The 72,089-nt window shown below is 40.8% G+C and overlaps 3 protein-coding genes across 4 annotated transcripts; 1 reads left to right on the top strand and 2 right to left on the bottom strand.

The window, feature by feature from the left end:
* Positions 1–6,591: 6,591 nt before the first annotated feature.
* LOC119242309 (olfactory receptor 6N2-like) lies at positions 6,592–7,536 on the bottom strand. Its single transcript, XM_037508038.1, has one exon. It carries the CDS (start codon positions 7,534–7,536, stop codon positions 6,592–6,594), a length of 945 nt encoding a protein of 314 aa, XP_037363935.1.
* A 9,048-nt stretch (positions 7,537–16,584) lies between these two features.
* Positions 16,585–17,529, bottom strand: LOC119242308 (olfactory receptor 6N2-like). The gene has a single exon (XM_037508036.1). It carries the CDS (start codon positions 17,527–17,529, stop codon positions 16,585–16,587), a length of 945 nt encoding a protein of 314 aa, XP_037363933.1.
* Positions 17,530–26,375: 8,846 nt separating this feature from the next.
* MNDA (myeloid cell nuclear differentiation antigen) lies at positions 26,376–48,532 on the top strand. 2 transcript variants are annotated; one of them, XM_037506697.2, is made up of 8 exons: positions 26,376–26,633; positions 35,072–35,138; positions 40,136–40,420; positions 41,299–41,435; positions 41,911–42,078; positions 42,605–43,021; positions 44,354–44,542; positions 46,938–48,532. In XM_037506697.2, the coding sequence occupies exons 3-8, from the start codon at positions 40,156–40,158 to the stop codon at positions 47,103–47,105; spliced, it is 1,344 nt and encodes a 447-aa protein (XP_037362594.1). In that variant the 5' UTR covers positions 26,376–26,633; positions 35,072–35,138; positions 40,136–40,155; the 3' UTR covers positions 47,106–48,532. The 2 variants fall into 2 exon arrangements, with proteins under 2 accessions (XP_037362594.1, XP_054549522.1); XM_054693547.1 differs by lacking the exon at positions 26,376–26,633 and adding an exon at positions 31,225–31,239.
* Positions 48,533–72,089: the final 23,557 nt, after the last annotated feature.

Genomic DNA, 72,089 nt, shown 5'->3' with positions numbered 1-72,089 from the left:
CTACCTAACACCATGCACAAAACCAACTCAAAATGGATTAAAGAACTAGACATAAGACCTGAAACCATAAAATACATAGAAGGAAATATTGGCGAAACACTACATGATATGCACATCAAAGACATCTTTACAGACACATCACCCAAAGCAGTGATAGTGAAGGCAAAGATAAACAGCTGGGACTACATCAAATTAAAGAGCTTCCACACAGCAAAAGAGACAATAACCAAAACAAAGAGAAAACCCACCGACTGGGAGAACATTTTTGCACCCAACACTAATGATAAAGGACTGATCACAAAAATCTACAAAGAGCTGATGAGACTCAACAACAACAAAGAAAATAATCCAGTCAAAAAATGAGCAGAAGAGCTAAAAAGAAACTTCTCTGAAGAGGAAATGCAAATGGCCAAAAGACATATGAAAAAATGTTCAGCATCACTTGTAATCAGGGAAATGCAAATCAAAACTACAATGAGATACCATCTCACACCAGTGAGAATGGCACATATTAAAAAAAAACTAGCAACAACAAATGTTGGTGAGGTTGTGGAGAAAAAGGAACTCTCCTGCACTGTTGGAGTGCAAACTGGTCCAACCACTATGGAGAGCTGTGTGGAGATTTCTGGACCTACTAAACATAGAGCTTCCATATGATCCAGCAATTCCACCCCTAGGTATTTACCCAAAGGACACAGAAACATCAATTCCAAAGAGCACCTGCACCCCTATGTTTATAGCAGCACTATTTACAATAGCTAAGCTTTGGAAACAACCCAAATGCCCAAAAATAGATGACTGGATCAAGAAGATGTGGTACATATACATAATGGAATATTACTCAGCATTCAAAAAAGATAAACACATATACAATTTGCAGCAACATGGATGGCACTGGAAAGAATCATGCTCAGCGAAATAAGCCAGAAGAAAAAGAAAAATACCAGATGGTCTCACTCATAGCAGGAATCTAGAAAACTTAAATAAGAGAACAGGAAAATGAATAACTATAAGAAAGTGAAAATCAAAATCAACAAACAACTATGAACCAGAGACACTCTATGGGCGTTGGGGGCGGGGAAAGGAGTGATTGGGGTCAACATAAGGGGGTTGCAATTGTATGGGAATATAAAAATAAAATTAAAATTAAAAAAAAAAAAACTCTTGTAAATTTCTTGGCTGTTGTTCATAGGAGAAGCACAAAAATACAGCGTTATAAGTCCCTGGAAACTAGACAGAGAGTTGTGCTGCTAATCAGTGGCAGCAATGTCCTTGGATAAGATTGATGCCGACTGCCCAGCAACTGCCACAGGCATGGTCACAGCTGTTTCACTGCAATGAATTCAGGGAAGGACTTGAGGACTAAATTGCAGTTAACCTTCCTGATGCACATAGAGAATATTCGTTCATGCTTGTCAAGAGTTACAAAACTTATTTAGTAGATTCTAGGATGACACAGAGCATGCCCATATGAAGATCAAGAGCAGCTTGCATTTGGGATTGCTCATTTCAGATATATCTGAATTTGGTATTTCTTCACCCACTCCTCAAAATCAAAAGTTTAGTCTTTGTCTCCAAAGAAAATAATTATAAAATTTCAGAAGAGCTTTTATTTCTAAAATAATAATCACATTAACTTTCTCCCTCCCTTCTTTCAAGTTTGTAGAAAACTAAAAAAAAAAAATATTGAAATTCTTTTCGAATTCTTAAGCTGAACATGATGTGGAACTTTGTATAAGCTGTGTCAGACATCACCTAACCACCTGTTCATGATTCCAGACTCTGAATAGTTTTCAGTTTCTCATACGAAAAAATTCTCCATGTGACTTTCACATGATTCATTTTGGTTTTGGTTCTAAAAGGTGATTAGAGAAAAACTTCCCATTCAAAATAATTCTCTACATATAAATTAAAGTTTGGATTATAATGTCTTCTAATACATTTGACTTCATAGCCTCTGAAAATAAGTTATTTTCGAAATCTGCACTTGATTTTTATTGGGGACTCCCATTACCACACACTGCCTTTTCTCCTGCTCTTTCTTCTTGAATGCCCTGAATATTCTTGGGAAAGATAGTCAAATTCCAGCAGCACCACTTTTGTAATTTTTATGAGATCTTGTTTTATCAATAGTTTAATTTAGGGAGAAGAGTTATTTTTCAAATATTGATTTCCACGTTCACAGATGCATTCTATCTCAGCATTTATATGTCTTATAAAATAACTTTAACTAGAAGTGTGTAATAATCCCCCAAATTCTTGAATACCTTTTAAGCACTTTATATATAATTTACTGCTGTTAAAATGTGTCTCTTTAATTATATTTCATAATTTTTCTTTTATATAATAATAAAATTGGTTTTTTGCCTTCCCTGAATTGTATCCAGCAAGCTGAGCAGCCCTCCATATTAATTTTAAAAATATATCTGGCTATCTATGCTATAACAAATAAAAATGTCATCTACCAATAATTACAGTTTTATTTTTTTACATATTTTTTTCTGGGTAGTGTTTAAAGTGACAATACAGGATGGGGTCCCTGGGGAAGGAAAGAGAGGGAGGAGCAGAGATAGCTCTTGGGTAAGGACATTGCCCAAAATTGTGAGAGGAGGCAAGTGGTATTAATGCTATTCTTTAGCCCAGCCCCCACCACCTCTTTGATCCCCATGTTCCTTTCCTTCCCTACTTCCTCTTATCCTTGGAGACCTCAGGATGTTTATTGATGGCCACAGGTTCTTAAGTGTTTTACATTATTGAACTGTTATATAAATGTCCAATATTTGTTTTTGTCATGCTGACTTACTTTGCTGCACATAAATCTTTCAAACTTTCTCCGTCTTGTTAAAAATGCTGCCTTTCAACACAGAAACATCAATTCCAAAGAACACCTGCACCCCTATGTTTATAGCAGCACTATTTACAATAGCTAAGCTTTGGAAACAGCCCAAATGCCCAAAAATAGATAACTGGATCAAGAAGATGTGGTACATATACACCATGGAATATTACTCAGCATTCAAAAAAGATAAACACATGCAATTTGCAGCAGCATGGATGGCGCTGGAAGGGATCATGCTCAGCGAAATAAGCCAGAAAGAAAAAGAAAAATACCGGATGGTCTCACTCATAGCAGGAATCTAGAGAACTTAAATAAGGGACCAGGAAAATGAATAACTATAAGAAAGTGAAAATCAAAATCAACAAAAAACTATGAACCAGAGACACTTTTTAGGGAGTGGGGGGCGGGAGGGGAGGGATTGGGGTCAGAATGGGGGGGGTTGCAAATGTATGGGGAATATAAAAATAAAATTTATTATTTAAAAAAAATGCTGCCTTTCATCCTTTTTAATGGCCATATAATTTTCCATGGTGTGATTATACCATATCTTCTAGATCCATTCATCCACTGCTGGTCATTTAGGCTGCTTCTATGTCCTGACTACTGTAAATAGTGCCGCTATGAAAATTGTGGAACATATGACTTTTTGTGTTGTTGGTTTCATTTTCTTTGGATATAGGCCCAAGAAAAGAATAGGATTACTGGGTCACACAGTATTTCCATTTTTAGGGTTTTTTTTTTTAAGATTTATTTATGCATACAAGAACTGGGGTACAGGCCAGAGATACGTTGTGGGGGGGAGGTGAGAGGATTCACCAGAGACAGAGTATGGAGCAGAACAGGCAGATCTACTGAAATATACTGCTGAGGGGAGCAGCGGGTGAGACAGGAGAGGTCTGCTGAGCCAGGTGTGTCACCTCCTTGGCTGGGGATCGAACTTGTGTTGCAGTGGTTGTGGAGAGCTTCATAGTGCTGACACTTAACCCCTTGTGCCACCAGGGAGGCCCCTCCAATTTTAGTTTTCAAAGGCAATCCAGATTGCTTTCAACAGTGGTTGCACCTATTTACATTTTCACCAACAGTGGTCCACGCTCACCACTACTATTCAGCAGAGTACTGGAAGGTCTAGCTAGACCAATAAAGCAAGAGAAAGATATAAAAGGAATCCAAAATATAAAATAAGTAACACTATCACTATTCACAGATGACATGATTAGATATCATAGAAAACCCTGAAAGCTTCAATAAAAAGTTACTAGAAATAGTAAGTCAGTACAGTAAAGTGGCAGGCTATAAAATCAATATACAAAAGTCTCTTGCATTACTATATGCAAATAACAAACTAGAACAGAAAAAGATCAAGAAAACTATCCTATTACAGTAACATCAAAGAGAATTAAATACCTAGCAGTAAAAATTGGAAGGAGAGTTAAATAGACACTTCTCCAAAGAAGACATACAGATCATCAACAGGCACATGAAAAAAAATGCTTACCATCACTATCATCACTCCTGTGAGAATGACTCATACAACTCCCCAGAAATAGCAAATGTTGGTAAGGTTGTGAAGAAAAAGTAACTCTTGTAAACCGTTGGTGGGAATGTAGACTGATCCAAATAGAGTTTTCTCAAAATATTAAAAGTCGATATACCATATGATTCAACAATTCCACTCCTTGGTATTTATTAAAAATGCAAAAACACTAATTTGAAGGATATATATAAATAATACTGTGTACATTGCCTCACTATTTACAATAATCAAATTATGAAAGAAACTTAAGTGTCCAACTTAAGAAGATACGGTGCGTATACACAATGGAGTAAGACTCAGCTATAAAAAGGTGAAACCTTTCCATTTTTTGACAACATGGATAGAACTAGAAGGGATTAGATTAAGTGAAATAAGTCAGAAGAGCAAAAACAAATACCCAAATACCAGATGATTTCACTCATATATGGACTATCAAGATACAAAACAAAGAAACAGAAAAAACTAAACCAAAACAAACCCTAGAAATATGACTGCAAAATTAAGAGTACTAGAGGAAAAGGGTGGGGTGGAGAACAATGGGGGAAAGGGTCCAATCGACTGTGGTGGAGGATTGTGGATACACCTTGGTGGTGGATGTGGTGTAGTAACATACATTTTTTTTTAAGATTTATTTATTTAGGGCCTCCCCGGTGGCGCAGCAGTTGAGCTCTGGGTTGCCAAGCTGCCCGCAGCCTCTGCAGCACCGGTTCGATCCCCGGCTGCTCCCCGGCCACCGGAGAAGGGTCCCACATGGCGCGCAGACCTCTCCTGCCGCCCGCTGCTCCCCTCAGCAGTGTACTTCGGTCCTTCTGCCTGCTCTGCTCCCCGCTCTGGCTCTGGTGAATTCTCTCACCCTCCCACGCTTCTGACTCTACCCAGTGCTTGTATGTATCAATCAATAAATAAATAAATCTTCAAAAAAAAAAAAAGATTTATTTATTTATTTATCTATCTATCTATTTATTTATTTATTTATACGTTTATTTATTCTCACATTTAAAGAGGTGAGAACCTATTCCCTAAATCCCTAACCAAAATTGTTATAAATCAATTTCATCTCAATTTAATTTCAAAAAAACCATTCTGATAATAACTAGATAGATTGATATACATGTCTGAGAATAATTATTTTTAAAACGAGTTTTCTTTTTTGTACATTGAATAAAGCTATATGTAAGCTATCCTAAGATAAGGAATTTCCATGAGGTATCCTGTAATTTCAGGCCTGGTCTGAAAAGAACCTTCAGAGAAGTATGAAATGAGTGTGCAGAGTATTGAGTGCCAGAGTCTAAGGCTCAAAATATGTCAGAATAAACTTCTATGAAACTTAATTTTGTTTATATCATTCCTTTATGGCAATCCAGGTGCTCCTTTCCTCTTCTTCCCAGGACCTGTCACCCATGGGACAGGTACATACACATAGTACCATCACAGATATATACAGCCATATGGAAAGCCTATTTCTTGATATTACTCAACATATTGATGTTGGAAAGAGAGAGAGGAAACTGACTTATCAATGCAAAACCTCTTTGAAAGTTGCAATGGTGTCTCACCTTTATCCCCCCTCTTGGTTCCAGAGCTAATTTTGCACACAAGGGACTCAATGAATCAATGATGTTGCCTGATAGACAACTGATAATTTGAAATTCAGATCACAGATGATTTGAAGTTCTGTAGCTCATTTGAACCTAGCATCCTCATCTCTAATCCCCAAACTTCAGAATTATAAATAAATTCTCAGATCCAGCTTCAAACATACTTTTATTGAACCATCTCCCCTGGTTCACAATGCACATCTTAATATTTGCCCAAGAAGCTCTTTGATCTTTATTTATGCTAAACTTATTTAATATGTTCTCGACTCTTCTGCAGGAATCCTACCTTGAGCACCATCCCACAGACAGCTTTAGTTCTTCCAAGTTCTTCTAAACAGAGTTTTATCTCACGTTGTGTTTTAAGTCTACCTCAATATTTTCACTTGAATCCTTCCTTACTTTTTGGTTTTTTGTTAACATATGTGTCCTTTCAGCTGTACTGGATAGATACAGATTTGGGAAGCCATATTTCTCTTCCTCCACAAATTTTCCAAATTTGTCCCAAAGACTTCGTCCATTTTATTGGTATATGCAGTGTGTTTAAAAATTATTTGATTAGTAAATTGATTAAACAAACAAATCCTACAGTTACTAAATGGATGGGATATGACCAGAGATCCTCAGGGCCCCTTCAACATAGCCTTAACCCTCTGGGTGATCCTCTTGACAGCCTCCTTCACCTCTTTATTACGAAGGGTATAAATAATGGGGTTGAGAAAAGGGGTAACTAAAGCATACACCAAGGCAATGCACTTATCTGCACCCTCAGGGCGACTCCCAGATGGCCCCACATAAACAATGAAGGCAGAGCCAAAGAACAGTGCCACCACAGTCATGTGGGAGGAGCAGGTGGAGAACGCCTTGGCACGGCTGGCAGCTGAGGGCAGCTTCAGCACAGTTCTCAAGATTCTCCCGTACAATCCAAAAATGAATATAAGATTACATGCATTGATTGTGCCAATCACTCCAATATGGACTTGAGCATGCCAGCCTGTGTCCACACATGCCAACCGCATCAGTGGTGCCAGGTCACAGAAGTAATGGGTCACCTCTCTCAGACAGAAGGGCAGAGTGGCCGTGAGACTGGCTGGCACCACCGCAGCTGAGAAGCCAGCTGCCCACGATACCCCTGCCAGCCACAGCTGAACCTGCCTGCTCATGAGGGCGTGGTAGTGCAGTGGGCGACAGATGGCAAGGTAGCGGTCCAGCGCCATGACAGCCAGCAGGTAGCACTCGCTAATGCCCAGGGAGTGGAAGACATAGAGCTGGAGGAAGCACGCCACTGGCAGGATGGGGGAGCGCCCATGGAGCAGGGAGTGCAGCAGCAGGGGCACCGTGGTGCTCACATACCAGAGCTCCAGGAAGGAGAGCACGCTGATGAAGAAGTACATGGGTGTGGCCAGCCCCGAGTCTGCCTGCACCAGGATGATGATGAACAAGTTGCCCGCCAGGGTGAGGAGGTAGATGCACAGGGTTCCCAAGAATGCCAGTGGCCTCAGGGTCCCAGGGAGTGTGAAACCAGCCAGGATGAAGCTTTGGGTCCACGTGTGGTTGACATGGTCCATGGTACCTGGGCACGAGGGGTGAAGTCAGTAATTTCTTCTTGAGAAATTTCCCAGAACCAGAAGTGTGGAACATAGGGGCCTGAAAATAACTTACATGTTATCAAACCAACTGCCCTCACTTTTCAAAAGAGGAACTGAAGACCAGAGGCAGAAGTGATTTGCATAAAATCATAGTCTGCTGCTGAGAGAGTTGGAGATAGGTTTTGAAATCCAAGCCTCAGAAAATTTCCAGTTCTATAGGATGTGATGACAGAGACATGGGCCTGGGGACTTAGTCCTACATTTCCCACCCGGAATTAGGTGGGGAACATTCATCCACTCTTAGCCAAAATGAAAAGTACTGAGCTTCTTTAAAGCATTTGCCTGTACCGTGTCCCTTCTTTTTCAAGCTAAACAGTGGGAAAAATGAGACCTACACTTTCTAAAATGTGACTGCGAGGGCTGCTTCACAGAGCCTATTTGGAATGTTCTTAGGAAGAGCTGATGGAGGGAGACATGGGAGCAGAAAGCAGTGTGAATGGTGTGGGAAGAGCCCCTTAAAATTCTAAACCACAGGGCTGAGTGAGGAGTCAAACAATAGACTGTGCATTTTGAGGAAGGACTCCCAGAGGGGGCTGTGTAACCCGGAGGTCTAACTGGGGTGTGTGAATTGCTGGAGTCAGGACGCTGCAGCCTGAGTCCAGGACTTGTAAAGCTAAATCGCATTCTTTTTTGGGAATTAGCTGTGTAAACTTGTTTTGCCATAATTCAAAATGAATATCTTTTCTCTTCATCTCAATGTTCTCTTCTCTAAAATGGAGAATTTAAACAGATGTCTTATAATATCCCCTACAGTCCTGATTGTTTGCAGTTCTCTAAAGTCACTGAGAAAAATCTTTTGGGGATGAGGGTGGATTTGCATCAGGGTACCTCTGGTTTTCCTCCCACACCTGACAGGCCTCACCAAGGAAAGCAGAGCCTCTCTGAGTCCTCTTCTTCAGCTCCTCAGCTCTGCTGGGCCATCCTGCCCATTCCCTGACTGACTTGCTGACACCAGGACTTGGCACCTTCTCCTTAGTAACCTTGTACCCAAGATGCTTCCCTCCTTATAGCTCCTGATCCTGGATGGGCCCCAGGGGTTCCTGCTCTGTGTTCCCTGGGGTGGCTGGTGGGGTGTGATGAGCTCTCAGTAGGGGTTACTCTGGGGCAGGATGTTGGCACAGGGAAGGGAAACAGATCAGCTTTATTTCTTAAATGGCTTTTCTTATCTCTGCAACCCTGAATTTTGGGCTCTGGGATCCAATTTCGGGATATTGCTTATCTGAGCAACAGGAAGTTCCATGCATTTTTTTATGGGGAGAGACAACCCAACTTGTGTAATCTTGTGCACACTTGGAGAATAACACCTTGAGACCCCCTAGAAATGACTTTCATTTTTCAAAAATTCTCTTTACACAGCAGGAGACTTCTCATCCAATTCATCTTTCTGCAAACTACTCAGCTCATCAGCAGGATTCCTGCTACTCTGTGCTGGATGTCATCACCTCTGTCACTTACCACTGTCTCCATCTCCATTGTGCTTCCTCTCACATGTTCCTTGGTTCAGTCATTGACTACTGACTACCTAATACACCACTCTAAGTACACTGTCCTAAGCCCTATTACAGTATTGTTACCATTGCTTCCACCACCACTACTGCTATTACTACCCTGTACTTTCTCAGGAGGCTTATCCACTGTTTCATGATCACTTTCCCATCCTCAGTATTTTCTTCAAAAGTCCCGAGATCAGCATCTGGGGTCTGACCTCCACTAAGCACTATCATGCACCTGGATGGGTATGGAATCCAGAAAAATCATAGCACAAAATCTATATCTATTGGAAGTAATGCATTTGAATCTTTCTTAGATCCAAATGTACTTTTTTTTTTTTTCAGATTTCAAGGTGAGGAAAAGACAGTTGCTAAATTAAATTTAAGATAAGGAGGTGAACATAAAGGATCATCAAATATATCAACATAAAATGAAAGAGATCACTGAGTATTCTGAGATCCAGTTATAAACTCATCCTGCAGAAGCTGAAGAATTCTGAGCAAAAGGAAAAAATATATATTTGCTCCTCAGAATGCTAATGTAGCTTCACAATTGGAAGAGTCTCTTTGAAAAATGTCTCAGATACTTGGACAATCAGTTAGACTCGTTCAGTCTTAACCAGCATTGAGCCTGCATTCCACTGCATCTGAAATATCTGACCTTCCTCAAGGTTGGGTAATTGCACACAGCCTTTCACTAAATCACTGCATCCTCCACAGCCCCAAACACCAAATGACTCTGGTTTTTGTCCTTATATCATGAATCTGTAGAGATTAACCCTCTCTAGACTCAGATGAATAATTGTGCTGCACTTAGAGTGGCTACTTTACTGCTTATTTTTAGGTCTCTATTCACATTGCATCTGCATTCCTACATTCCCCTTTTATAAATCAGACTCTGAAACAGAGCTGCTTCCTCTGCTATATCCGATTGCACATCTGGATGTCTTGGCATTAGCTGAGCAGATTGTCATGGCTGTGAGCCATCCTCCAGAATGTTAGCAATGTGATATAAACACCTGAGCCCAGAAATTGCAAACATTACCTGGAGTTAGTGCAGAATTCAAAATACATGCTGAAGGATTGAAGGCTTCATGCTTCACCTAGCCAAGAAATCTGCTCTTCTCTTTGTTGTCATATCTCTCAGTGAGAGGGCTTGCCCAGTGCCTATTCTGTACCAGGAATGGAAGAGAGAAAGGAACAGACCTAAGACCTCCACCAAGTAGCTCATAATTTGGGGAGTAAGATGACATCTAAAATTACCTGCGCTTAAAATTTTTTTTAAGATTTTTTTTTATTTATACAAGAACTGGGGTCCAGGCCAGATGTGCAGGAGGGTGAGAGGGTTCACCAGAGACAGAGCGGGGAACAGAACAGGCAGACTGATGAAATACACTGCTGAGGGGAGCAGCAGGTGAGTCAAGAGAGGTCTGCTGTGCCATGTGGGTTTATCCCTGGCCAGCGGAGACCGAACCTGTGCTGCAGAGGCTGCAGACAGCTTCACAGTGCTATGCTCAACCGCCTGCACCACCAGGGAGGCCCTGTGCTTAAAACTATTTTTTTTCCCTTAGGTTTTTTTTTAATTATTTTTTTTTTAATTTTTTACATCATTGTTCATTTTTAAACAATATTTGCTTCTTCCTACCCCCTCAGGTGTAGTCCCCATAGAGTTTCCTTCACCAATGCACCCGTGCACCATCACCTCAGTCCCCTGTGCTCCTCCCTCCCTCCCTCTCATCCCTCTCCCTCCTCCTCCCCTGCAGGATGTCTCCGATTTATAATTGTCCATTTTTGCTTTGTTGTATTTTGTACTGTTATTATTTTTTTTCACTGATGTCTTATTTGTTTCCCCTATATTCCTGCTATAAGTGAAACCATTCGATATTTTTCTTTTTCCTTCTGGCTTATTTCACTAGGAGTGTAATTCCTTCTAGTTCTATCCACATTGCTGTGAGTGGCATTAGTTTATTTTTTAATGGAAAAAATGCAAGGGGATTTAATGCATTCAAAAATTCAAAGTATCATTGCTACTGTTTGAAAAAAAGTAAATGTTTATAAGTAAATGGACATGGATACATAAATGATTTAAAGTAATGCCAGTATAAGATAATTCTAAATTTTTTTTCATCTAAACACATGCTGTATTTTGATGTAAAACATTCTTAAAAAGCATGATCAAAAGGTTAGGAAAATTATATCAAGAATAACTAAAATAGCACAAGAAATCACTGTCATTCATGTATTCCTTCATTTAATGTATCTTTTAAACATCTCTATGCTCAGACCTCATATTAGAAGCTGTTGAAAATGACATACTTAAGACATAGTCATTTCCCTTAAAATGCAGAATTACATAGCATTTAAGGTTTTTAAACATACGAAAATATTTCAACTTCATATGCAATAGATAAATTTGAAACTTAAGAGTACAATGAGATATAGCCCCTCACTTTTTTTTTAAGGTTTATTTATTTATGCATACAAGAACTGGGCTATAGGCCAGAGATGTGTGTGTAAAGGGGGAGGGTGAGAGGATTCACCAGAGACAGAGTGGGGAACAGAACAGGCAGACTGACTGAAATGCACCGCTGAAGGGAGCAGCAGGCAAGAGAGGAGAGGTCTGCTGTGCCATGTGGCTTGCTTCCTGGCTGGCCGGGGATGGAACTCATGCTGCATGGCGTCATAGTGCTGGATAGCTTCATAGTGCTGAGACATAACCCCTTGTGCCAGGAAGGCCAGGAAGGCCCCAGCCCCTCAATTTTTATATTAACAATGGTTCACAAGTTTCCAAGCACTTTGTCGAGGTTGCTGTGGGGAGACACTTTCATCCATTGCTGGTCGGAGACTGAATGGCCTAATCCCTCACGAAGAAAAGTTAGGAATATTTACCCAAATCACATGTGTATTTGCACTTAGACTCAGGAAACCCATTTCTAGTAATTTGCGTGCACACATATGAAATATGTATATACACGGCATTTCACAGTAGTTATGTATTTACTAGCCAAAGACTGGAGCTACCCGAATCCTTCAGCAGAGGACTGATCAAATCAAACAAACTATGGACACTATGGAGCTATTTTTTAAAGTGAGAAAGCACTCGCTACAGGAAATGGAAAGATCTCTAAAATTTCTTATCAAGAAGATCATTGGTAGAACAAAATACAGGGGTAAGACTTCTGAGGAATGGGAGAGTATAAAATATAAGGATTCTCTGGTTTTGCATATAGAAACACTAATAATACAGGAAAGAAAAACTATTAAAATTGGCCTATAGGCGCATGAGGAGTAGGAAGAAGCAGATAGTTTGGGAAGTTAGACCAGAAGGACTTTGAAAATATGTTTCAGACAAAAAAAATCAAATATTTGGGAATAAATCTAACAAAAGAGGTAAAGGACCTATACAAAGAAAACTATAAAACACTGTTAAAAGAAATAGAAGAAGACACAAAGAAATGGAAAGACATCCCCTGCTCATGGATTGGAAGAATAAACATTATTAAAATGGCCATCCTACCAAAAGCAATATACAGATTCAATGCTATTCCAATCAAAATTTCAATGTCATTCTTCAAAGAAATAGAACAATCATTGATGAAATTCATATGGAATCACAAAAAACCCCTAATAGCCAAAGCTCTACTAAAAAAAAAAGAAGGAAATGGAGGCATCACACGCCCAAACTTCAAACTATACTACAAAGCCATAATCATCAAAACTGCATGGTATTGGAACAAGAACAGACATACAGACCAATGGAATCAAATAGAAAATCCAGAAATAAACCCATAGATTTATGGTCAACTAATCTTTGACAAAGGAGCAAAGACTATGCATTGGAGCAAAGAAAGTTTGTTCAATAAATGGTGCTGGGAAAACTGGGTCGCTACATGCAAAAGAATGAAGCTTGACCACTACCTCACACCATACACAAAAATCAACTCAAAATGGATTAAAGAACTAGACATAAGACCTGAAACCATAAAATACATAGAAGGAAATATAGGCGAAACACTACGGGATTTGCACATCAAAGACATCTTTACAGACACATCACCCAAAGCAGTGATAGTGAAGGCAAAGATAAACAGCTGGGACTACATCAAATTAAAGAGCTTCTGCACAGCAAAAGAGACAATAACAAAAACAAAGAGAAACCCCACCAACTGGGAGAACATTTTTGCACCCAACACTAATGATAAAGGACTGATCACAAAAATCTGCAAAGAGCTGATGAGACTCAGCAACAACAAAGAAAATAATCCAGTCAAAAAATGGGCAGAAGAGCTAAAAAGAAACTTCTCTGAAGAGGAAATGCAAATGGCCAACAGACATATGAAAAAATGTTCAACATCACTTGTAATCAGGGAAATGCAAATCAATACTACCATGAGATACCATCTTACACCAGTGAGAATGGCACATATTAAACAAACTAGCAACAACAAATGTTGGCGAGGGTGTGGAGAAAAAGGAACTCTTCTGCACTGTTGGTGGGAGTGCAAACTGGTCCAACCACTATGGAGAGCTGTGTGGAGATTTCTGGACCTACTAAACATAGAGCTTCCATATGATCCAGCAATTCCACTCCTAGGTATTTACCCAAAGGACACAGAAACATCAATTCCAAAGAGCACCTGCACACCTATGTTTATAGCAGCACTGTTTACAATAGCTAAGCTTTGGAAACAACCCAAATGCCCAAAAATAGATGACTGGATCAAGAAGATGTGGTACATATACACCATGGAATATTACTCAGCATTCAAAAAAGATAAACACATGCAATTTGCAGCAACATGGATGGCGTTGGAAGGGATCATGCTCAGGGAAATAAGCCAAAAAGAAAAAGAAAAATACCGGATGGTCTCACTCATAGCAGGAATCTAGAAAACTTAAATAAGGGACCAGGAAAATGAATATAAGAAAGTGAAAATCAAAATCAACAAAAAACTATGAACCAGAGACACTTTTTGGGGGGTGGGGGGCGGGAGGGGAGGGATTGGGGTCAGAATGGGGCGTTTGCAATTGTATGGGGGAATATAAAAATAAAATTTATTATTTAAAAAAAATGAAAATATGTTTCAGTTGCTTTATTTTTTTTTAATTTTTTATTTATTTTTTTTTAAAGATTTATTTATTCATTTATTTATACAAGCATTGGGTATAGTCAGAAGCACAGGAGGGTGAGAGAATTCACCAGAGCCAGAGCGGAGAGCAGAGCAGGCAGAAGGACGGAAGTACACTGCTGAGGGGAGCAGCGGGTGGCAGGAGAGGTCTGCGCGCCATGTGAGACCCTCCTCTGGTGGCTGGGGAGCAGCCGGGGATCGAACCGGTGCTGCAGAGGCTGCAGGCAGCTTCGCAACCCACCGCTCAACCGCTGAGCCACCGGGGAGGCCCTCTTTATTTTTTTTTTAAATAATAAATTTTATTTTTATATTCCCCATACATTTGCAACCCCCCCATTCTGACCCAATCCCTCCCCTCCCGCCCCCACTCCCCAAAAACTGTCTCTGGTTCATAGTTTTTTGCTGATTTTGATTTTCACTTTCTTATAGATATTCATTTTCCTGGTCCCTTATTTAAGTTCTCTAGATTTGTTTCAGTTGCTTTAATTGCTGAATCCTTTCCATGTATTATTGGTGGAAGCAAAGAAATTAGCTTTAAAAAAAAAAACCACTTTAATTCAGCAATATGCTGTGGTTGAGATTCTTTGTTTGCTCCAGATGACTGTTTACGTCCCGAAGTAGTCATTAATGGCCTTTCTTTTGCTCTCTGATGTGCTTGAGCTCGGACAACAAAGAGAGTAAACACTCCATGTGATGCTAGTGCAGAGCAGATGCTTTGATTTTGGTGCATATAACCCTGGTCTCCTGCTACAGTTGTTACCCAGATGTAACCAGGGGAAAAGTGACCAAAAACTGGGCCTCACCTGGGGTGCATACCCCACTGAGTCACACTAAAGCATTGCTTCTCAAACTGTTGTCACATCATTACACATATAACAAGTGATAACATCTATATAGTAACCTTAGCTGGACAGAAAGGCTGTTTATTGGCAGAGGCAATCATGCGAGAACCCCAGTTTCCTCAGGCCCCGTTCAAAGGGGTGGGAGTCAGTGACCACCCCTGTTCTTTTTTTTCCTGTTCTTTATTTATATGTACATTTCCTATATATAATTATATGTAAATTTCTATATGGGAAAAGCTGTGCTAAGGATGATCTAAACCCTTATGTTCTAAAGGGAGGACCCCAAGGAAGTTGCAAGAGAAGATAGAATATACACATAAAGGGGAGTTTGGAGCTCTGACTAGATCACATAGAGACCCTCCTGGTGCAGAAGGGAAGGGCACTTGATCACTCTCATTTCACTCTGTACATCCATGAAAACCAAGCTCTGTGCTATAGTTAGTAGTGCTGCCTTGAGTTGGTAGCTAACTACCATGTCTGTCCCTAGATGCTCAGATCTGATTCTTTCTCCTCGAAAGGACATTATGAAGATTAAACAAAAATACATTTGTAAGCAGCTGTCACTATTTCTGGTATAGGAAAGACATACAAAAAGTACTTGGTTTGGTTTTTTTAGCAGTTACATGAGAACGGAAAATAGAGAGCACATGGAAAGCTCACGCCATGGTCTGTCTCTGCCAGGGTTCTGCCTGGTCTTCCTCACTGATTTCCTGACAATCTTTGGCAGGTATGTGACCTTCAACTCACATCTCATCAAAATAATGAGGTTGAACCTGATCAATAATTTCCACTTTGCTCAGCAGAGGAAGTGGGGGGAAGGACTGGGGGAGGAGAGTGGAGGCAGAGCAGGATAAAAACTCAGGCCCCTGTCTCCCTCTCTGTGTTAACCTGTTTTCTGTTTTTGTAGATATATACTTTGCATGCAAGGCTTGCACAGATTTTTGTCTGTTTGCCACTTGCTTTTTTCATTTTTCAAAAATTAACTTATTTTTTAAAATATATATCCAGCTCATTTTTTAGCCACCGTCCATGCTAAAAGAACTCAGGCAGCACGTCCAATACCTTGCTTTTGTGCCTTTAGAGAATCAATTATCACCTCTGCGCAGGGCCCAGGGCTTCCACCTGAAATGTACACTTGTTATTTTAGCCTTGTTACCAAGCTTGCTTGCTACCTTTTCAGTCTTTAGCTAGAACTGAAATCCCTGCTCTTGGTTTTACTCTGTCTTCTCTCAACAGGGCACAGGGTAAGTCACAAATACATCCCTGGCTTTTCTTCCTTTGTGGCATTTCTTCCCCCATCAGAGTGAGATGGATCAAGACCCATATCTCCTCTCTGCTCGTCCTGACGTTGACCAGCTCAGGACCAAGTCCTCGTGAGTGGGTGTTGCAGCATGTTTGACAAAATATGTGGTTGATTCTTTGACATTTACTTTCACTGACCAGAGGGTGAACTAACCACCAGCTGATTCCCACGTCACCAAGAAGCTGGGCTGTGACAATAGAGTGTCAGGGCCCCTTTAAAATAGCCCTGATCCTCTCAGCAACCCTCTTGACAGCCTCCTTCACCTCCTTGTTGCGAAGGGTGTAGATGATGGGATTGAGGAACGGGGTGAGAAGAGCATACACCAAGGCGATGCACTTGTCTGCACCCTCAGGGTGACTCCCTGGTGAGCTGACATAAACTGTGAAAGCAGAAGCATAAAACAGCGCCACCACAGTCATGTGGGAGGAGCAGGTGGAGAAGGCCTTGGCACGACTGGCAGCTGAGGGCAGCTTCAGCACAGCTCTCAGTATTCCCCCATAGAGACCCAGGATGAACACAAAGTTGCAGCCTGTGGCCACACCAATCACTGCCCCATCAACCTGATCATGCCAGCCTGTGTCCACACATGCCAACCGCATCAGTGGTGCCAGGTCACAGAAGTAATGGGTCACTTCTCTCAGACAGAAGGGCAGAGTAGCCGTGAGACTGGCTGGCACCACTGCAGCTGAGAAGCCAGCTGCCCACGATGCCCCCGCCAGCCACAGCTGAACCTGCCTGCTCATGAGAGCGTGGTAGTGCAGTGGGCGACAGATGGCAAGGTAGCGGTCCAGCGCCATGACACCCAACAGGTAGCACTCGGTCATGCCCAAGGAGTGGAAGACATAGAGCTGGAGGAAACATGCCACTGGCGGGATGGGGAAACGCCCATGGAGCAAGGAGTGCAGCAGCAGGGGCACCGTGGTGCTCACATACCAGAGCTCCAGGAAGGAGAGCACGCTGATGAAGAAGTACATGGGTGTGGCCAGCCCCGAGTCTGCCTGCACCAGGATGATGATGAACAAGTTGCCCGCCAGGGTGAGGAGGTAGATGCACAGGGTTCCCAAGAATGCCAGTGGCCTCAGGGTCCCAGGGAGTGTGAAACCAGCCAGGATGAAGCTCTGGGTCCACGTGTGGTTGACATGGTCCATGGTACCTGGGCACAAGGAGTGAAGACAGAAGAGTAACTGCTTTAGGATCCGTCCTCTATTCACAGCATTTTCTCAGTGCCAAGAACACTGAAGGTGAGCACCTGACAGGAACTTGGATGGCATCTAACACATGCTCCACTTCACCTAAAGAAAGTGTAGTTCCAAGGCAAAAATTATTGACTCATATCACAGAATCCAAGTTGACAGGACTGGAGATAGAAACCAAGGCTCCTGATCCCAGATCAGTCCTTTTCTCAGTTACAATAATGGGCTCAGGAGACCAGGGCAACTAGATTTCATCCCTGCTCTGCCATCAGGAAACAGAAGAGGCAGGAAAATTCCACATCTGTCTTTCTGGTAGTTTCCAGTGATAAAATAACCCACAATACTGGACTGTAAGAGAAAAAAAAAATCACCCCTAGAAGTGATATCAAAACACTTTCAGCAACCGCTCTGGAGTTTGCTGACCATTCTCAGAAGGATTAGAAGACATGCAGATGAAAGAGATGCAGAGACTCTGAAAATAATCCCTGAAATATCATATTCATGGTGTGTGATGATGATAGCTCACTGGGTGGACACACTACGGGTCCCCAAAGGAGACATGTACAAGGAATTCTCAAGGAGGAAAACTACAATGTCAAAATCTCCAGAGACACTTTATGGGGGGTGAGGGGCAGGGAAAGGAGGGATTGGGATCAAAATAATGGGGTTGTAATTGTATGGGGAATATAAAAATAAAATTTAAATTAAAAAAAAAATTTTTAAATATCACTTAAATAAGAAAAACAACAACAACAACAACAAAAACAAAACCCACCAAAATCTCCAGTAAAAAGTCCTGCAGTGTAAAGAAACAGCTTCTTTTCAGTCAAGGACTTGGCTTTGTGACTGTGTCTGTCATTACCTGGCAAACACACAGGGCTGAGCAGCTTCTCCTATAACCTCAAGTTCTTTTTTTCAGAATAAAAAGTTTCAGATACTTTTCTAAGATTCTTGCAACACAGAAAGGTGACGTTTTCTTGAAGTCACTGGAAAGTGTTGTGGATTGTGGGGGACATCCGCACTATTGGTCCTAGAGTTCCCTACCATACCTGACAGGCCTCACCAGAAAGCAGAGCCACTCCGAGTCCTCCTCTTCAGCTCCTCAGCTCTGCTGGACCATCCTGCCCTTATCCTGACTGACTTGGTGACATCAGGACTCAGTGCCTCCTCCTCAGCATCCTTTTACCCAAGATGCTTCCCTTCTTATAGCTTCTGATCCTGGTGGGACCCCAGGGACTCATGCTCTGTGTTCCCTGGGGTGGATGGTGGGGTGTGATGAGCTCTCAGTAGGGCTTACACTGGGGCAGGATGTTGGCACAGGGAAGGAAAGTAGATGAACTTTATTTCTCAAATGACTCTTCTTATCTCGGCAACCTTGACTTTTGGGCTCTGGAATCCATTCTCAGGACATTGCCTCCACTGAGTCAGAGGAAAACTTTTGCAAATTTTACACACATTTTTATGGGGAGAGACAACCCATTTTGAATTATCTTCTGAACACATGGAGAATAATAAATTGAGGATCCTAGAAGCTCACTTCATCTGAAGAGTTTTATTTCATCTTCTTTAAAATTGCCTTTGCAAGGACACTTTTCAATTAGCTACATTTCCACTCAACTCCAATAACAAGAACTGAATGACCTAAGAGGAGAAAATTGTTCATATGCTTATTACTCACTTTAACATTATCACAGGACAATCACTACCTCTACCTCCTCCATGTCCATACTCAACTTTGGCATCAATCATTTTTTAATCTCCTGTGTGCCAAACACGTCTAAAACACCAATGCTGCTATCATCATTTTACCTCCACCATCATTATCATTGCATGGGACATCACATCACACTTCTCCAGTTCCATCATCACTCTCATTTCCAAAAATTTTTTACATTTATTATTCGTTGCCCCACCACTATCCTGCACATCCCCTTGTCCCTTCCCTCCCATACCCTCTTAACCTCAGAGCCCTCAGAATGTTCATTGATGGCCACCAGTTTTTGAAAGTGTTTTGTTATTGGATTGATTGTCTGCTGTGTAAATGTCCAGTATTTGTTTTTACTCATGTTAACTTATTTTGCTACACATAATTCTTTCAAACTCCCTCCATCTTATTAAAAATGCTGCCTTTCATTCTTTTTATGGCCATATAATATTCCATGGTGTGACTATACTACACCTTCTTGATCCAGTCATCTATTGCTGGCCGTTTAGGCTGTTTCCATGTCCTGACCATTGTAAGAAATGCTGCTATGAAAATTGCAAGACATATGACTTTTTGTGTTAATGTTTCATGTTCTTTTTTTTTTAAGATTTATTTTTATTTACTTTTACAAGCACTGGGTACAGTCAGAAGCACGGGAGGGTGAGAGAATTCACCAGAGCCAGAGCAGGGAGCAGAGCAGGCAGAAGGACCGAAGTACACTGCTGAGGGGAGCAGCAGGTGGCAGGAGAGGTCTGCGCGCCATGTGGGACCCTCCTCCGGTGGCCGGGGAGCATCTGGGGAATGAACCGGCACCGTAGAGGCTGCGGGCAGCATCACAACCCAGTGCTCAACCGCTGTGCCACCGGGGAGGCCCGATGTTTCATGTTCTTTGGACAGATACCCAAGAGTGGGATTACTGGGTCACACACTATTTCTGTTTTTAGTGTTTAGTATTTAGGGATTCTAAGGGCCGTACCAGTTTATAGTCCTGCCAACAGTTTAATACAGTTTCTCTATATCCTCTTCAACACTTGTGGGAAATCTTTTGAACAAATGCCATTCTAGTGGGTGTGAGATGGTATTTCATAGTGGTTTTAAACTGCATCTCTCTTATTAGACCTGATGATGAACACTTTTTCATGTCTTTTGACCTTCTGGAAGTCCTCTTTGGTGAATCGTCTGTTCATATCTGCTGTCCATTTATTAATTGGGCTTTTAAATTGTTGAATTGTATGAATTCTTTATATATTGTGGATATTAATCTCATATCAGTTATATAATGTGCGCCTATTTTCTCCCATTCAATGGGATGCCTTTTTAACTGTCTTATATTTTCTTTCACTGTATAGAAGCTTTCTAACTTGAGACAACCCCAATTATTATTTTTTTTAAATTCCCTGCCATCAGGGTCAAATCATCAAAAATTTACTTTACCATTGATATCATGGCACATTATAACTAACATCATACGTTTCTTCTATGTATTTTATTGTTGTAGGCCTCACATTTAATTCTTTAAGCTTTTTGGAGTTAATTTTGGTACACATCACTCTCATTTTAATTATCATTGGCATCATCTTCATAACAGTCCTACAATGGGATTGTGAGCTCTGATTTCCACTCACATATACATGAGCATGTACTGAATGGATATGAAGGTCATATGGAAATAATGGATTAAAGCATTAATTCACTGAAAGTAATATGTTTACCTCATTGGTTGATGCAAATATGATATCATATTTAAGAATCAGATGCAGACAACAAGATAATAGCAAAATTAAATTGACTTATCAGGATATTAACCATGGAGAGATGGTTATAAACTACAAAAACATAAGAGCATCTATTGAAAGATAATTTTCATCCTGGAAAGTTTACCTGTGAGAATTGGAGTTGTTAAATAACAGGGAAAGGTGATATTCAGCTATTTAGTTTTGAGAAATATTCTTTAGAAAATGATGTAACTTCTCCTTGGATAAAACATTCTCAGATGCTTGAGAAATCAGGTCTGAGTTTTCTTCAGCTTTTCCTTAGATTCTATTTTATCTTCAACATTGGCTTTTCCCCAGGATGGATGGCCGCAGCTATCATTTGACATAATTCCATCATCCCCCGTGGTCCCAAACACCAATACACCCCTAATTTGCAGCCTTATTTATGTATCTACATGATGGATTCTGAGTCAGACTTTCCCCATGCTTTGCTGTGCCCAACTGCACATCACCCTGACTTGGCATTAGAGGGTATATTATAATGACGATGTGTTTGCCATCAGAAAGCAATCAATGTGACACAAATACATGTTTATAAGATGCTTATATGCAAACTCAAGTCAACGCAAAATTATATGCTAAATATTTAGCATTGTATATGAATGAGTGAGGTGTTTTAAAAGTTGCATGAAGAGGGAAAATGAAAGTTGGAGCATCCCAAATCTAGGCCTTGTTTAGCAAAGAAAACCATTTATTTCTCCTTCTCACCCTCACCAGTGGGATAGAAAAAGGGTGAAGCAATTACTCTATTAGAAATGAAGCAAGAGAAAGAAAGGTTCTGATGCCTCCGTAAGAAGCTCATGATTCAGCAAAAGAGAACTAAGAATCCCATTGAAACATTAAGCAAAGAAAATGTCAACATTTTTCAATATAAGCATTAATATTTGAAAAATGTCAATGTTATTGGAAATGATTAAGAAGGGATAGAAGAATAATGATTTTAAAATAATTTTATAAGTGATTATAAAAATAATTCTTTTTTATTTTTCTAAATATTCTGTATTAGGGAAATATTTATATATCTGTGTATGAAATACCATTCTCCAAGGAAAAAAAATGTGATCCAAGGGTTAGAAGAGGTGTTACCAAAAGGAGCTTAAATAGTGTGAGGAGAGGGAAAAATCAAAGCATTCCATTTTCATTCATTTAACAGATTTATTAAATGTTTTCTATTTCTCACACCTCAGACTAGGCAAAGTGTATGATATGTTAAACATAATCCCATTCCTCAAGTTGCTTGTGGAGTGGGGAGATAGACCCCAAAATAAGCATCTATAACACAGTGGGGTCGTTAAACAGATGGAAAAATATCATCCTAAGTCATAATAAGATATATGCAACTTTAAACAACACTGAAATACTATCCAGATTGGCAAAGATCTGGCAGTTTAAAATAATACATTTTGTTGGGAAGGCTATAGGGAAACAGACATATTCATACATTGCTTGATGGAATACAAAATACAAATAAATTTGGAGAAAAATTTAACATTACTTATGCAAAATTACACATTTACTTGTGCCCAGCAATCCCACTTTTAGGCCTGCATCTTGCAGATGCATGTGCCCATGTATGTTAAGTACATGTATACATGAGTTCACTCATTGCAGTTCTACTGATAATAGCAAGAGAAGTGACTCATGAGCCCTTCGATAGAGACTGTTACACTAAACACACAGTGGAACACCACAGTGCTGTCATCAAAGTAAGGAGGCACTTTCTGCAGTGATATGGAATGATGTCCAGATGGGATAAGCACACTTACATTAACTTGTTTTTGCATAAAGAAGCACAGCAGGGTTTGTAAGAAGCGCTAATAAAAATTGTTTCCTATGTAGGAGTGGAAGCTGGTAAGGGACAGATGGGCCTGGCTTAGAGAAAAACTCTTCTGCATATGTCTTTTATGAATAGTTTACATTTTTAATAATGCAGGCATAATAATATCTACTAAAACAAATATGTTTATTTTTAAAATACACATCAGTATAGGGCCATAGTGCAATCATGTATCCTATTTACCCAAAGGAGTTCTGGTTAAAGCCTGCTGTCTCCAGATAACTATTGACAGTGTCCTATTCATTTTTAAAAATATTGGGCTTTACAACCCAAGTGCCCAGTGATGGAGGAGTAGATTAAGAAGATGTGGCATATACACACGATGGAAGACTACTCAGCAAAAAAATAAATAAACTCTTGTCTTTCGTGACAACATGGATAGAGCTGGAGGGATTATGCTAAGTGAAGTCAGTCAGGAGAAAAACAAATACTGAATGATTTTATTCATATGTGAAACAGAGAAAAGTGAAACCAAGGGCAGGAAGAAAGCAGGAGAGGGCCCAGCGGTTTAGGGCTCAGTCCCTGCTTCTGTAGGAGTGTTGCAACCTTGGAGTCAAAGCCCCTAAGCAGAAAGGAATGTGGAGTGTGCTGAAGCCACTCCCTTTAGCAGACAATGAGTTGGGAAATCATGGTGAGGGGGTGATTCACCCACTGGGGTGAATCTGGGGTTGAATCCAAATTTCTTTACTATGATTCTGTAACTATTTTATTTCTATTTTTACAGAAAAACAATTAAAAATCATTTAGTAAAAAGAACTCATGATCCCAGTGACCTGTCTGCCATGTCCTAGTCCTGTCTTCATCCTAAGGAGCTGAGCCTCCTGCCCCAATCCCCTCAACTGAGAGCAAAAGGGTAGAGCTGAATCATCTCAGCAGAGAAACTGGATGGGGAGCCATGGGAGAAAAGAGGGAGTAGAAGCGGCTAGGACTTGGAGTTCCCCTTCTAATTTCTGTTTCAATCTGTTTTCCACTTTGTACTTCTCTGCTACATATACTACATGCTAACACTGCGAATTAGTAAATGTGGGATCAGATGAATTCCTGGTATCTTTCCTGATATTTCTTTCCTGAAATATCAGGAAAGCTGACTCTGCTGCCGGCGGGGAGGCACAGCGATTGCTGAACTAACATGAAGAAGGCAGGACAATTCCAGGTCCAGGTCACCTGCCGGTTGAGCAGACATAGACCAGGTGCCTTCTGAATATACAGCTCCTGCCATTGTCTTCAGAGTGGACAAGGCTAGGCTGCAGGTGTGGGGATTGAGGAGAGGACTTTAGGCTGACTGACGGCCTAATTTCAGTAAAACTGGTCGTGGTGAGGGGTAAAGAGAATGGGGAAATTGCTGCGGGTGATTACTGTCTAACCCGGAAGCTGGGTGCTCTATTGTTGGCACTGCAGATGAAACTGCAGCTGGGGACTGGAGATGGTAATATACCTAGACCCTGTAACTGGGTGCTAATTGAATACTGCAACTCAGTATGTAGCTGGGTAATATAATTAGGTATTGTGACCGGGTATGGGAATGAGCGTGGTAGCTGGGAGCTATAAGTGGCACTGGAACTGAATGTTGTAACTGGCTGCTGTACCTGTGTACTCTAGGAATCTGAAAATGGGAGTTCAAGTAGATCCAGGTGCCACGTCGAATCAGATGTCAGAGAAGGTAAAGTTAGGGTGACAATGTCCTCTAACATTTCCTGACTGTTGTCTTTAATGCCTCTCCTATTTATCCCCTTTCTTTCCACCCTCTCTGGACTCTTAGTGGTTACTGAACCCACCTCCTTCACATGGCCTATGCTGTTCTTTCATCCTCACGGGTTCCTGGTCCTCTCTCCTCATCAAGGTATCATCTTCTGAGTCTCAGATGTTCATGCACAAGTTCACATGCACACTTTAGGGGACAACCTATAAATGGTGTCACTGCTGTGACTGTTGGGGGGAAAGGATGTCTTGAGCAAATTCCATACAGGTTTTGTGGACTCCACCCTCACGACACTGGAAACTACAAATCCCATGATCACCAAAAGGAGGGTTGCTGGACTCTGAGGGTGGAGTTAAGCAGCCATATTTGGGTATGTAACCAGCCATGTGGCCAGGGGTCACTCTCTTGGCGTCACAGTGCTTGGCTTTTCGCCAGCTCTCAGCTGGTCATTGGGATTCCAGGTCAGTGGAATGGGTGGACACATTCACAAATTTATCTCCCTCTTTTTCTCCCTGAGTTACTCATTTCTTCATTTCCCCTTCTCTTGTAAATAAACTTTTTTTTTTTTAAAAAGATTTATCCACTTATGCATACAAGAGCTGGGGTACAGGCCAGTGATGAGAGGGGGTGAGAAGATTCACCAGAAATAGAGTGGGGAGTGGAACAGGCAGACTGAAACACACTGCTGAGGGGAGAAGCGGGCGAGACAGGAGAGGTCTGCTTCGCCATGTGCGTTTCCTTCTGGCCGGGGATTAAACTCATGCTGCAGAGGCCGCGGATAGCTTCATAGTGCTGCGCTTAACCCCTTGCGCTACCAGAGAGGCCCCCGTAAATAAACTTTTTATTAAGCTTTTGTGTGTGCCTGCAGTTTAACATTAGTAAGTCCCTTTTAAGTGTGCAGGTGAGGACCCACAGCCAGGCAACCCGTTTCATATCTGGGTTGTCCTGTAACATGACTACTGATTTACTGGTGGTGAATATATAGGCATTGAATTAAATTACTGGTGGCTGATCATGATGGGCTGAGAGATTAGGCCACTGTGAACGTCATTTCAACTGATCTTAATTGAAACGTCTAGAAATCCCCTCCCTCCCTGTGGCCCCAGACCGTTTTGGGTGAGTGCCTAGGCCTCAGGCAGAATAATGACAAGGATCTTGTCCTGCCTCAGTGGGGGCACCACTAAAATGTGGGGTACTGGTTAAGTGTTACAGTTCTGAGCCAGTGTTTTGGGTTGGAGGGAATTCTGCCTGTGGGAAGAGTCCAGTCAGCATAGGCACCTCTGCCCAGAAGCCCGACAGCGTTACCAGAATTTCAGATTTCAGGTCTAGTCTCCCAGCCACTCATGGGCTGGTGTCTGATGAAACTGCAGCAGGATCTTCGCTGACACTCAGGCAAGCAAGTGAAAAAGGGCAAATTTGTTTAGAGAAATAGATGTAAGGAAAAGTTGATTAAGGAGAAAGGAACAGAAACAAAGTCAGACTCCCAGGCCCGTGGAACCAGGCCAGCGAAGGGCAAGTAAGCCACAGTGGGTTCATGCCTCAGGGAATAATGTAACTAACGAGCATCTGAAAACATAGCATATGCAATGGAAACAAATGACCAAAAATGAAACTAACAAAATTAAGGTGCCTGCCAGCACCATGCCTGGAATGTACAAGAATGACTTGCAAACGGATGTTAGTCACCGTCACATATCCTGAGGGTTGTGCCAAGGTATAGCAGATGTTAACTGACCCCACCAGGAAGTAACGGATGTTACTTGGTCGTGCCAGAGACACGTCTTAAGAGAAGGCTATATATACTGGTGCTGACAGCAGCCAAATCAGAGAAGTTCACAGACTGGCTTGAGCGTAACCCTGGACAAGGGCTAGCTGCTTGCTCCCTTTGGACTCCATCTGCTCTCCAGCCACACTCTCTCTGTGAGACCCACTCTGTGTGACCATCCAAACTTCGGCCCTCAAGCCTAGAGATTTCCACGACCTGGTGAACTGCGCTGGCAGAACATCAGACTAAGACACGTCGCTCTGCAGCTTTGGTTGAAGGTACTTTGGGTACATTGGGTTGGCTTTTCCTGTTTGATTAAGTGTTAGAGTGACAGCATAAATAAAATTCTCCTTGAGAGCCAACCTCTGACTGAAGCCTGCTTCTTGCTCGTGATATATATACCTTATCTCCCCAATTATTCTAAGACCCCGTCAGTGTCTTTGTGGTTGGTTAGTTCTCAGTGTTTTCACTCACTCTGTTTTAATGTCTCTGTGCCCAAAATTATATTCATCTTGCATCCCAGCCCTTATCTCCCTTATCTTAGAGTCTTTTTTTTTTTTTTTTTGTCATTGTCTGGGAATATCCTGTTAATCCTTCTTGGAATTTGCTATCCTTATCTCTGGAGACTTCCTTATTCCTTCCAGATTTTTTTATTCTATTTTGACCCTAGCAGCTATCCACTTGCCCTGTGATTCAACAGCATGAGATGACCCTGTAAAGCTGTGAGCAGCAGTTGAAATTCACACCATGCTTCATAGTTAGGGCACACACAGTGGGACCCCACATCCTTGACCAACCTAGGCTTTTGCCTCCGCTTTCCTTGGGTCAGACAGAGGACCTTGGGCCCATTGCTGCTGTATCCTTGCCACAGAGTCTGTTTCAAGGGCCTACATACCTCCATATCCCACAGGAAAGCCTGAAGCAGACCCATCCAGCTAGAGAAATCCTCTTACCAAACTTATCTTTGGAGCAACTCAGGGGAACTGAGAAAGGCACTAGCTAACAAGCTTGCTAATGAGCAGGCAAACAAGCTGCCTGGGGGTGAAGTGGGAACTGCTCCCAGGAGAAGAGGTGCCTGTTAATGAAGCACAGCTTCAACTTCAGTAATTACCAGCATTTTCTCTGCAGAGACCTCCCCTGCCTGACTTACAGAGCAGGGCACTTTGGGGAAGCCCCAGTTTCCTCCTCTTGCCTTTCTCAATTAACACTAATTGGGAACATGAGAACACAGACCAGAATGTCAAAAAAGGTCCCCTACACTAGACCTTCTAGGAATCCTCTCCCTAGCCCTGGTCAGCAGACACCAGCCCCCCAGCTTTCCTGAGTCTTATGGAAGATCCCGTTTCCTATACTCTTAGGTGGCACAGGGGGCAAGGGGTGGCAGGTGCAAATAGAAGTCAGAGGACCTATGTGGACATCCAGTCCCTGCCACTAACTCTGACACAGGGTGGGCCACACATCTTCCCTGCTCTCTATTTTTAAATAAATAAAAGTACAGTGACTGGACTTCATGGACACATGATACAGTTTTTGTTCTGCTACCAGGGTAACAGCACCAAGAATCAAGAGCAGCAGCCTTACTTCTGCTTTAAAAATAAGTTTCTTGAGTGTGAAGGAAGTGAAGGGAGAAGTAAAAATAAGAGAGTAAGATAAACATGTGCCCCAAGAGGTAACCCCCCCCCCCAAAAGAAGAGGGTGTATACCATCCAAGGTCACACAGAGGAAGGTCTTGCTATATTTGTTTGATCTTTAGAGCATTTTTTCTAAACCGCCAACTCCTTTTTAGAAAAAAAAAAAACTATCATCCCCTTTTAGAAAAATAATATAACAATTCTATCACCTGCTTGTTGGCATATTCAACCACACACACAAGTCACATACTTCGTGACTATCAGACGCCACCAGAAAATCAGAAACTATTTGCTCCCAACCTGTGGTTTGTCTTCTCATTCTCTTGACAGTCTTTTGCAGAACTATAGTTTAATGGTGTCCATCTTGTCAAGTATTTCTTTCATAGGTCATGCAGTTAGCTTCTAAAGAGTCATAAACCTAAGTTCATCTAGATATTTCTCCTGTGTTACCTTCTAGAAGTTCTGTCTTTGAGTGTTTTACATTTAAGTCTATGATCCACTCTGAGTTAATATTTGTGAAAGGTATAAAATTTGGTCTAGATTCTTCTCTCTTTTTTTGCATGCAGATGTCCAGTTGTTCCAGCACCATTGTTTTGAAAATACTATCTTTGCTTAATTGTTTGTTTTCCTCCTTTGGCAAAGATCAAATGAGTATATTTATGGGGTTCTATCCCTGGGATCTTTATTCTATTCCATTAATCTACTTGACTATTCATTGCCAATGCTACACTATCTTGGTCACTGCAGTTTCATAGTAAGTCTGGAAGTCAAATAGTGTTATCCTCTGACTTTGTTCTTCTTTTCATTATTTTGTGACTGTTTAAGTTACTTTAGCCACTGCCATTTTTCCTTGTTCAGAATGCTCCACTTTCTAAATAAACATTTTGAAATTTTCATTGTACAAGTCTTTTGCCTTCTTGGTTAAGTTTATTCATTGTTTTGGAAAACATAGATTAATTGCTTCTTAATTTCCTTTTCAATTTGTCCTTGGTTTGTATATAAAGATGGTACTGAGGGTCTCCCTGGTGGTGCAGCAGTTGAGCACTGGGCTGCGAAGCTGCCAACAGCCTCTGCAGCGCCGGTTTGATCCCCGGCCACCGGGGAGGGTCCCACATGGCGCGCAGACTTCTCTCTCCAGTCTTGCCCGCTGCTCCCCTCAGCAGTGTGTTTTGTCAGTCTCCCTGTTCTGTTTCCTGCTCTGGCTCTGGTGAATTCTCTCACCCTCCCCTGCTTCTGACTGTACCCAGTGCTTGTATAAACAAACAAACAAGCAAAAAAGATGGTACTGATTTGTATGTGTTGATTGTCCTGCAACTTTGCTGAATTCATTTATTGTTTCTAGTAGTGAACTCACAGTATTTTCTGTATATAAGATCATATTGGTTTGAATTGATATTTGTGTATGGAGTAGGTTGGGGCCCAATTTCATATTCTTCCCTATGGATTTCCAGTCTCCCTAACACCATTTGTTGAAGAGACTATGATTTTCCATTGTGTACTGTGGGCAACTTTGGCAAAAATTAATTGATATATATTCATGGGTTTATTTTGGACTCTATTTTGTTTTATAGGTCACATATCTGTCTTTATGGAAGTATATTGTTTTAATTACTATAGTCTTATAATACATTTGAAAATCAGACAGTGTAATATTTCAACTTTGTGTAATATTTCAACTTTGCTCCTCAAAATTATTTTGGCTTTTCTGGGTTCTTCTGAGATTTCATATGAGATTTAAGATTGTTTTTTCAATCTCTGTGGAAGATATCATAGCGATTTTGCTGGGGATTCATTGACTCTTCAGTTAGTTTTGGGTGGTAGAGACTTGTTAAAATCATTAATTCCTTCAGTCTTCCAATCCATGAAAACAGACGTTCATTTATTTGCTTCTTTAAATTCTTTCTTCAATGTTTTTCAATTTTCATTGTTTAAGTCTTTTGTATACTTGGATAAATTTATTCCTAAGTATTTGATTCTATTTGATACTATTATAATGAGATTTTTTTTTTAATTTCCTTCTTGAATAGTTCATAGATAGTATTTAAAAGCGCAACTAATTTTTGTATATTAACTTTATATCCTCCAGCTGTACTTAATATGTTTATTCATGCTAGCAGTTTTGGTGAAGACTTTAATATTTCCTGAAAATAAGATCATGTCATCTGCAAACAGATAATTTTATGTTTTATACTTTGAAGTATAAAACCATGTTGTTAATTGAAATCTTCTTTCTATATGCAAGAGTTTACACCTATAAAATTTCTTCGTAGCACTGCTTTCACTATACCCTGTAAAATTATATTTTGTGCTTTAATTTCACTTCTCTGAAGAGAAAAGTTCAGATACTGGAACTCTTTGCCAAAAAAAAAAAAAAAAAAAAAACCCAAAAAACAAAAGAACAACTTTGTTTCATTTTTTTCTTACTATGACTAAGATATTTACAGGAAAGACACAGTGTATTTTCCCGACTGAGGGAGTCCAAATCTAAGAATAATGATGGGTGGAGTCTCTGAACGGTTTCAAAACTAACATATACAGGGAAGAATCTGTTTCTTTCCCTGACTGTGGGTATCCAAATCTAAGAATATTGATGGATGGAGATTCTGAATTGTTCTGGAACTTCTCTCACTCTGGGATTTTATAAGTCTTTTCATAACTCTTTTTGCACTGTGTGAAGAAATCAAATCTGGTTCATTTTTTAAGTGACTCAAATCAGTGCCATTTTCCTTGTTATCTTTCAAAATACTTCATTCTCTTAGGCTTTAACAAGATTATAACATCCTAGAGTTCTTTCTCTAGATTGTTTCACCAATGTATCTTTCTATTAGTTCAAAACAATCATATCTGCAGTTCTGAAAAATTCACAGACCTCGGCCATATATGTTCACACACACACAGAGGTGGAGCAGGGAGGAAGAATTGAGGAATTAGAGGAAATTCAGGCAGAAGGTTATACCTCAAGACTAGAATAAAAGGAAGTGTGCTGTCATAATCTTATGTGTTTGTGACATACTCTGAAATCTAAACTTGTCAGCCTCTTCTGCTACAAAAATCACAGAAAATATCTAAAACTCATTCAAATATCAATGACAACTAGTCTAAAAAATATATTTTCATACATTATTGCGGCAGCCTCTGCCCCTGAACGTATGTGAACTTACTGGAAAAAGGGAGGCTTTTACTCAGACACAGAGTATGTCAGAGTAAATAAGACCCCCTTCCCCTGTGCGCTGGACTGGACAGTCAATGACGGGTAAGATTGGGGGCAGACGAGATATGGCACTGGCCACATGTCTGTGACTCCTGACGACCTAAGACAGACGCAGTCCCCGAGGGGTTTCATCTTTTGTTCTTACGCTATCGCTATGAAATTCTTCGGCGTTCGATTCAGGCAAATGCCTGTAAACCCGCAGTAATAAACCCCTCCTTTACTTGAAAACATGGTTGCTGCCGAGCGTCATTAAGAAATAAGCCTGATGGATTTACCTGCAAAGCAGTTTAACTATTAACCAGTTGGCCATTGTTCATTTACTGAATCTCTTTCTGACTCAATTCGTTCTCTTACTCCGTCCCACTGGCTGTCTTTTGTATTTTCTTTTGGCATTCTCACACTGTTTGTTCTTGTGCTGTGTGCCCTGTTTCCTGTGAGTTTTCGTCTGTTTCTACGTGCAGTTTCGATGGTGAAACTGTTAGGGGGAAATGATGTCCTGAGTTAATCCCATACAGGCTTTGTGGACTCCACCCCCACTTCAGACTAAAGCCATTAAGACATTGGGAAAGACAAATCCCATCACCACCAAAGGGAGGGTGGCTGGGACCTGAGGGTGGAGTTGGGCAGTCAGGTTGGATATAAAAACCAGACATGTGTGCTCGCCTTCTGGTTTTACCATTCCTGGCTGGCGGCCAACTCTGAGAGCGCCATTTTGGGATTCTTGATCGGCGGATTGGGTAGGACTCATTTAAAATTTTGTTTTTTACTTTTTTTCCAGAGCTGTACATTTTTTTTATTTGTTCTTTCCTTGTAAATAAACCTTTTATTAACCTTTCGCATGTGCCTGCAGTAGAGCATTGATAAGTCCTTTTAAGCGCGCGGGTGAGGACCCACAGTCAGGCACCCCGTTTTGTATCGGGGTTGCTCTACAACAAAACGAGATACCTATGCAATGTAGCTTAAATAAAAAATTAAAGGGGGAGCTGCAGGACCCCCTCCCGCGAAAGAACTTAGGTGAAACCAATCTGGTCCTTGTTCAGCACGGTCAAGGCGCTGAGCACGCGGGAGGGACACGCTGCACCTGCTCCCCCAAGAAGATTGCTGCAGATGACGTATCAGATGCTAAGAAGATTGAATGCCATAAACACAATGTACCTGCCGTTCCTGCCATAGCAACAACTACCCTCTGTGTTTCCACATACCCTCTTGCTGACCTCTGTAATTTTAAATGTTTTTTCTTCCTTGTATTGCTTTTATTCTCCTAAATTAAGGTATAATGGTGTAATGAGTCAAAAGTTACTGCTTAATGTATAACCACAAAAAATTCGGCTACCTGATATCCAGTTAACAAACAAGTTGACAATTATATATGAATAATAATATAGCAACTTCCTCCAACAGTCAACACATCCCTTAAAATAATCATAAATAAAAAACACTTGTTGGCAATATCCTTAAAATAACCCTAATTAATATATATAAGCTTGCAAGCTTTTAATTAATACCAATCAACCTAATATAAAATATTAAAAACAGTTAAATAGGCGGCCCGTTCCCAAATAATAATAATAATAGTACTTATAATTATAGGGTATAATCAAATAACTAGTTTAACTGGTTTAGGCAGGAACTATATTCTAACCACAGAGAATGTAATCCATGATCAATCATTAGTTAAAATATAACTTGTTGTAATTCTAAGTCTATTATATCTTGTGATTGTATTCTGTTGAGAAAGAATATCATGTCAATCATTTCTATGGCAAGAAATTGTATGATGTAATGCTTTAAGAAATGTATAAAAATGTATGTTGATTTTGAGCACATTACAGTCAGATGTTCACTCTTGAAGTGTGTCTGTCTGTCATTCTTTTGCCGAATCCTTGACCACCCTCCTCAGTCTCTCATCCCTGGGTCGGCCTTGCTAGTCTACCGCTGCGCTGGTCCGCAGCACATTATGAAAAAAAGATTATGGTGGGTGATACTGGTAAAACCTCATGATCTATAATTCCTTTTCATTTCTTTTCTCTTTCCTTGTACATAATGAATAGATAGTTCAATGCAGATAAGAAACTGCATAACTCCAAATAATTAGATTTGCATCAAGTCCCAACCTGATGTGGACTCTTCATTGAGGATTTTGAGTGATCTTCTCAAATAATACTGGAGATAATAGGAGATTACACAGGTTTTTGCAGGTACTTTCCCCTTAAGAATCCTCTTAGTTCCTACTTGACTCAATTCCCAATTGGCTCAAATATTATAACAACGAAGTATTGTGAATTTTAGAAGAACAATGATCAGTATTCTTCTGGAAGAACTGAGTGCCTATTAAATCACTTAATATCTGTGATGCCCAAATCACCAATCATTTGACCACTGAAAGTCAGGAAAAGGGCATATTTTTCCATTTCTTTGTTCCATCTTTTAAAAATTTAGAAAAGACATGGTGATTTAAGAGCATTGTTCTGACTTTCCTCTGTTTGGTCAGTTACGTGGGTGCATTCTGCTGAGAAACAACAGCAAGAATCACTCCACATAGTTAGCTTCTGGTAACAGGGGAGGGAAATGCTCTCACTTGTGGTCATTCTTGCTAAGTGTCCTCTGCCTCCTGGTCTCTGGATTGGGAGCCTTTTTCTCCTGAATGTCCCTCTCTATCCTTTACATCAAGTCAGCTCACATAGTCACACAAGTAGAACTCCAGTCTATCATCAAGAATGATGGAAACCCACCAGTTTGGGGGGCACTCACACCAGAACTAACTTGATTTTCAGGTACATTCTCTGCAATTCAGGCATATTTTATGTTCATACATTGACTCTTTCTGCCTAAATCTAGTTCAAATACACAGTAAGTTTTCTTCTCCCTTCAGATGACTTTAAATCATCTAGTAAATGTAGCAGTTTGGGGACCTTTTCCATTCCATGGATTTGTCCTTCCTGCAGATCAAGTGGTGGGCTTCCACATTGCTATCTGGGAATGGTTTCATTTATTTGATATCTCCAAATTGTATGCATGGTGCCACATAGGAAAATGCTATAGAAAAAAATATGAAGTCCTCAACCCTTCTAGAAGCTCAGTGTGTTCTTCCAGAATTTGTAGGATTCATTGCTATCATGATAAGCCCATCACTCACTGTTGTTGCTGTAAATAATTTTGACAGGCAAGAGTAATTATGAAATTGAATCATAGACATAATGGACCCTGGTCTTTGTCAAGAAAATAACTGCAAAATTCATTTCCAAATCACTGGGAAAAACTTACATGTAAATAATGATTTTATGCCTCTGGAATGCCAACTATTAATAACTATATAAATGCATTGCATATTATTGAAACCACAAGCAACTTCATAATCTTTCTCCATTTAAGATGTGTACCCACATCCTGGTAGAGATACATGCCTCTATCTACATCTCCTCCCACCACTGCCCCCTGGGGCAGGTAGGAAGAAACCCATTGGCTGGTCTTTCCCCTTTGAGATTAGAATCTCCCTTAAGGGACATTGGTTGGTATCTACTAATCCACATTTAAGTCTGATGATAGCAAAGTTCTAATGTTGTAACTCCATTCGGTGATTTGTATAAATAGACTCATTAATTAATGATTTCGCTCCTATTTTTCATTTGTAAGATGTATATAGCAAGACTATTCAGTTTCTCTGGCTGTGAAAATATAAAACTAGGAATGCTGAATGGAGGGAATCTCAGAATTGCTTCATAACTTCTCTCTCTGGGGATGTTGCTCAGTATGAGGTAACAGCACTGGCCAAATTATCAAGTGACTCAGTGTTTTCTTAGCATTTCAGGGGATTTTCACATCCTGCAATTCAATCTCTAAGAGCTTGCTTCACTCATCTTTCTTTTCACTCTAGCAAAACAAATATTACATTTCTGAAGAAGATTTGGGATCTGGACTTCTGTGGAAGGAATTTCAATAAGGTGAGTCTTGAGGGATTTTTGTAGAGAAGATCTGGTTACTCAGCATTTACGAGATCATAGCAGGAGGCTCAATTTTTTGAGTCTTCCCGAAGGAGTGAGAGTGGTATCCACATATTCAGAGAAATGAAAGCAACAGTAACTTGATTCCATCCTCACCTTCCTTGGAAGATCACAGACATTTTTCATTTTGCTACAGCTGAGGTCTGAACAGAGCAAAATGCATTTTGACTGTTGGGATTTTTAAATTCATACTTTGGGTGTTTCCAGCAGAGTAGTGAATATTGAACTGAGCTTTGGTCTTCTTGCCTAGATAGTGTGGAGGAGACTTAGTGGTTGTGATGGGAGTCTGGGCAAAAAGCAAGGTATGACCTGAAGAAATAGTAAGTAAAAGACACATCTGGACAAAACTGTATTCTACAATATTAGAGAGTCAGGACAATGCACAAATTGTGAAATTACTCTTTCACAAACAGTTACTCAAATGCATGATATCTAAAAATTTTCTTAAGTGCTTTAGCTCCATTCTAGACCAGCTGCTGGAGGCACTATTTCATGTCTTTAAGGACTAGCTCCTTGCTTCCTTCAAAGTCAGAGGTAAACCTTGGTAGTGAGAGTTTAGAGGAAAGAGGCACTTAAAACAGTTAAATCTATGCCTACCTTTTGAAATGCTTTAATCTCTATGCATATAAGCATTCCATGTGTTTTTGAGAGGAATGTGAAATTTTAAACATTGGTTTCAGAATTCTCTAAAAGTTAGATGAATATTTTTATTTAAATTTAACTGTGTGGCTCAATTTTTCTAAATATTTTCTCACTTTTTCTTTTGCTTTGTTCGTTAATTAGTATATGCTAAAATCTCAAACTAGTCATGCTTTTGTTACTTTTTCCTGATTATCCTCTCATTTTCTAATATAAATGTTATATATGTATGTATAGTAAAAAAAAGAAAAATACAAAAAATTTTATAATATGAAAGACTGTAAATTAATAACAATGTATACCTATTATTATTAGTTAAATACAGAATTAACACTGTGGCATCTTTCCATAATATAAAACTGTTATCATTGGGTAGTGAAAATCCAATCTAAAGAAAGTTTTTGTCTTGGGTTTGTTTAATACTACACCAATACACAGATACTGCTTTCTTCAATGTTTGTTTGAGAAAACTTTTGACAACTCTTTTTTAAAAACTTGTAGTTACCTTTGCTCTACATCATGTAGGTAGTTTTTTTTTTTTTAATCCAGTTTTGAAATTTGTAATTTAGTGATTTTAGCACTTTATAAGTATTGGGTGAAATGCTGTGTTTTGCCTTGTTTGTTATATTTATCTATGCATTCTTCCTCTTCTTATTTGACAATAGTTTTGAATTTTATAGCTCTATCTTCTGCATAAGGACTAGTCACTAGTGAACACTCACTTCCTCTTTTCTTCCCAACTCCACACATCATTTTGATCTGTTCCTCTTTCATTTCCCTTTGTTCAGGACATGACTTGTTTTTAAAAACACTGAAAGACTTAATCAAGGTCTTGTTCATGAAAAGTGTTGGGCAGGGATCTCTGCTCCAAATCTGATTGCAACAGAGTTGACTCATCTAGAGTTTACCACATTTGACTGCCATTTTGGCAAGACATATAATTTCTATTTTCAAAATTATTTTTCTTTTATAAAACTCTGCAAGCTGACCAAAGACCTGAAGCAACAGCAGGGAAGGAGGAAGGAGAGCAGTCAAAAAGAAGGGAGGAAAGAGCACAAGGGACTGTGGTGATGGCTCATGGGTGCTCTGGTGGTAGAAGAATTAGGGACTGTATCTGAAGGGAGAAATAAAATCCTGTTACATAATAACAATGCTGTAAATAAAAAGAAAAATACCAGATGGTCTCACTCATAGCAGGAATTTAGAAAACCTAAATAAGGGACCAGGAAAAAGACTAATTATAATAAAGTAAAAATCAGAATCAACAAGCAACTATAAACGAGAGACACACTATTAGGGGGTGGGGGGAGAAGGGAAGGGATTAGGGTCAAAATAAGGGAGATGGAACTGTATGGGGAATATAAGCAAAATGAAAATGCATACATTGTGCAAAAATGAAAAATGATCTAAGAATTATATAAAATAAATTAATAAAAAATCAAAAAAAAGAAAATAAATAAAATTTTTAAAAATATTATTTTTTTCAATTTTGGTTGACAGTACCTCTCTGAAACCTTATGGTCACATATGGGCTGGTGTTCAGAATTTGACTAAAGAGAGGTTATGTAAGCCATAGCCCATCTAGAGAGCCAGGGATAGGTGGCCTGTTAGTATCTAGGTCCTAATTCACATGGCAAATGCACTCACATTTCTGTAGCAAGACATGTGAACTTTAACATTAAAGTGGCATTTAAAAAAATATATGTAGATTCCACCCAAAGGACACAAAAACAGTGATAAAAAAGAGCACCTGTACACCTATGTTTATTACAGCACTATTTACAATAGGTAAAATCTGGAAACAACCCAAATGCCCAAAAATAGATGACTGGATCAAGAAGATGTGGTATATATACACAATGGAATATTATTCAGCAATCAAAAAAGATAAACTCATGCCATTCGCAGCAACATAGTTGGAGCTAGAAGGAATTATGCTCAGTGAAATAAGCCAGAAGGAAAAAGAAAAATATCGGATGGTTTCACTTATAACAGGAATATAGGGGAACCAAATAAGACATCAGTGTAAAAATATTAATAATAATAACAGTACAAAACACAACAAAGCAAAAACAGACAATTATAAACCAGAGACATCCTGCAGGGGAGGAGGAGGGAGAGGGTGAGAGGGATGGAGGGAGGAGCCCAGGGGACTGTGGTGATGGTGCACAGGTGCCTTGGGGAAGGAGATTCTATGGGGACTCAATCTGAGGGGGTGGGGGGGAAGCAAATATTGTCTAAAAAATGTACAAAATGATAAATGTTAAAATAAAAAAATGAAAAAGAAAAAAATAAAAAACTGGATTCCTGTCAATTCACATCAGGTATTTTTCTAATAAATGTTGTCTCCAAATTATCACACAGGTGTGTGTACAGACATACAACTTTGGATTTCATATTTTGGGGAGATTTCAAAAGTGAAGATTGGAGCAAATACCATACAAAACACTTCTATGCAGTTTTGCCATTGAGAATCTGATTTTGAACATTTGTAAATGATTTACTCTTTTTCTCTGGGAGCTGTTAAATTTTTCTTATTGATTTTAGACATTGTCTACACTAACTCTCTCCTCTTTGACCCTCTCTTGGCCTGAAGATATTCTTGTATCTGAAGATGTTCATGTTGCTTTAATTCCAAAAAGTTTATATCATTATTTTTTCAAATATTTGCTCCTTTTCATTTTGGTTTTCACAACAAATAATGTGGATATTAACACTTTGCCCTGAATTCTAATGTGAATTCTGTTTTGTTTTCTATTTTTTATTTCTTAATTCCATCCTATTTTCCTTGTTGGGATATCTTCAATCTGATCTTAGATATCAATCATTTATATTTTCATTGTATCCATTGAACTATTGAGTCAGATTATTATGTTCCAGGAGCCAAATCTTCTGAACTGCAAAGTGTAAGCTCTAAGCATTCATTCTGACTGTGGAGTGAATATGCTGAGAGAAGATATTGGAGAAAAAATGATGCAATTGTCATTTTCCACAAGTGATGATTCTCTTAAGCTGTATTATATTCCAAGTTCAGGACGCTACATGGAAAACTATTCTGTGTAAGCATTTCCATATGATAGGATTCAGGATGAGTATGTTTGCATAATTTGGCAGACTTTTAAATTAAATCTGATTAATTTCATGAAGACCAGGTATTTTCTACTCTCGAAGAAGAAAGGTAAGAAGTGTATTCCATGAGAAAGTCTAGAACAGCAAAATATGCTATATATTTCTGGAGTTTAACAATGAAAAATGGAAAGTGGGAGAAGTAAGAAAGAGATTTTTTCAAAGCCTTCCAAGTCAGGCTAAAGATCAAGGACTTCTCCTTTCAAAATGGGGAATGACTGAAGGCTTTCAAGTAAGCTAAATATGTGGTTTACAGAGAGAAAACCGGAATGATGAAAATAACTGAGTAGAGAAATCAAACCTAGAAGGAGGAAATTCAAGTGACTATTGAAATAATTCCAGACAATAAATGCCATGATCCTGCACCAGGGAATAGGGAGAAGTGTAGTTGAAGGCCAGGATAGACTCAAAGGGCACACAGACTATGGGCCAAGCCCAGGGAACAAGGATGATGCTGAGAGCTGAGTAGGGAAGCCCCACGTGCCCTGGGTGAGTCCTAGCATGGAGCCCAAACCCTGGCTGAAGGGCACTCACAGGAGCAGCCCATTTTGCACAGAGGTCCTTTGGTCAGAGTGGCAGAAAGAATCGGGAAGCAGAAACTGCCATTCGGGGAGACAGCAGCGCCCATAAGAAACAGGAGACGAGCCAGGGACTCTGGCATTACCTTCTCACACTCCACCACTCTAGGATGGCTATTTCCAGTCCTCCTTCTCCACCCCCACCCCATCCCAACTCAGCATCTAAAAGGAAAACTTTTTTCAACTTCCTAATGCAAGGTTGTTAACCAATTTAAAAGGTGAAAAGGCAACCTGTATAACATTGATATTAGATAATGGTGGCTACCAATAGCCACACGCATACAAGTTTTCAATGATCTCAAGTGTCTTTGGGGGTGTTTTGAGAGCACAAGTCACATTGTTTCTTCCTAAGAAATTGTGCTATTAAAAGAAGGAGATACAAAACTCTCTGTTCTAAAGTGGCTCAGGTAAGGCTGTCCAGTCAGGGCTGTGTCCTCTGCCACACATTCATGGCATTTCTCAAGGGGTGGGATGCTGACAGGTAAACAGAGGAAGGTTTGTTGCCTCTTGCCACTTAGGTGTGGGCCCCGCGCTCACACAGACACCACTGCGCTCTAAGTGGTCTGTATACACATGTGACCCTTTCTCTTGCAGGCTCAGCTGTCCCTTGAGAGATGGGGGATGAATATAAGCGTATCATTTTGGTGGATGGATTACATAACATCAGTGATGATCATTTTGAGATGATTAAGTCTTTACTGAAAAAGGATTTAAACCTAACTTCGAAAATGCAGCAAGAATATAACAGAGTTAAAATTGCTGATGTGATGGAAGCAAAATTCCCAGGGGCTGTTGGTGTAGAAAAACTAATAAAAGTGTTCAAAAGCATACCAGAACTTAAAGACCATGCTAAAGAACTTCTAAAGAAGAAGCAAAATGGTAATTTAAAAAATCTCATGCGCTTCCAGTTGGCATCCCCTTGTAATTAATGCATCGCTTTCTCAGTTCATGCCTAGCCGGTGTCAGCAATGCAGAATCAACAAGTTGACAATGTAGGGCATCCCCTTCCCCAAGAAGTGGATTGACATGCATCAGAGGTCATTTTTGAGGTGGAGATGAACAGCAAAAGGAGGAGTTGATAAGAGGCTGAAGCTCCCAATACATTAGAAATGCTAGAAAATGACAAAGTAATTTAAAAATTGTGGTTCATTTAAAAAGATTTAGGCTAAATCACTTAATGCTTTTGCCCTATTAATACTGTTTGCTCCATGTTCATTATCACCTTGGTAACAAGATGTAGCAGTAGTACTTAACATAAGTACTTAGCAAGAGAGTTGTGAGAACTCATTCTTTGTGAATTACTGGGCAAAGACAAACATTTTATAAAGACACAGGCTGATAGTGCCGTTGTTGTCACCTCACATCTATATTGTATTTTTCCACTGGTTTCTGTAATTTTAGTAGCTCTTTTCTAGAACATGATTGACCAATCAGCATGATGAAAACCATGGAATTTTAAAAGGATGTGACAAGGGAGCAGGGCTGGGAGGGACTTAACTGAGGTCCATGGGAATCCAGAGAATGGAGGGGCTTTCTCTCTGCTGGAGAGTGAGAAAGAAACCACTGAGGAACGTGAGAAGGTGCCCTGCTGTGCTGTGGGTCCTGCAGCCATGCTGGCTGATGCTTAGAAGAAGGCTCAGCAGACCTAATCCCAGGAGACCTAAGCCACGAATGGGAGATGGGAGGATATAACATTGAAACATGTGGCCTTAGACCACTTGCTCAGGGATGACATGCCCTTCTTGTTTGTGTGTCAGTTGCAAACAAGATAAGAAAAATTGGAAAAACTCCAGAGAAAAAGAAGAAACCGGAAAAAGCAGATCCTGCCATCCCTGCTAACCCAGCAAAGGACAGTCTGACATCCGGAGGTCCAAATGCAACTACTGAGGCTCAGGTAAGCATGAGGCATGGGAGCAGCTGGAAGCCCCGGGAAAAGGACTCCACTCAGGTACTTGGCTCTTTATTAATATTCCAGAAATTCAGATATGCCAAATTGAGCAAGGCACAACAAAAATGCAGTACTAAACTTCTGTGATAAGATTATGACATCATCTCCATTATTAAGATGAGTTAGCAATCAGATTGGAAATAAGTCTGACCCACGCTTACCAAACCTAGATTTTCTGATTTGAAGACCAGTGCCCTTCCCATCACGATACAGAAATGATTAGAGGAGTAATGTGCCTGCTTGCATCAACCATATATTTTTTGATGCTACCATCTATACCCACTCTTTCCTACTGGCCACGTCTCCTGGCATTTCTAAGACATTACATTCCATATAAATAGAACCTGTGGCAAAGGTAAAGCAAATGTTCTGTTTCTTTTAACACTGAAAATCTTTAATGGGAAAATGAAACTACTTCCAGAAAAGAGGAAACACAACCCAAGAAATGACTGGAACAAAAAAGAGTAAGATGTCTGTGGAGCAGACTCAGCTTCCCCATCTGGCAGGAGCTAGTGTGTTCACAACCACGGACTTTTCACCACCAACCCAGAGCTCGGCATCTGCTTCATCCTCCACTTCCTCAGCTGAGGTACTTGCTTCCTGCTTCTCTTTTTCAGCTTTCTTCAACCCAGTAACAGTCATTACTATTATTAGTTGTGTTACTATTACTAATTGTTTGTATAATTGTTTCTAATTCACTTGCTTTGGGATGTGTTTCCCTTGTGGTAAAATGGGTCACACTGATGAGAAGCCACATGAAGTCCAATCACCCAAGACAATCAACTGTCACCTGCACCAGCAGGTCAGAGTCCCTTAAGGACTTCTAGTGTAAAATGTAGATAGCTGGAGTTAGGATCACACTTTCATTCAGGAAAATCATTCTGTTTAGATGAAGAAGTTTCTAACTTCATGTTTGTGTCTGCTACCTTCTTCAGTGAGAGCTTCCAGCTTATTCTGTGAAGCAACCCCTCCCTAGCTTGGCTCCCACCCCAAGCATCTGTGAAGGCTGTTGTTGCCAAATGTTAACACTGAAGTTTTACTCACAGAAAGTGAATTTGTATCTCTTGTTGAAACTTGTAAGTTTATTTTCCTGTTTCTTTCCACCGCAAAACCAGAAGAGACCAGCTCAATGCAAGGCAGCTGCCAAGAGAGGTGTTCTCCAGAAGGGCCCCATGATGGTGAAGGTGTTAAAGGCATCAGAGCCGTTTGAATATGAGTGCCCAGAGAAGGGGAAAGACATGATGTTCCATGCCACGGTGGCCAATGAAAAACAGTTTTTCCAAGTAAAGGTTTTAAACATCAACCTGAAAGAGAAATTCACAAAAGATAAGGTCATTACCTTATCAGATTACTTTGAGTGCAAAGGGATCCTGGAGGTAAATAAAGAATCCTTTGTGTTGGAAGCAGATTCTGGTCATCAGATTGAGGTCCCACTGAGCATCAAGAAAAGAGCAAATGAAACGCCCAAGATTGACAATCTTCTCAAGCAAGCATCAGGAACATTTGTGTATGGGTTGTTTGAAATTCATAACGTAAGCCCTTTAAATTATTTTTTTCGTTTTGTCTGTCACCAAAATTAACTGTCTTACCTGGTCAAGTTCTGCTTAGGGGCAGGATATGAGAACCCAGTTCTCAGCTCTCTCCCGAAAGAGGCAGAGGGACATATTCACTTTCTTGGGCCCAACATGCCTCCAACTGAGTTCTTTTAAAAAGATCCAATAAGACACCTTGTCATTTCATCAGCTTGATTATCTATTCTCAGTCACCATGGATAAGGACAATGCAGGCTATCTATCAATGTGCACATGTTAATGATTTTATCTCTAAACTACACACAACAGTATAAACCACCACATTCTTTTCATTTTGAAAAATGGATTACCTACTAAATTGAATACTGGGCATGTATTCAGTGCTATAAATAGATCAGCATGTATACTTTGGAATATAAGTAGGTTCATCAGTAGGCAAATGTTTAATCATTTCTTGCTGCCTCCTCTGTCTTATTCATCAACTATTCATGAGCAGTTCATTGAAGACTGAGAAATACTACAAGAGTGTGGACTATAGCAGCTAGTTCAATAGGATTAAGATATTGGAGAAGGGTGAGTAAATGGAGAAAATTGAAAAAGAATTCATGAATTACTAGAACCTTCCTTGTTCGATAGATTCTTTATAAGCTAGTGATTGAATAGTTGCTATGAAAGTCTATTCATTTCTGTAAAGGAGCAAAAGAAATCCACCAGGGCCTCCCCGGTGGCGCAGCGGTTGAGCGCTGGGTTGTGAAGCTGCCCGCGGCCTCTGCGGCGCCAGTTCGATCCCCGACTGCTCCCCGGCCACTGGAGGAGGGTCCCACATGGCGCGCAGACCTCTCCTGCCGCCCGCTGCTCCCCTCAGCAGTGTACTTCGGTCCTTCTGCCTGCTCTGCTCCCCGCTCTGGCTCTGGTGAATTCTCTCACCCTCCCGCGCTTCTGACTGTACCCAGTGCATGTATAAACAAAAACAAAACAACAAATAAATAAATAAATAAAACATGCCCGTAAAAAAAAAAGAAAAAAAAGAAAAGAAATCCACCAAAGTTTTCTGATTCCACTGATTCCAGTTATTTTAAGGAATTAAAATTTCCCTTGCAGTGGAAGTAATAGGAAATAGGAAAAATATGATAAAATTACCAGATAAAAAAACATCTATAAGCAGAAAAGCAAAAATTAAAAAGCAAGGCAATAAGCAGCAAGTCTCGGAGAAGAATTCACCCAAACTGCACATATCTGCCTGTAGTTGCTCTTTTACATCTATGTCACAGGGTCTTATACAGATGGAAGCCACTATGTTTTCAAAAACTGAATGTTAACTTTCTATTGCAGAAAAAAGTGAATAAGAAGAACACAATCTATGAAATACAGGACAGTACAGCGAAGATGGATGTAGTGGGGAGTGGAAAATGGCACAATATCGATTGTAAGGAAGGAGATAAGTTTCGACTCTTTTACTTTAAACTGAGAACGATTGACCAGAAGCCAAGTCTGATGTGTGAAAATCACAGTTTCCTCCAGGTAGGGTGTGGGTAGAAAAACATGAATTTCCTAAAGAGGCAAATACTTCTGTTTAGGTTTTTACAGCATGAGATTCTTATTCTCTTATCCATAGTCTACAAGAAGGGAGCACAAACCACGTCCTTGCTCTGGTTTATAAGTGGAGTTTTTAAAATATATTGAGGAAATGTGATCATTCGTGTAGACTTCAAAGGGTATGACATTTATGCTAATTAAGAAAGTATTTGAGCATTTGGGTTGTTTCCAAAGCTTAGCTATTGTAATTAATGCTGCTATAAACATAGGGGTGCAGGTGCTCTTTGGAATTGATGTGAAACAACCCAAATGCCCAAAAATAGATGACTGGATCAAGAAGATGTGGTACATATACACCATGGAATATTACTCAGCATTCAAAAAAGATAAACACATGCAATTTGCAGCAACATGGATGGAGCGGGAAGGGATCATGCTCAGCGAAATAAGCCAGAAAGAAAAAGAAAAATACCGGATGGTCTCACTCATAGCAGGAATCTAGAAAACTTAAATAAGGGACCAGGAAAAAGAATAACTATAGGAAACAAAATATCAAAATCAACAAACAGCTATGAACCAGAGACACTCTATAGGGGATGGGGGGCGGGGAAAGGAGGGCTTGGGGTCAAAATAAGGGAGTTGTAATTGTATGGAGAATATAAAAATAAAACTTAAATTAAAAAAAGAAAGTATTTGAGGAAATTAGAAGTGCATGGAAGTAGTTTCACACAGTGTTCAAGAGCAAGGCTTGAAGAAGACCTGATTTGAATTCTAGTTTCACTCTCACTAGTTACTCAGTATTGGGGAAACAGTTTAATCATTCTGGTCCTCCAAAGTGACCTGGTCATAGCATGGACCAAAATGCTAAGGGACACAGCATATGGATTATCTCACTGCCTGGCACAAAGAGAGAAACTGTTTTACTTACGGTGAAGACATTAGGAAGTGGGTCTAGGCAGAGGAAAAATGCACACCCATCCTCACTGCTGTAAAGCAGTGTGATGAGTTCCAAACAGCTGAAATTCTGTGGAACTAGAAAGACTGTAGGAAGATGAGGTCAGAGCATAAAGAAATGGGAGTGGTAGGCAGACAGCACAGGCTGTCAGAAATAAATGAAAGGAAAGATTTATATTTTCATTGTGAAAATAAGTGACACATTGAAAGATTTTATGCAAAAGAATGCTTGATCACTTTGACATTTTAGCAAAAAAAATACTAGGTTTCAGAGACAAGGATATCAATTAAAATCAATAATATGTATCAATTTAGAGGTACTTGTCAATTTACCTTGAATGATATTGCTGAAAGAAATAATAACACATATATTTATACTACTAGAAAACTCAGCACTCACCATGTGTAGGGAACTGAGACAACATGAGCCATCATCTTGATTCCCATGTCATTGAAATAGATGCTCATGCTCATTAAAGACAAATAATTTACCCCCATTGCCAGTAACAGGTGAGAACCCCACCCAGCCTATCTGGCTCCAGAGTCAGACTTTGAACAAGCTGAAGGGGCAGCTGGGACAGGGAGAGATGAAGTCTTGGTATCTGAGAGAGATCTCAATTTGCAGACTCTCCATATGAGAAAGAAAAGAAGTGAACAGAGCAGTCAAGGGAAAAGAGGAAAAGAGGAAAATGTACATAAAAAACATCACAAAAAAGTTGAATGAGGAAGCTCAACAGAGCGGATGCCAGATACATGGCCAAAGAGTCTCAGGTTCTTGAATAGCGACATTTTAGACAAAAAGCACATGTTACAGGCATGGACATGCCAATGCACGGGATGAAAGATGAGCACACACTCCCTGTCACAAATGTAGGAGCCACATTGGTCAACAGGCACAGAGGCTGTCCACAGGACTCTTGAACTGTAATCAAAGTTAAGCTAAGTGTACCTGATGACTTAGCACCCCGCCGTGTTCATGTGCACAGACGACATGCACGTCTGTGGTAGCATTTCTCAGACTCCTCAGACACCTCACAGAGCCCCTGTCTTTTACCTCTAGTCCAGACCCACCCCCCTGAGTGATGCATGTAACTCCTGTTGCCTCCTCTCCTTCCTGTCCCATGAGGACACCCCTCAATGCTTAGCACTGCAAGAACCAATGCCTACCTTCCCCTCGTGCCTCCGCCCCACCCTGTTCACTTACACTCATGCTGAATGTTAGGAAATAGCTACTTCAACCTCCATGTGATGGGGCGGGGACAGGTTCAAAAGAGAAAACTGTGCTAATGGAGAAGCAAGAGAGAATGAGCAGCTTCTGAAGGACAAGGCGAGAGATTGCTGCTAGTGCAGCAGCGATGAGGGAAGAAATCTGCCAGGTCATCTCAACTGCTGGGGGCTCATTGTGTCTTTTTATCTTTTCTTCAAGGTCATCAAGGCTAAGAAAAAGAAGGAAAATCCATCCAGTTCTGCTGTAAATCAAAATTTTCAGCCTACGAGCCCACCTCCAAGTCAATTAGGTAGTCTCACAAGTTATACTGTTAAAGTCGAGCCTTACACATGTTATAGTTTCTTTGAAAATTATCCAAAGTATTAAGACATTTTTATACCTGAGTTCTGGATTAGATGACTATTTTTTAGTCTAAAGTGATGAATTTTTTATAGATATGTTTAAAGATTTTGCTAATACAACAAAAATCTCATGGACATTGTATTCCTTAAAATAAGAAGTGTCTCTCTCTCTTTTTTTTTTTTTTAGTTTTTTTCTTATGTATTTTTTCACATCATTTGTCATTTTTGCACAGTGTATGCATTTTCATCTTGGTTATATCCCCCATACAATTGCCACCCCCCTTATTTTGACCCTACTACCCCTTCTTCTCTCCCCCGTAATGTGTCTCTGGTTTATAGTTGCTTGTTGATTTACTTATATTTCTCTGTATTTTGTAGGAATACTACATTTTGTATCTATAATGGCCATGATATGAAATAATAAAATTTTCTCTTTTTTTAGAGCATCCTTTTCCAGAAGTGCTGGATATGGTCTCTTTAATCCAGAAGTGAGTTGCATGAGGGTGGCTAAGCATGTACATAAGCACACAAGTGGGCATGCAGAGCCACATCAATATTGGGGTCTGCATGTTGGCTGTGATTTCCAGAGGATCATGGGCCATGTGTGAAGGTCATGTGCATTGATATCACAGCTCATGTTCATATCAATAAGCCCTGTGCCTTTTGTGAAATACAAAAATGATTTACTGTCTGCAATTGTATCTCCCTGGAGAGGAGCACTTATGTAGCTCCTGTCCCTGGAGGAGGCACTGTTGGTGATATGCACAAAGGTATGAATATATGCAAGAAGCTTCCCTGTCCCTACTGGTGGGATATCTGTTCTATTCTTTGTATGTGTACATATATCTCACTATTAGTTGCCTACTTTATTTTCTTATTCTTACATTTTTTGTCTTTTTATTGATGGATGGCTGGATTGACTAACTATTATTGAAGTACCATGGCTCCCCATCTCTCAGGACTGGTGTTGACCTTGTAGCACTCAGAGTGCACAGTCTGCAGACATTCAGGTCTGGAACCCAAGAGAGGAGAGATATCAGTGGTGCAACAGGCATGAGCCAGTACCCTGCCCTCAATTCTACCAGTGTCTGCACACATAAAGGCTTCTTCTCCACCTGAAAGCTGTAAGATTAGGTATCTGAATCTGTGGAATTCCAGAAAGGTCAGACATCTAAAAATCATATAAATTGGGAAAACCTGAAAAAAACCACAGTGCCACCTGCTGAAAAAGAATAGAACATATCTCTAAGCAACTGTAAAAGTATCTTTTATAAAAATAGGAAAATCAAAAGCAGCATCATTTTTGTATCATGTGTCAGACAAGGGGCTAATATCCAAGTTCTAGAAAGAATTCATACAACTCAACAAAAAGAAAACAAAAATCCCAATTGGAAAAAAGGGCAGAAGACCTAAATAGAAACTTCTCCAAAAAAGACACTCAGATGACCAACAAGCACATGAAAAAATGCCCTTGTACACTGTTGGTGGGAATGACTGGACCAGCCTCTATGAAAAACAACATGTAGTTTTCCCAAAATGTTTAATATAGATCTGTCATATGGGAATGTTCTAGAGATATCGGTTTACACTTCTACAAATGTATATTATCACACCACACCCATCACCAAGGCTCCAATATTCTTCTACCTTAGTCCATTCTTCATTTTAAACAAAAGATTTACAGGAAGGAAACTGTGCAGTTTCTGTGACTGATAATATCAAATGCTGTGAACATTGATGGGTGGAGTCTCAACATCACCTCCTAACTTCAAGACCTTTCTCTTTTGGAGGAAAGCTAGTGGGGAGAAAATTATCTCCTGGTACAGAAAGACATAGGCCAGCATCACTGTAATATTTCAAAGTATTTTGTGTTCTTAGCTTTTCTTTAGGTTATAATATTCTGGAGTTCAGTCTTTGGAGATTTTTACTAATTTACCTTTAAACTCTTAGAAGACAGTGATTCCTGTATTTCTAAAGAAATATTTCCAAATCAGGGACTACTGTGGAAAAAGTCCCGGTGGGATTTCTGTACAGACCCGGGCACTTGTTATTGATAACATGTTTACAAGGGCATTTTCCCTTATATAAAATGCTTTCTTCCTTTTCTTCTTTTGCTCCATTTTTAAACAGATGTCATTGTGTTTAACCTCAAAATAACATCTTGTTCCATCTTCTACAAAAAATAGCTCCAGTTATTAGTTAACCACATGCACATATTGAGAACTAATTATGTTTCAATCTTCTGCTTCTGCAAGGAATCCTTGAAGAAATTGACATTATTTCTGGCCTAAAGAAATTTTCTGTCTTTTGTTTTCCTAGGCATTAGAGAGAGAGATGTAGCATCCATAAAAAAACAGTGGACTACAGTAATGGGTTTATTGTCTACCTGTTGAGTCTCTCACTCTTCTCTTATTACTGCTCAGTTTCTTCAATACCTTTTGCTTCTTTCTACTTTGGGATTTTCACAAACCTAACTTGGTGGAATGTTTTCACCCTATGGGTTCCAATTCATTGTCTCCTCAGGAATTTCTCCTTAGAGCCATTCAAAACCTAGGAGAAATATTTTTGGTGCTTATTTTATAGGATCTTGCTTTGTTTGTTTTTTTTTCTTTTCTACCACTGTGATAACTCAACTAATATTTCATTTCACCCACCCTGTAAGTTTCAAAAGTAGAAGTGTCCTGTATATTTTTAAGCCACTTTTTCTAAGTACCTAGGTCAGACTTTGCCTCAAAGTATACTCTTGAGAAATGCAGTTGTCCAATAAAATATTGAACACCAAGTACCAAGATAACAATTAAACAGGGTCTGATGAAACATAAATGAAGGTCCTCTATGATTACAACTAAAATCAGTTGATATCTGTGGTGATGTTGGCCATCAACCTCCATTTCCTGTGCTATTTAACATTGCTATTTTATTACATTTTCTTTGGTTGTTTAAGTGGTTAAAGGTAAATTTGAATTTATTGTTGTATCATTTAAAGAACAAACAAAATTTGCATGTTGCTATCATCTCAACTAATTTTTATGTACAACTCATAACCCCATTTCATTTGTCTTCTAGAATGGGTGCTTAATTTTACCTTTATGACTTTGTGTGCACTCTCTAAAAGAGACCAATTTTAAAAACACAATTCTATCATTGATGAGTAATAATTTCCCTAACGTACACCCTACCCTTTACCAAAGAGCAGATCAATATATCTATATCAGAAGCCCTAAATTAGGAAACCAAGAATCACAAAAACCACAGGCATATGATGTAGTCATAGCAGATCCCCTAATTATCCCTGACCTCCTTCTGCTTTTTTGGAACTAATCAGATGATTTTCAAATTCAGACTTCAACTTCTCCCCCATCATCCCAATTTAGGTTAACTTAAGAGTCCTTAGATGTTTAGATGGCCTCTGACCAATCACCCAATGTAAATGGTCTTTGAAGCCCTTCTGCTCATAGCCTTATTCTTTATGAGTATCATATAATGGTTTCAAAAATAAGACCTGCTGATTGGTTCCATTTATTTGACATCTGCAGATTTTCTAGAGAGTATCCAGTGTGCTTAGCAGAAAAAAAGAAATCCAGCATTTTTCTCAGGCCCATAGCCCTTTGAGAAGCTTAGTGTTTTTTTCAGAATTTGCATGCTTCATTATTACAATTTTATAAGCCAATTGTGCACTTGTGTTTTCTGCACATAAATGAGAAAGACAAAGGCAATAATAAAATTCAATCATTGAAATAATGAGACCTGGGCACAGGCAAAAAGATAACAAGTGCACAGTCATTTTCAAGTGTCCCAGGAAGGAGTCATATATTACAATGATTTGTCTCTATTATGTCCCAGGTATAGCAGTTATGTGAATATGTCACATACATTGAAGCCAGGGGTATCATTTTTGTTTTGTGTCTTCTCCATCTTTTTCTTTCTTTGTTCATTTATTTAGTTTTTAATGGAAGTAACACTGGTTTACAACACTGTGTATCACTTAGAGGTATAAGATCACAACCTTTGGGGTATGTCACCACACCACACCCACCATCAAGGCACCCATAGTTCTCCACCATAGTCCCTATTGCAGATCTTTCTCCATCCAGGAGGTGCAGCCAGGTTCTGGCAGAGATAGATATCTCTACCAAGATCTCATACTGCCCCTCTGAACAGGAAAAGGGGAGAAGGTTGGGTAACACTCTTCCTCTTGAAATTTGAGCCTCATTTAAGGGGCCTTCGTATCTACTGACCTACAGTTAAGTCTGCTGGATAATAAGATTATAGTGCTGTAAGTTCTTTCAGCTGTAGACAATTTTAAACAAAGAATTTTGAAAGGAAAACTTGGCTCTGATTTCTCATTGCAAGTTGTTTACAGGCAGGACTGTTCTGTTTCTCTGACTAAGGAAATCAATAGCTGTGAACACCAATGGGAGAAGTCTCATGAATATGTAACTTTCCCCTTGCTGGTGAGCAAGGAGAGGAAAGTGTGAGACATCCAGCACCAATCAAGTGAGTAACTCTTGCCAGTCCCTTGGTCCTTGGTATTCTTTATAATACTTTATTTTCTTTGGCCCTTTAAGAGATTTTAATATCCTGCCTTTCAGAATCTGCAGTCCTACTGATTTCTGTTCCTACTGTTGTTATAAGCTAACAGTGATTCTCAAAGATCTCAAGATCTAGATACTGGAGTAGAAGTTTTACATTCAGTGAGTCCTATGAGGCTTTCTGTAGAGACAAATTCTGGTACTTCCCTTTGCAACCACAAGATCACATGCTTTCCTGCTTCTGGGTGGGCATAAGGGAAGTGAGAAGCGGGGAGGAGATGCATAGATTATTCCCATGAGTGAAAATCACAGTAGCTTGGTTCCGATTCTCACCTACCTAGGAAGATAATACACATCTTTTTGTTCTGCTACAACTGAGATCTAAACCAAGTGAAATGCATTTTGACAATTGCAGATTTTTAAATTCATTCTCCAAGTGTTTATAGCAAAAGTTAATATTTAAGAGTGGATTTTGATTGGCTGGCCTGGAGGGAGCAGAAGAGCTTTAGTGGCTGTGGGGGAGGTCTGGGTAAAAGACAAGATAATGGCATGGAAAAAATATTGTGAATTAATATTAAGTAGAAAACACAACTGGACATAAATCTGTATTGCATATTATTACCCCAGTCTTACCAGACATGAGGACAAAGAAAATTTCTGTTTCACAAAATATGAATAATCTAATATATGGTATCTTAGTATTTTCATTAGTGCATCAGCTCTGTTCTACACCAGTTGTTGAAGGCAGAATTTCAGTCCTCTGGGAGTAGGGAACTGAAGGAGATAGGACATGGCTAGGGAGTTCTGACGGAGCTTAAGTAAAACGTGTATATATGGTATGTTTTGACTAATTTCTGCCATCTTTGTGTCAGTGAAACAATGTGTAGCACATTGAACAATTATTCTATGCTCCTTTTTCTCCTTGGCAACATTTTGAAAAATATTTTTCAAATGGGTTTTGTTTTCCCCTTAAAAACAAGTAACTCACATCCTCTGTTCTTAACACCGTTAGCACATCATGAAAATCTACTTCCTGTTTGGTTTCTCTTTGATCAGTGTTTGATTCACTTTTGAAATACTGACAGACCTAAGGGAATTGGGTTTTTTTTTTTTTTTCCTCTTACTTACCCTTTATCCTGAAGCATTACTTAGCTTTACTTACGTGTTCTCATATCGAAGACTTAATCTAAAAGAGTCATTTGATACATGGTTTTCCTTTGCAAATCTTCTGGTTATTAATGATATTACTTAATAGCAAACAATATTTTTTTCAGGTTCTCACATGAAAATATAATTTTGGCTAGGCAGATAATTCTAGTTTCAAAATCATTTTTCTTTATAAAAAAGTTTAGTGACACTTTAGTGAAGTCTCTGGGGTTACAGTGTTTGGGATTCAGAATTTGAGAGACTTAAGGAGTGCCATTTGATGCACACACCACATTTAGTGCCCACAGATGGCCCCCAAGTGTCGAGGTAACGACTCCAAAGTCAAATGTATGGATATTTCTGTAGCCAAACATATCAACATTTACACTAAAGTGGAATTTTAAAAAGATGTAGGTAGATTGCTCTCTCCTTTGATCAAATTTTATAATTCCACATACGTGTATGCTTACATCTACAAACCTTTTGGTTTCAAAGGTACAAGGGTGGAATTTGGGGCAGCAATATGGAAAAGTACTCCATTGTTCTCCTACACAAGATTTGCTGTTGAAAGTCTGATGCTAAATTCAGGCTTTGTATCTCAGGAAGCTTCCAGAGTTTTTGATTTGCAACTGAGAGTCTTCATTTTCTCTATTTGAAGTCACCAAAGTTTCTGTGACTCTCCTATTGGCCTAAAAAATCTGAGAATATTTATGTTATTTTAACTCCAAGAGGTTTATCCCATTATTTCTTTAAATATTTTCTCCTCCCCATTTCACTGTCTCTCCTTTTGCCATAACCAGTGTGTGGGCATTTACTGGCACTCAAACCTGTATGCTGACCTCTGTTATATTTGTTACATTCTATATTTTCTGCTTCTTAATCCTACCTTAGTTCCTCATGAGAGACTTTTCAATCTGATTTTACCAGGCAAGCATTTACTTTCTGGGTTTGGATCCATTGGAACATATATGGTGTTGAGTGTCTCTTTGTCACATACACCTCAAAGACAGTGCTTTGGCATGGGCCCTTCACATACACACACACACACACACAAACACAGGCTCTAAAAAATGTGTGACACTTCTCTCTTGTGCCATTTGTCTCTTAAGCTCTGCTGTCACTTGAAAAATGGTGAATGAATATAAGAGAATCATTTTGCTGGATGGATTACAGCACATCAGTGATTACCACTTTGGAACTATTAAGTCCTTACTGGCCAGTGAGTTAAGAATCACCAAAAAAAACGCAAGAAGAATATGATAGAATTAAGATTGCTGATCTGATGGAAGCAAAGTTCCAAGGGGCTACCTGTGTGGACAAACTGATAAAGGCAATCAAAAGAATACCAGAACTTAAAGGCATCGTTAAAATAGTCAAAAGAGAGAGGCAGAAAGGTAACAAGTAGACCCTCCCTCTACTCTCCCACTTACATCCTGGCAGCAACTAGAACCCTCCTTGCTGGACACATGCCTCTCAATTTATGACTCAGTAGCTAAGACAACCAGCACCAATCAAGTGAGTAACTCTTGCCAGTCCCTTGGTCCTTGTTATTCTTTATAATACTTTATTTTCTTTGGCCTTTTAAGAGATTTTAACATCCTGCCTTTCAGAATCTGCAGTCCTACTGATTTCTGTTCCTACTGTTGTTATAAGCTAACAGTGATTCTCAAAGATCTCAAGATCTAGATACTGGAGTAGAAGTTTTACATTCAGTGAGTCCTATGAGGCTTTCTGTAGAGACAAATTCTGGTACTTCCCTTTGCAACCACAAAATGTGGAAATGGGCCTCCCCAGTGGTGCAGTGGGTTGAGGGCAGCGCTACGAATCTGTCCTCAGCCTGTGCGGCGCGGGTTCGATTCCTGGCTGGTCAGGGAAATTCCCACATGGCATGGCAGACCTCCTCTGTCTCACCCGCTGCTGCACCTCAGTGCCAACAAACAACCACTTAGGGCATCTCCTTTCTAATGAGGATTGATTTATGTTCCCAGGCATATTTGGGATGCAGTGAAAAAAACAAAAGCAAAAGATGTGGCAATGACCAAATAAAATTATAAAAATTGCTTTTATCTATTTAAAATATTTGCATTTCATCTATGACCATTTTCTCCATTATATTATTATTCTTCATAGTAAAAAAGATGAGGCAATATTAGATGAAGTCCTATCCAGTGATAAGAAAAACTTCCCTTCTTATAAATCACTGGGTTAAAAAGAAAAGAAAGGTTTGGCTTATTTTATGCAAAGGTGAATAACATTGTCTATTCCCTCACAAATCCAGATATTTCCTTTTAGTTGTTTCTGCACTTTAAATAAATCTTTCACAGATTCTGACTTACCAGGTATGATTAAGAAAACCTTGGCATTTTTTAAAAAGACACGACAGGGGAGCAGGACTGGGAAGGACTTTACTGAGGCCCATAGGAATCCAGAAAATGGAGGGGCTTGTTCCCTGCTGGAGAGGGAGGAGGAAGCCACTAAGGAATGTGAGAAGGTGCCCTGCTGTGCTGGGCCCCAAGGCCAGGCTGGCTGATGCTTAGAAGGAGGCTCAGCAGACCTAACCCACCCACAAGAGGGAGCTAGGAGGATCGCTTACATATTCTCCTTGTTTGTGTGTCAGTTGCAGAGAGTTTAAGTGGAAAAGGAAAAACTCCAATGAAAAGGAGAAATTCAGATGGAGCAAGTCCTGCCATCCCTGCACCCCCAGCAAAGGTCACTCTGACAGCCAGAGGGGCAGAGGCACGTCCTGTGGCCCACGTAAGTGTGAGGAAGGGGAGCAGCTGGAAGCCCTGGGAAAAGGACTCCATGAAGGCATTTCCACTCTTCCTTCCACCAGGCAGGTGTTTCCTCATTAGAGTCCTATTGTTATAGGACAGGGAGAGGGGCAGCCCAAAACCCCGCAAACCTGCCTGTTCTAAATGGGTTCTGCCATCCGCCGCATCAACGCAAAACATATGAGACTTTAATGGGAAGGAACTTTAATAAAACTAGGAAACAATACAGGTAAGGCAAAGAGTCTAGTTTCTAAATCAAGCACCCAAGGTTACCCGTCCCCTCGTGGGTAAAACTCCATCCAAATGGGAATGGCGCAGAGCAAGGCCCCAAAGCCTGCCACAAGTCTAAAGCATCTTCCAGTGGGGACCCACAGAAAAGGGCCAGAAACAACCAGACAGGCCCGGAAGGAAAAGAGCAAAATCAACATCAAGATAAAAACTGCCATGGTCACCTCCCCACGGGTCTCACCCACATCTGTGTCACCCAGTCCACGACCAAAAGACAAGCGCAGTTTCTTCACGTGTCTCTCGGCTCCATGCGCCTCCTCCAGGTCTCCTGGCTCCATCCTGCTTCCTTCCTCAGTCTCTTCTGCAGCTTCTCCTCTTCCTGCTCAGCTCCACCCCCCCTTGGGTGGGGCAGGGAAACTCCCCCTTTCCTGGGGACCACCCTGTAACACTATCAAGTGTGAGAAATACCAAATTAAATCATTAATCATCTTTATGCCAGATGATAAGTTTTAATAAACACAATGTAAATTATATAACAAAATTCAAGTAGCTTCATCCCTTCCTACAGAGAGGTATGGAGAGTCAGATGAAGAAATGTCTACCCACATTCACAGAAAGCTAGATTCTAATTCTAAGTCAGTCCCATCCTAATACAGAGGTGATTATGTTATAGGGCAGCCCCGATACAAAACGGGGTGCCTGACTGTGGGTCCTCACCCGCGCGCTTGAAAGGACTTATCAATGCTCTATTGCAGGCACACATGAAGGGTTAATAAAAGGTTTATTTACAAGGGAAGGGCAAATGAGGAAATGTACAGCTCAGGGAGAAAAGTGGGAGACAAAGTTTTAAATGCGTCCTACCCAATCCGCCTATCTGGAATCCCAAATGGCATCATGAGAGCTGGCCACGAGCCAGGAGCCAAGAAGCCAAGAGGCGAGCGACAGAGCGAGCGAGCCCCAAGGCCCACGTGTTTGGTTTTTTATACCCAACCTGGCTGCTTAACCCCACCCTCAGGTCCCAGCCACCCTCCCTTTGGTGGTGACGGGATTTGTCTTTCCCAATGTCTTGATGACTTTGGTCTGGAGTGGGGGTGGGGTCCACAAAGCCTGTATGGGTTTAGCTCAGAACTTCCTTTCCCCCTAACAATTAGAGGTGTGGTGTGTATAATTTTCTCCCTTTGTTTAATAAAAATATTTATAACTGGCTTGGGGGCAGCGCCCATTTGTGTGTCTGTCTGAAAAAGAAATTCACCAGCAAGAAAATCATTAGTATATCAGATTATTTTAAACACCAGGGATTTCTAGAAGTGAAAGAAAACTCTTGTTACTGAGGTTGACCATATTCTACAAGAAACTATCAGAATAACAAACAAAACTCCCCAAATCAGCACTCTTCACACAGCAATTTCAGGTACTATTGTGAATGGATCATTTACCCTAAACAAGGTAAGTTCTCAGAATGTTTTGTTTCATTTTCTCCATCAACACCAGAGATTAGAAGTCTTGATTTGTCAAATCAAGTTTTTCCTATTATTGAATAATGAAAACCAGGATTCTCTCAAAATTAATGACAGGCAGATAAAGTCTTCTTGTTATAGAGCAACCCCGATATTAAACGGGTTCCTGGCTGTGGGTCCTCACCCGCGCGCTTTAAAGGGACTTATGAATACTCTACTACAGACACACACAAAAGGGTTAATAAAAGGTTTATTTACAAGAGAAAAAGAAATAAGGAAAATGTACAACTCAGGGAGAAAATAGGGAAATAAAGTCTTTAATGCGTCCTACCCGATCCGACGACCTGGAAACCCCAAAGTCACTCTCAGAGCTAGACGGACGCCGCAAGCTGGCCGAGGGCCCCAAAATGGAGAGACCCCCAAAGCCCACGTGTCTGCCTTTTGTATCCACCTGGCTGCTTAACCCCACCCTCAGGTCCCAGCCACCTTCCCTTTGGTGGTGATGGGATTTGGAGTTCCCAGTGTCTTTGGCTTTGACCTGGGGTGGGGGTGGAGTCCACAAAGCCTGTATGGAATTTGCTTTGGGACTGCCTTTTCCCCCTAACATTCTCATAAAACAAGGAATGGGAATAAGTGACTGACTAGTCGTCTTTTTCCTAAAATGTCTCCCTGGAGTTCTTTAGGCTGTCATTCATTGAGAAACTTGGGATTTCACCAGTTTGATTAACTCTACTCAACCACAGGGATCAATAGATCAGTGCACGTGACAGCTAATTTTATCACTTTGGTTATGACCTCAACTATAGTAATGAAGTTGAGTTTTCATTTTGAATAAAGTATTGCCCTGTGACGCTTGGGTCCTGGTTGTGTTAGAGTAAGGAAGGAATTAACTGCTTACGACTAGATAAGCAAACAGTCAACAGATAGGGCTATGATGTACCTAAATGAAACTCTCATTAAAAAGGTAATAAGCTGAGAACTAGGAATTTGGACATTTGGACAGTCAGGTAATCTAAACATGTCATTTATAAATGCAGAAAAAAAAAGAATTGATGAATGAAAGCACAAAGAAGTATACTGATATAATATGTTCCTGCCAAGTTTGTGAAAGTAATGAGGATGAGGCACTCAAACCCACAGAACACCTATACTCTGCTATCAATATGTGACCAACAGTTCATAACGCATTGTGTTCTAGAATTACCCCTTATTTTCCCTGCATTACTTTCCATACATTATTAAATAGGTCAGCCTTATAAATACAATTTGAGAATACATGAGGAAGTCTTAGTGAGTAAGAAATTTTGAACCCATGGTAACAGGAGTCAAAAAGATCCACCAAGGATCTTTGGTGCCCTGTTTTGAGGTATTTTCCTCTGGATTTGAGAAGCATAGGTGCTCTCGACATGGAAGCAGTAAAAAGTTGGAAGATAACTCATAGTTCTAGCTCTATTAGAGAAACACTTAGCACTAGGAAGGTTTTTGTTTTTTTAAAGCAGAAAAAGAAAGGGTTCTGAGAAGACCTGGCCTAAGGTGCGGGCATACCTGCCAGAGTGGTCGCTGACTCGTTTTGACCTGGCAGGACAGGTCACATAGATGGCTGTTACTGACTGCATTCTTGGAAAATTGATGTTCATCTCCTATTGCAGAAAACAATATACCCAGACAACACATTCTATGAAATAAAGGACACAACAGGAAAAATGGATGTCATTGGGAAAACAGATTGTCATAGTTTCACCTCTGAGGAAGGAGATAAACTTCAGCTCATCTGTTTTTGACTGCAAACAAGAACGGGAGGTGAATACTGATATCTGAAATGCACAGCTTCATCCAGGTGAGCCTTAGATAGACACACATTCTCCCCAAAGAGGCAAGTAATTTAGTTTAAGCTTAGGGAAAATCAAATTTATCTTGTTTTATGGACGCAGCTCAGCAGAAGGAATGAGGCCGAATGTGCCCTTGTATTCATATTTAAATAATGAATCTGATTTTAAAAATAATAAGAAAATAGCATTCATTCAAGGCTTGGAAAGGACATGAAGTGGTAAAAGATTTTAAGAACTCAGGAGCATGGAGAACTAATTTGACATAGCATTTGAGAGAGAGACTTTGGAGTCAGATAAACCTAGTTTGAATCTGGCTCTCTCACTGCATTTTGAGAAAAAGCTTAAATGTTCCATATAAGGTTGGATTGAAAGTTAAATAAGAGAATGTATATGAGTTCCTTAATTTCAATGCTTCATACGTCATGAGAAATTGATGCACTATAGGTCCCATAATTCTTAGCAAAGTAAAGATGTTGAAGATTTCTAGGGAAAAGGTCACATACAATTAAATACTCAAAACAAGGAAACTGCAAAATGAATCTGTGCAACTTGGCTCTGTGTGGAAGGACACAGGAAATGGGAGGAGACAGAGGAGCCTAGGGAGAACTGCCTGTCATCAAGACAGAAGATTCCTTCTGGAACCGTCACTGTAAAAATATAAGTAAATAATGAAAATACTTATCTAAAGGAATGTTTGATTATTTTATGTTTAGCAAAAAATATTCAGTAAATTATTTGGAGTGATATATCAGAGAGAGGCCATGTATGGAGAAGATCACTTAGAATCCAGTAAAAAAAAAAAAAAAAGATATTTCTGGGAATGAAAAGATATACTTCACCTAATATTGAAAAAAATAAATCCTTTCAGGTGAAGAAAAAAATCTAAGGGAGAAACTCTGAGAGCATGAGACTACCCCAAGAGCTGAGTCAGCTTCCAGCAATTTCAGCAGCCAGCACTGCCCTAATGAAAATCATCCCCCTAAATTTAAGTGGCCTCCACCAACTCCATCCAGCAGCTCCTTAACCAAGGTACAATCCCAGGGTTCTATTTCTTATGTCTCCTGACTATAAATTACAGGGATTATTCATATGTCAAAGAACCTTCCCTCTAATCCCAAAGTGCCCACAGTCTCCATGTAATGCAATCACTGATTCACTCTCCAGATGCAAACACTGAGATACTCCTAGGGAAAAATCCTTTGCTCTTTGCAAGGCATGCATTATCAAATGACTGCTGATGCCATCAACGTCCCTGTGCAGTGTTGCTGCTGCTGTCGGAGAGGTGACCACACCTATGGAGATGATTGCAGGGTTGCAGGAATAATTGTGCATGCCCTGATTTCCAGTCTTCCACATTCCAAGTTTTCCCCAGCTAACTATTTGGGCATATGTTATTTCTCTGTTAGGAGTGCATTTCTTAATCTTGGCACTGGCACACATTTCGAATTCCAGCTGCCAGGTTAAGTGTTTTCTTCTGGCAAGTCCTTGCTGATGCAAGACTACCAGAATGATGAGTCCTACAGAACTTCTTTTGAAGGGTCCACCTGGCAATGAGGTTAAACTATTACATTCTGCAGACACAGGGAGGCCAATTGACAGAGTTCCCTCCAACCTCTCCTTGACTGGGGTACCCATGTGCAGGGCCAGCATAAAGCAGGATATAACGGTGGATCAAAAAAGACATTAAAAACCCTAATGTAGACCAGGGAATAACAAGAAATAATGATTTTTTCCCCTTCTTTTTGAGTATTATTGGGTGCTGGCTCTAAAACTTGTGTTATGTATATTATTTCATTAATTCTTCACAATGCAAACTTGTGGATGCTGTTCTCCTTTATAACAAAAAATAATCCTAAGAGTTGCACCTGATAAACTATTTAAGCCAGTTTTATAGAAAATGTTGACTAGTATTCTATTCCAGATCAATGATATTCAAATCATCTGAGCTGTCAACATCTGCAAAGAACTGTACTTCTGGGGCCTCCCCGGTGGCGCAGCGGTTGAGCACTGGGTTGTGAAGCCGCCCGCAGCCTCTGCAGTGCCGGTTCGAGCCCCGGCTGCTCCCCGGCCACAGGAGGAGAGTCCCACATGGCACGCAGACCTCTCCTGCCGCCCGCTGCTCCCCTCAGCAGTGTACTTCGGTCCTTCTGCCTGCTCTGCTCCCCGCTCTGGCTCTGGTGAATTCTCTCACCCTCCCGCGCTTCTGACTGTACCCATTGCTAAATAAATAAATAAATCTTTTAAAAAAATTAAAAAAAAAACAAAACTGTACTTCTGATTAATTCCTCCAGTAACTCAAATCTCATCAGCATAGTGAGATTCTGTTTTAAAAAGTAAGTTGCTGCATCTATTTATGAAAGCAACTTAACAAAAGAAAAAAACATAAATTTCTCTTAGAACAGAGAGACTGTTACCATGAGGATGCAGCAATTCCAGGGACAGAGTGGCCTTCCAGCAGCTACAGCGACCAGCCCACAGCTGCCCCGGATCCAGGCTCCCCACATGGCAATGACAACATCCGTTCAGCACTTGTTTACCAGCATTTTTCCCTCCCAAGAATATCATGGCAGGGATCAACAGAACACTGAGAGAGCAGCTCACTAGTCCCTGCTGGGTGTAATTCTTTCTTTATTTAAATCTGTCATATATCTATCAACTGTGTACTCTGATATCCTTACGTACATTCACATTCTGACACTCCCTTCTCATTAGGGTAAATCTATGACCCAGTGTACACCTAATCATCTTTACTCCATACTGGGTATAATCAATCATTTGTTTAATTTTATATTTGTGTTTCTGTTGATACACAGTAACAGAGTCAGCTTGGATTAGAAATTGGTGGAGAAATATAGAACCAACCCAAGCACAATCACCATTTTTTCTTTTTATTTCTCTCTTTTTTTGTTTTGCTATATAAATGGAACATGTCTATGGAAGATACGTGGACAAAAATCATCAATTTTTACCATCTGAAATCTCTCTTCTGTCAAGATTATTTTGGAAAATAGTCTGTCTGATTTTACCTTTTGGTATGCATATTAAAGAACTGTCATATCACAGATTGGATCATATTATATATTTTTTTCTATAACCCAGGATTTTTTTTTCATTTACTATGTCCTAAACTATTTTTTTAAATTGCGGTAACACTGGTTTACAACACTATATGATGCAGGAGTATAAGTTCACACCTCTTCAGATATGTGAATATCTGAATATCTGTGACTATCAGATATAAGTTCACTCCTCTTCAGTATATTGCCACAACACATCTACCACCAAGGCATCCATAGTCCAGTGAGTCAACCAATATAGATTTAAATTATTTTAATGTACATTAAAAATTATATGATTAGGGCCTCCTCTGGTGGAGCAGTGGTTGAATGCTGGGCTGTGAAGCTGCCCGCAGCCTCTGCAGTGCTGGTTCGATCCCCTGCCGCCAGCAAGGGTCCCACATGGCACGACAGACCTCTCCTGCCGCACCCACTTCTCCCCAAAGCAGTGTATTTTGTCAGTCTGCCTGTTCTGTTCCCCACTCCAGCTCTGGCAAATTCTCTCACCCTCCCACACTTCTGACTGTATCCAGTGCTTGTATAAATAAATAAATAAATAAATAAATAAATAAATAAATAAATAATATGATTAGTCAATAAATTAGGATATTTCCAGTATTCTTTACACATGCAGTGAATGTAAGAACATGAGTTCATTGTGTCATCACCCATGACCTCAGAGTAGTGTTGGGATAGAGAGGAAACTTCCCCACCCCCTGGGTTCTTCTGGGCCTGGACCAGCAATTAAATGAACATCAGCTAGATTAGTAGCAGAAAGAACAAATTAAATTACATGCAAATGGAGAACTTACATGGATATGGATTGTAAAGTAATGGGGCAAAATGAGGTTAGTTATTCAGAGCTAAAAGAAAAATGGGAAAGGGACCTGTGGGCTCAAGGGGAGAGAACTCACATGCTGAGCAGATGGTGGCTCATGATGAAGACCAGATGCTCTGTGATTAAATGCTTGCCCTGCTACATAGCTAGGTTTCTCTGATAAAAAGTTTATTTCTGGTTAAATACCAACTCTGGGTAATATGCCCAATTTTCATTCTTCTGAAAGGTTAGAGAAGTGGCAGTTTTCTTTTGAGCCTGCAGATCCTCAATTCACTCAACTAGAAATAATTCACATGCCACTGTGTCTCATTTTGGGAAGTCTTGTTTCAAACATCTTGGGAAAGTCTGTTCTGAACATTTTGGGGAGACCTATCCTTCAGTTGCCTCCCAATTCAAGTGTTCTCTTGAGACATGACAAGGATGCAGGTCACTGGGGACACAGGAGGTCAGAAAAAGTCTCCTGGTACCTGACATCTCCATTGTCATTGTTCTCATGTTTCTATCATCATTTTTTTTAAAATATTTATTTATTTATTTATACAAGCACTGGGTATGGTCAGAAGCACGGGAGGGTGAGAGAATTCACCAGAGTCAGAGCGGGGAACAGAACAGGCAGACCAACGGAATACACTGCTGAGGGGAGCAGCGGGCAGCAGGAGAGGTCTGCACGCCTTGTGGGAACTTCGCCGGTGGCTGGGGATCGAACTGGCGCTACAGAGGCTGTGGGCAGCTTCACAGCCCAGCACTCAACCACCAAGGGAGGCCCTCTATCATCATTCTAAGAAAAAAATGATTTCCCCTCTCTCTGCTCTGAGTTCTTGGCTATGGCAGGCATCTAAAATTGAATGCCTCTGCTAAAAATTCTAGAATGGATTGAACTTACCAAATCTGGAAGATTGTTTAGTAAATTTGGGCTCCATTGGGCATATTTGTTTCAAATCATGATTCTGAGATTGACTAGTTGATTAATAAATTAATCAGGTTCATCATCTATTAAGTGGGGGCAATATCTTCTATCTCAGAGGATGGTTCACAGAGCTCTGACCCGGCCTACATGATCAGCGGTGCCCCTGAGCATCTCAGAAGACAGAGCTACTCGCCTTTTGTTCTATAGTAGACATAGGTGGTTGGTTCTACATGACAATGTTCATGTTCTTTGTCGCACTTACACATTATTCATGTAGGATTCTTGGACCACTAACAGACTAAAACCAGAACACAAGCTGATCAAATACAAAAGTTAACATATCCAGACACAGAAAAGTACATGCTCTGGGATCGCTTCAGTTCTCATGCTTCAAAGATTCCAACCTTCCTTCCCAGCATTGCCCAGGGAGGTATTCATGCCTCCTCCCACATTTCTCCCCAAAGAGGACCCCCCCTTGTTCTTGGCATGTAGTATACCTGCTCCTCCCACTCTTGTTGTTCCCACACCTTTAGTCCTTCTTCTGTGCTCTAGCTGCAGAGGAGTGACTATCTCATTTCAGGATCCCAACCAGGGGAGTGGTGGTAAGTCCAAGGACAAATACTCATTAAGAAGATAAGTGAGAGCAAGACAGGGGCCAGTAAGAAGGGAGGAGAGAATGGGTGCAGCCCAGGCAAGAAAATCCCTGTGAGTGGAGGAGAAAGGAAGGATCAAGCTGTATCTTAATTGGTCTGTCTTTATCTTTTTCAAGATTATCCAGCTGAAACAGCAGCGAAGGACATCCCATTTCCTTTATTTACCTTCTAGGCTTAACAAACATTGTTTTCTTACATTCTGAGGGAAAAGGGTATCACTGGGAAGATCCCGTGAATTGCTGACCACCAGGTGAGGGAAAAAGCAAGCTGGTGTCAACCCAAAGCTCCAGACACTTTGTGTTGCAAAAATGGACATGCTGACTCTTGCCTACCTCCCCCTTCTACTCTTTTGAAACTCTGGATTAATACCCTTGGCATCTGCCAAAGAGCAGGACAGTGGTATTTCAAACAGGAGTCTGCTGCCCTCCTCAGTTTGTCAACAGATTAAACTACTTTCCTTCTCCTCAAACTCTGTTTCCTTTTATTGGTTAAGGGAAACGGAGACTGGCTTCAGTAACAAAGGTAGGAAATCAAGATACAACCTCTCAGTTCTGATTTAGACGTAGAACTTCAATAGAGTTCTTCTGAAAACCTGGATGCCATAATTGATGATGTTTATGGAGATAAAGTTGAACCACAGAAAAAATATATATATAGTTGACATTGGGCTATATATAGATCTGTATATGTCAACTGTTAATGCTAGAGAATGGATTGTTAAGGGTTCTTTGATTTTCATACTTTCTTGTGCCATTCCAGTGTCATATTTTACATCTGTAAAATGGGGAAAAATAATAAACATCTTTTTTTGTATCTAAAGGAGTGCTTCACCAGGAGTCTAATTCATTGTTGAGTTGCTTAATAACAAATAGTCTGACCTGAAATTCAGTGTGGGGTACACCCCGTAATATTGTGGTGTGTAGTTTGGGTGTCATCTGACCGGATCAGGCTGTGCCTGGAATGGAATGGACAGCTTGCATGGGCTGTGCCCTGAGGGCAAAGAGGGGCTGAATCCAGTCTGTGCTTTGTTTGTAGGGTTCCAGACACCTCTGAAAATGATGAGAAAGTTTGCCTCCATTGGCAGGACTGAATAACCCGGTTCCCTGAACAAAAAGCTCTGTCATAAAGCCTGAACTCTTTCATCTTTTCGCTGCCTTTGATATACACTTCAAACAACCTGGACAGGACACCACTAATATCCCAGTGCGTGCCTACGTTGGATACCCCTTCGCTATACTTCTGGGGAATGCCTCAGCTACACGCATTCAATCGCATGGGACTTCTTACTCCATTCATTGTTCCAGTTGCATTGTTACTAATTGTATTACCCCCTCTCTTGCTCGTCTATATCCTGTGGTGGTCTTGCTCAAAAGACCCTCCTATGTTATGTTACCTGTTGATTTACATGACATGCCTTGGTATGATAATATTGCCATGCAAGTTCTAGATGAAGTACATGCTCTTCTTCGTCCCAAACGTTTTATTGCTACCCTTATCCTAGGCATTGCCGCTCTGATTTCCTTAGTTACCTCTTTAGCTGCTTCCTCTGTTGCTTTAATTCAGGAAGCTAAGACAGCTTCTTTTGTAAATGACCTTACCAAAAAACGTGTCCATGGCGCTCGCAATACAGCGAAACATTGATTATAAGTTAGAAAGAAAGTTAAATGCTCTGGAAAAAATTGTTATTGCTATTGGCAATGAGGTTCAACTTCTCAAACAACAACTGTCTACGCGTTGCCATGTTCAGTTTCGTTTCATTTGTGTTACGCCTTTACATTATAACTCTTCCTTACATTGGAATCTTACCAAACATCACCTATTAGGCATCTGGCAAGACAATGACCTTTCTCATGCATGACCTTTCGTCTCTCCAAGCTGAAATTTCTGCTGTCAGTAAGTCTCATCTGCACACTTCACTCTCTTCCTTTGCTCATTCTTTAGCTTCTACTCTCCAATCTTTGACTCCTACTCACTGGTATCATCTCATCTCTCCTTTATTGTTCTTTCCCTACTCGTCCTGTTCCTTTGTTTACTCCTTCCCCTCTGTGTCCACCTACTTCACAGGTCCATTCATCGTCTTCAACGAGATGACATATGTACACCTTCCAGCTCCCTTCTAAAAACGAAGGGGGACCTGCTGCACCTTCCCCTGCAGTGACCTTTAGGGCTAACGGCCCCTAGGTCCGGCTGGGCAACCAGCGCGCAGGGGAAGAACAGCAAAACCCTACCTGCTGCACCTCCCCCCGCAGTGATCTTTAGGAATGGCTTTCGCCACGGTCCCTAGGTCCGGCTGGGCAACCAGCGCGCAGGGGGAGAACAGCCTGAAGCAGAGGAAGTGCAACGGAAGTTCCCTGAAAAGGCAGAAGCTTATCAATAGATAACGACCACCAAGAACCACTACAAGAATGCTAAAAATCTTATCCCTCTTCCTAGAACTACAAACTTTAATCCCTTATTTGTCTTTCTAAACTTCCTTCTTTCTTCTATAATGGTCATTGCTTGTTATGTAGATCACCTCCCTGATAGTGGTAGACTGAGCCCATGAGCAAGCTAATTTCCTTGATATTCATTCCTGTGCTTTTGGAAAACATATATATACTGGTCACAAATTTAGAGAAAATTACACTCAGATTTTCACTCTTGAAGTGTGTCTGTTTGTCATTTCTTTCGCCGACGCCCTGACCACCCTGCACGCTTCTCTCAACCCTGAGGTGGCCTCATCGTCTACTGCTGTGCTGGTCCGCGGCAGACAGCTTGCATGGGCTGTGCCCTGAGGGCAAAGAGGGGCTGAATCCAGTCTGTGCTTCCATTGCCAATCCCTTGAGGGGTTCAGAAACAATGGATGGTTTTTTCAGAATTAGCCTCCTCAAAGTGTTAGGGGGAAAAGGCAGTCCCAAAGCAAATTCCATACAGGCTTTGTGGACTCCACCCCCACCCCAGGTCAAAGCCAAAGACACTGGGAACTCCAAATCCCATCACCACCAAAGGGAAGGTGGCTGGGACCTGAGGGTGGGGTTAAGCAGCCAGGTGGATACAAAAGGCAGACACGTGGGCTTTGGGGGCTCTCTCCATTTTGGGGCCCTGGGCCAGCTTGCGGCGTCCGTCTAGCTCTGAGAGTGACTTTGTTATAGGACAGGGAGAGGGGTAGCCCAAACCCCGCAAACCTGCCTATTCTAAATGGGTTCTGCCATCCGCCGCATTAACACAAAACATAGGAGACTTTAATGGGAAGGAACTTTAATAAAACTAGGAAACAATACAGGTAAGGCAAAGAGTCTAGTTTTTAAATGAAGCACCCAAAGTTACCCGTCCCCTCGTGGGTAAAAGTCCATCCATATGGGATCGGCCCAGAACAAGGCCCCAAAGTCTACCACAAGTCTAAAACATCTTCCAGTGGGGACCCACAGAAAAGGGTCACAAACAACTGGACAAGCCCGGAAGGAAAAGAGCAAAATCAACATCAAGATAAAAGCTGCCATTGTCACCTCCACACAGGTCTCACCCACATCTGTGTCACCCAGTCCACGACCAAAAGACAAGCGCAGTTTCTTTACGTGTTTCTAGGCTCCATGCGTCTCCTCCAGGTCTCCTGGCTCCATCCTGCTTCCTTCCTCAGTCTCTTCTGCCGCTTCTCCTCTTCCTGCTCAGCTCCACACTCCCTTGGGTGGGGCAGGGAACCTCCCCCTTTCCTGGGGACCACCCTGTTACAACTTTGGGGTTTCCAGGTCGTCGGATCGGGTAGGACGCATTAAAGACTTTATTTCCCTATTTTCTCCCTGAGTTGTACATTTTCCTTATTTCTTTTTCTCTTGTAAATAAACCTTTTATTAACCCTTTTGCGTGTGTCTGTAGTAGAGTATTCATAAGTCCCTTTAAAGCGCGCGGGTGAGGACCCACAGCCAGGAACCCGTTTAATATCGGGGTTGCTCTATAACAGCTTGGCGTCCAACGTGGTTTGCGTTTCACCCGTGGCTGACCAGCCCAAAGTAATTTTTCTTGCGTTGGTCACCATAAAAGCGCATTAGGTCTGCAGGACTCGCAGTGAAACTCTTTGTTTCACGTCTTGAAAAGTTTTTTTTTTCTCCGCACATACGGCCGTTGTGGGTGTGGTTTTGACCCAAACGCGGCCTCAACCATGAATTTCAGCAGTTTAATCCCTAACTTGAGTTCTTTCAGTTTTTTTCCGGCCTTGAATTTAAGTAGCCTTTTTCCATTAAATATTACCACCAGTTTGATAAGTGTAAATAATTGGATTAGACCTAGCTTATGGCACGTGATTTTAATTCTGTATACATATGTGAATGGTTTCCAAGCCATCCCTTTGCAGTCTGTGCTTCTAGGTGTTTTTTTGGTAATGTGCATAGGCGCCATGTGCTACATTTTTGTTTCTATGAGAAGTAGTGGTTGTACTTCACATACTGAGAATGTGCTGCAACAAATTCAAGCTCTTAACTTAGTGATGAAACAACAAAATCAGGCTTTTGAGTCAGCTTTTCAAAGCGTGCAGCATCAAGTGCAACGACAAAATCAGACTTTTGAGTCAGCTTTTCAAAGCATGCAGGATCAAGTGCAACGACAAAATCAGACTTTTGAGTTAGCTTTGCAACGACAAAATCAGACTTTTGAGTCAGCTTTTCAAAGCATGCAGGATCAAGTGCAACGACAAAATCAGACTTTTGAGTCAGCTTTGCAACGACAAAATCAGACTTTTGAGTCAGCTTTTCAAAGCATGCAGGATCAAGTGCAACGACAAAATCAGGCTTTTGATTCAGCTATTGGCAGTGTGAGGGACGAAAATCGTAACGTTTTTGAGTCCGCCTTTAAAAGTGTGCAGGACCAGATACAGGCCGCCCTCCATGAATGGGATATGACACAGAAAAAGGCTAGAATAATGGTGCAGAGAAGAGATAAATGTTCTCCTTCCCATGAGGACTGCAGAAGTGCAGAGTTAGAAGAGGAAGAGATTCATATGCTAAATACCTTAAACTCGTCAGGACACAGGCTTTCTCCACGTGACCAGGCCCCTCCTGAGGCCCCTCCCGTACAGATTCCTGAGGCTTCACAGCCTCCATTGCCCTCCAGGGAGGTAGATATCGTGGTGTCTCCTCCCCACACTAGGAGCGGCACCCATTTTGGCAGTAACGACCGCTCTGTGGCAGGACAGTTTCCTCTTCGCCAGCTGCCGATAGGTGGCGTGAATGAAGAGGGGAAACCTGCTGGGTACTTTTGGTCGCACCATCCTTTTAGCACCGGGGACCTCCTAACTTGGAGGAACTCTGTTCCCTCGTACCGGCAGGCTCCTAAGAGGATGGCGAACTTGTTTGCCTCCGTTTTTCTCTCCCACCGCCCTAACTGGGCAGATATACAGATGATGTTACATGTTTTACTAGGTTTAGATGAGCGGAGGATAGTAGTGAGGAAAGCCAGGGAAGAGGCTGCACGTCTCCACCAACAGGATAGCCAAAACCCGAAGCCAGAGATTGCTGTCCCAGAGGTAGATCCTCAATGGGACCCCAACAATGGAGGACTGGCGAAGTTGGATCTCTATAAAAAATGTTTATTGGCAGGACTGGAGCAGGGAATCCCCAAACAAAAAAATTTTAATAAAATATTGGAACTTACACAAGGGGCTAATGAGGATCCATCTGAATTCCTTGAGAGGATTATTCAGACGTATTCAGACCACACGGATTTAAATCCAGATGCCCCAGAAAATGCTCGTGTGCTTACTGTGGCGTTCATCACAAATAGTGCTCCAGACATAAGGAGAAAGTTAGCAAAGATAGACGGCGTCACAGAGATGAGTCCGTCCCAGGTAGTGGACTTAGCATTTAAGGTTTATAATAATAGAGAGAACAGGAGAGAGGACAGGAGACCGAAACCTGCGACTGTTTTTGTACAAAGAGAGCACAGGCCAGAGTTTCGGGATAACAGTAATGGACAGAGACGTGAACCCCTAGGAAGAGATCAGTGTGCTTTCTGTAGGGAAGAGGGACATTGGAAGGACAGTTGTCCCAGGTTACAGGACAGAGGCAGACGCAGTAATTCCAGCAGACAGGATAGAAGACCGAGGACACCACGACAGGATGATTCACGTAGGGGTTACAGGAGGGAATATAGGAGGAGTACACAGAACCAGGAACCAAGGAGAGAGGAAAGAGCACAGAGTAGAGGCTCAGATGAAGATAGGAGGGAATATAGACAGAGTAGAAGGAATCGAGAGCCCAGCACAGAGGACAGGAGACCAGTGATAGCACAGAGTAGGGTCTCAGGTGAAGATAGGAGGGAATATAGACAGAGTAGAAGGAATCGGGAGCCAAGTGTGGAGGAAAGGAGACAAATGATAGTTCATGGAGAAGGTTCAGATGAAGAATAGGGGTGCCCAGGGGTTCCACTAGATCTTAAACCCATCAAAATAACCCCCTCAGAGCCCCGGGTAACCCTCGCTGTGGGGGATCGCCTGATTGATTTCTTGGTGGACACTGGAGCAACATACTCAGTTTTGAATTCGAAATTAACTAAAATGAGCAAAAAGACTGCAGCAGTCATTGGGGTTACAGGGAAGTCACAACAGACACCCTTCCTGCAACCTTTGGAGTGCCGGCTAGGCACCACACAGCTCCAGCACAGCTTCCTGTACATGGAAGAGTGTCCAATCCCTCTCCTTGGCCGTGACCTTTTAAGTAAGCTCAATGCACGAATTATATTCTCACCCAAAAATCAGAGGCTTCACCTACAGGTTCCTCCAGAGCATGCTCTGCGGTTCCAGATGTTGCTTACTCAAGATGCTCCACCAAAAAGTGAAATTTTACCTCCAGAAATTGTTGAAAGAGTAAGTAAAGGGGTATGGGCTGATGGAACCCCAGGACGTGCGAAAAATGCGGAGCCTGTAAAGATAGAAGTGATAGAGGGGAGCAAAACCCCGAGAAGGAAACAATACCCCTTAAGGGAGGAGGCCTTGAGAGGAATTGAGCCAGTATTGAAAAGGTTCCTTCAATCTGGACTCATTCGGCCCTGTCGCTCACCGTACAATACTCCAATTCTGCCAGTGAAGAAACCCCATACAGGCGAGTATCGTTTTGTCCAAGATTTAAGGGCTATTAATGACATTGTTCAGGATTTACATCCCACTGTGCCTAATCCGTACACCCTATTAACTGCCATACCTGGTGACTATGGGTGGTTTTCAGTATTAGACCTGAAGGATGCCTTTTTCTGTATTCCAATTGATGTCCAGGATCAACTGCTTTTTGCCTTTGAGTGGCAGGACCCTAAGTCCAAGAGCACTCTCCAGTATTGCTGGACCGTGCTTCCACAGGGATTTAAGAACTCCCCAACTATTTTTGGGGAAATACTGGCCAGGGATCTCAGGAAGGTTCAACTAAACCAGGGTGTCTTATTGCAATATGTAGATGATTTATTGATTGCAAGTCCAGACTACGAATCTTGTCTGGAAAATACCATAGTGGTACTGAACCACCTGGAAAAATGTGGCTACAAGGTGTCACCTAACAAGGCACAGATATGCAAACAAACTGTGACGTATTTGGGGTTTGAAATCAAGAAAGGCAGACGGAGCCTGATGACGGAAA

The sequence above is a fragment of the Talpa occidentalis genome, unplaced genomic scaffold (genome assembly GCF_014898055.3).
Source record: "Talpa occidentalis isolate TD23 unplaced genomic scaffold, MPIMG_talOcc4v2.1 talOcc4.12, whole genome shotgun sequence".
NCBI lineage: Eukaryota > Metazoa > Chordata > Mammalia > Eulipotyphla > Talpidae > Talpa > Talpa occidentalis.
The sequence above is the reverse complement of the archived record's forward strand: the minus strand, read 5'-3'. Positions and strand labels throughout refer to the sequence as shown.

Bases quoted from the DNA above. Each gene is read 5' to 3' on its own strand.
- LOC119242309 (XM_037508038.1), bottom strand. From the start codon at position 7,536: ATGGACCATGTCAACCACACGTGGACCCAAAGCTTCATCCTGGCTGGT.
- LOC119242308 (XM_037508036.1), bottom strand. From the start codon at position 17,529: ATGGACCATGTCAACCACACGTGGACCCAGAGCTTCATCCTGGCTGGT.
- MNDA (XM_037506697.2), top strand. From the start codon at position 40,156: ATGGGGGATGAATATAAGCGTATCATTTTGGTGGATGGATTACATAAC. The intron at 40,421-41,298 runs GTAATTTAAAAA...TTTGTGTGTCAG, and splicing joins TCTAAAGAAGAAGCAAAATG to TTGCAAACAAGATAAGAAAA. The intron at 42,079-42,604 runs GTACTTGCTTCC...CCGCAAAACCAG, and splicing joins CCTCCACTTCCTCAGCTGAG to AAGAGACCAGCTCAATGCAA.